The sequence below is a fragment of the Solanum verrucosum genome, unplaced genomic scaffold, assembly GCF_900185275.1.
Source record: "Solanum verrucosum unplaced genomic scaffold, falcon-dt-bn FXZP01000085.1, whole genome shotgun sequence".
NCBI classification, from domain to species: domain Eukaryota; kingdom Viridiplantae; phylum Streptophyta; class Magnoliopsida; order Solanales; family Solanaceae; genus Solanum; species Solanum verrucosum.
The window spans coordinates 2,080,494-2,131,802 of NW_026019839.1; the positions used below are offsets into that span (position 1 = coordinate 2,080,494).

A 51,309-nucleotide genomic window follows, 5' to 3' on the forward strand; every position below is an offset into this window, starting at 1 on the left:
CACCCAAGAACCATTCCAGCAATTAAACACCCCAACTTAAACGTTCATAGACAAACAAATGACGAATACATCATAATGAATATATATGGTTCACTCATGGAATTAAGACATAGAAGAACAATTAAACATGTACATGTGTGATATCGAGTCAACTAATATAAAATATGTAACATGTATAGTACCCAAGCCAACCTAAATCACACGCATCATACAAACACAACCATAATGAATGCAGCCATATGTGTAAGACCACAAAATGTTAAGACAAGTTCATTGTATTAGATTAACCATAAGATATTCTTTTACATTCATCCATTTTTACTTTTTTACCACATAATTGTACAAGCAATATTGAAAAAACAATTAACATGCCCACAGACGTAAATAAGGGAATGACTCAACCATCACCTACCATTACCAAGCTTGATCCCACTTCAAAATCCGATTACTCAATGATTTACAATACTAGAGTAACACCACCACTAGTCATAAGATCAACATTACCTACTACAATAGTATATCACCCTAAATTAGAAAATACCAATACGTTTTAGCCATTCAGACTTTGTGCCTGAATGCCTAAGTATGAAATCTCCCGCCAATCTACACATATTATGTATTAAAAAATAGGTCTAACTACTCATTTAATCCAGCCTATTTGAATACCAAAAAGCTATTGCAGAATTTTGAATGTGAACTTCTGGCTCCATGGGATGAATCCTGATACAAGTAGACTTGAAATTCAGGGGGTTTTACCCCCTTCATGCTAGAACCTTCCCTCTTCATTGTTTTCAAGACTAGAGTAGCATGAAAGGGTTTTTGGAGTAACGTCGCCTTTTTTAACTGAAGAGGAGGAGTAAAATTATAAAATTTATGTTTTCTAGTTTCTGATCTCGTCAATCCCACTATAACGATCCGATAGCCGCTATAGCGGGGTGACATCAGCCCAAATTCTAAAATTTTCTTCGTGTCACCCTAAATTAATTTGACAACGTATTTTCAATAATTTTTTAGATCCCCTAACGATGTGTCTTTTGAATAACAACGAAACAGATCGTTATAACATATATTAATTTACCCATCATTCGTTTTGAATAATTTTTAAGATAGACTTGAAAAGAATTATAGCCTTACACGAACCAACGAAACTCTCATTTTTCGTTGTATACCCAATTAATTAAAACGTAAATGATCCACCCCGAGTGCCTACAGGGACCTCACTAGTAAACAGTGTTAGGAAGATTAAACAAAACGAGACAACAACAAAAATTCGCCTATGGACTTAGATCCTACTATAGCAAGAAAATTTCGACTATAGCGACTAACGCCCGCTATAGCTGGTCGGAATCCAAATATAGGGTGAGAAATGTGTTTCTTACTCATTCTTCCCATATTACATTTACAATATTTTCTCTGTCTCTCGATCCCCTTACTCCCGATGGCAAAATTTAAGGTAATGATCGTAATACTCACTCGTCTTACTTCATTATATGAATATTGATTGTTGTATGTTAGAATTTGGGTCAATAAAATAGACTTTGGGCCCATCCGTTAGCTTTAAGTAGAGGTGTCAATATGAGTTGACCTATTCCATCCGAACTAACACATACAAGCTTTGAAGTTTGACGGATTATGCCGGGTTGGCCCATTCTTTTTATGGGCCAGCAAATGGCTAGCCTAACCCACAAGTACGTGGGTTGTGAGTTGTGCCGGATCAGTCTATTTTTAAAAAAAGTATATTTTTATAATTTTTTAAATTAAATTATAATTTAAAATATTATCATAGATATCGACAAGACGATATTACATGGTGTTAGTGCTACTACTTAATCAAAATCACAAATAAAATTATAGGGAATTTCTATTTTATGTAGTACATATTTAATAAATATAATGTAACACTCCAGAAATTTTTTTGAACTAAGACTCGAACCATTCATCGTAGTGAGTGAGATTTTATCGAGGAATTAAAATTTCTTAAGTGTTAAGGTCACTAGATGTAGCACCTTGAATTCCAAAAAGAATTAAATTGGATATAGCAAAATCTGATATTTTGCAAGTTAAGCTAAGTATGAGTTTTGGGTCGACTTCAAACGATCATAACTCCTAGCTCAGGATGAGTTAGGTGTTCTACCAGATATCGTAAGAAAGATCTTTGAATTATCTTTCCAACGCCTCCGGGTTTGCTAACTTTCGAGGTCGGATAGTGAGATATGACCTTTTGAAGATAGGTTGTCCAGTTAAGGAAAGTTAGCCGAAAATAGAGAGGGGTATTTTGGTCTTTTCCTTACCCAATCAGATTTAATTCATTTTTAGTAATATTTTAAGGGTCTAATCCTATTAGGTTCAGTTTTATAATCCTAAAATTAGCCTAGGGTTTTAGTTGAAAGTTCAAGAAGAGAAAAGAAGAGAAAAGAGGAGAAAAAAGGAGAGGATCAAGCGTTCGTCGAGATACTTGCGTGTTGTAGCGGATTTTCGCCATAGGTTTGATCCCTAAGAGGTATGTAAGCTTCCATAGTGTTAGGTTTGTTCACCCACATGCCGAACATGTTATTTTCAGTGCAAATTTCATTCTTGAAGTTGAAAGATTTGAGTTCTTGAAGAGTTCTTGATAGATGTTCTTGAAGTTCATTCTAAATCTTATTGTGTTGGGTTTTTGATGATTTCTTAAGATCAAAGTGAGTGTTTTAAGGGATGTATTGAGTATATTAGAGTGTACTTATGTTAAGTAATCAATTCTAAGTGATTGGGGAAGAAATCATTCGATTCTAGGCAAAATAGGGTGAGAAAACGAGAAAAGAAACTTGTAGAATTTTCTGGGTTGGGGGCTACGCGATGCGCCTGCCAAAGCACCCTAAACCCACCTCTGAAGTTTAGGGGTTGGCGCCCCGCGCCACCCATAGCGCCAGGGTCGCCTGTGATAATATGGGCAGCATGGATGACACTAACATGAGTGGCATATACCCCTCAAGACCATTCACACGAAGTCAAGCAAAGGATCTCCAAGGCCTACAAGCAATGTTCATGAAAAGGGAAGCATTAGAAGAGCTTGAAGGTCACCAAAGAAGGACAAACAATGTGTGTAAGGTACATCAAAATGAGAAGGAAAAAGGAAAGAGGTCATGTGTGCAACTAACCATTTCATGAGTTCAAGAATTCACAAAAGAAGGCAACCAAACAAGGCCCTTATCTCATTAAGGGTAAAATTGTCAAAAAGTGTCTTGTTTATTTTTTTAGTATAAATAGTAGTTTCTTTTATTTTGGGAAGACTTAGACTATATTGAATATTGACTCTCAAATTATTGTTTCTTCTTAGTGAGTAATTAGTGAGTAATTAGGGTGAACTCTTGGGATTGCTTGTTAACTTCTTGTGTTTGATTAATCAAAGTGTTGCCCCTTTGTGATTCTTGGTTTCATTTGATTATTCTTTCTTGGGTTGAATTTAGGTTGTTGAAGTCAATTAGGAGGTGAGGGTTTTAGTCCCTTGTTGCCCATAATTTCAATAACTTGAGTATTAATCCACATATCCTTTCTTTCTTTATTCCTTTCCTTTCTTGATCGTTATCATTTGGTATCAGTGCCTAGGTTTAGATTTGTTCTTACAAATCTAGTCTTGGTTTAAAAAGAGTCCAAAAAAATTGTCAAAAAAAAAAAAATTTGATTTTTTTTCTTGTTTTGATTTGTTGTTTTTGATACTAGATCCTTGTTTGCTAGTGTTTTTTTGAGTCTAGGTTTTAAATTTTGTTCAATTTGGAGTTGTAGAAGCGAAGTTACCATTGAAGAGTTTCAAGCTTTTCAAATTTTGAAAGTGGGTCTTTTGATTGAGGAGAAATTGGAGGTTAATAATTAGTGGACTTTGTTCTCTTAGTTGAAGGGAAGAAAATCCTAAATTTTGAGCCAATTTCAAGTTGATTTGAATGTATTGGGGTTTAGTGTGTGTTCTTGGTGTCTTCAAGTTGTTCTTAAAGAAGAAGAAAGTACATTTGATCCAACTTTTCAAGTCAAATTTGGTCAAAGGTATTTTTTTTTGGGTCCATTAGTGAAATTTTGAAAAAAATAAAATAAAATAAAAAATAAATCAAAATCTAAAAAAAAAAAAAAAGAATTCCACGTGGACTGACACATCAGCAGCCACATCAGACGCAATCTGCCACGCCAGCGCAACACGGCGTTGCATCAGCAGCCAGCACAGCAGGCAACCTGCCAGCGACGCCCAGTCGCACCTGACGCGCGTGTGCGTCAGTTTCAGAGACCAAAACCTGCAGGTTTTTTCTAAAGACCCCAAAAATATTCTAAGTATGGAAGTTTTTTGGACCTAGAAATTTTTCTAAGTGTCCAAACTTCGTGATTCTTTTCTACCATTTTTCCCTTCAATTCCTCAACTATTTAACAATTAATTAACATCTTTAATTACTTGTTAACTAGTTTTAATTATCAAATCATCCAATCAAAGTCTTACAAGTGATGGACTTCTTTGAGGCATAATTTTTTTTCTAAGTGTCCAAATTCACTTCTTCTTCTTCTAAACTCATTTTTCTTCTAATTTTCAACTATTTAACAATTAATTAACATCTTTGATTACTTGTTAACTAGTTTTAATCATTAAATCATTTCTCTGATCCTTCAAATTAAGTAACAAGAAGTAATTCTTCTACTTTTGTTGCTTGGTTTATTTTGAGTCTGAATCTTTTGGTGCTTCTTTATTCTACTTTTCTCATCTTAATTCATTGATAACCTTCTTGATTCAAGTCCATTAGTTTTTTTTTGGGTCGTCCTTCTTTCAAGAGTCACAAGAATCCACTCCATCACAAAGGATAGGTGATCTTGAGTTGATTGAACGGAGCTAGTTCACTATCAATTTTGAGACGACGCCATAGAAAGTGAGTTGAGAGTTAAATACGAGTGACGTGAGGCTTTTCTACTAACCTCATTTGTTTAGTTTTGTAGGTATCATGTCTAATACAAGTCCAATTGGAGAGGGTTCGGAGAACATCATGGAGGTTCTCACCAACATCTCTAAGCAAGTAGCGGAAATGAATGGAAGAATGGGAGGTATGGAGGAAAGATTGGTACGAGTGGAAAATAAGAATAGAAGGAAAGCAATTCAACCCGAATATGATAAGATAAGGAGGGCATCGGTGCATTCCACCACCCTTGCTTCGGGACAAGCTCATAATCTATGTTCTCCTCCACAAATCCAAACCCGAAACTACCAACGCCCTACTTTCGAATTTCCCAACCCTCCAAACCACCTAAGACAGCCTACGCCACATCCAAATCCACAACCCTATCACCCGCCACAGGAAAATCTTCCTTTTGTGGCAAACCAAGTCCAATACCAAACACCATTTCGAAATGCTTCAAATGCATCTTTTCATGAACCCTACACATCACATCCACAAAATACACCACAAATGCCCTACCAAGACTACCAATACCAAAATCCTCTCTATGATGAAATTCATGAGGAGTTCAATAATGATGAGATTTGGGAACATGGGGGTAGGGATGGAAATGGAGTACAAAGGGGAGGAGTACGACCTCGACACTTGGGGTGGGACCAAGGCATGGGAGATCAAGAATATGTAAATAGAGGAGATAGGATGGGATATAGAGGCGATAAGATGGTAAATAGAGGAAATAGGTTTAGGGAGAGGAATGATCATCAAGATAGGGGCTTGAACACTATCAAGGTCACACCTCCAAGGTTCAAAGGAAGTAGTGACCCCGATGAGTTCTTGGAATGGAAAATTCAAAGTGAGCGAATTTTTCTCACAAATAATATCTCAGAAACTTTGAAGGCGAAGTATGCTCTCATGCAATTTGAGGAATACGCATCAACTTGGTGGGAGTCCAAGATGATGGAAAGGGAGAGCCATCATGACTACGAGTTACCTACTTGGCAATAGTTGATTGCACTTATGGAGTTGAGATACTTGACTCCAAACTACTACCAAGAGGTGCTCAAGAAGGTGTACATGTTGAGGCAAGGTACCAAAAGTGTGGAAAAATATTATGATGAGTTTGAGAACTTGCGGATGAAGTCTAAAATTGAAGAGAATATGGAGTGTACGATAATACGATTCGTGGCAAACTTGAGGTATGATATCTTGAAGCCCTTGAAGCTTAAGCACTATGAGACTCTTGAAGCGGCTTTCCATGATGCCTCAAAGGTAGAAGCAGATTTGAAAGAAGAAAAATCATACAAGGCCAAAAGTTCTTTAGCTTTCACATGGAGCAAAGGTAGAGATAATTGGAAGACGACATCCTCTAGGGAGCAACCTAAAGGTGGAGGTCAAGCTGCCCAAGTCAAGCTTGATTACAAATCCAAGGCCAGTGAGCAACCACAAGGAGGTAACTATGTTAAACCTAACTTTCCTCGACCTTCTACAATTCAATGCTTTAAATGTCAAGGGAGGGGACATGTTGCTAATGAGTGTCCAAATAGGAGAACAATTGTTGCTCTTCGTGATGGATATAAGACTGAAGATGAAGATGAGGGTGCAGACAAAAATGAGGGAGAGGGAGATAAGGGTGAAGGAGAGGAAGGTGCTTCAGGGGATGAAGAGGAAAAGTTGGATGAGAGGGTGAATTTTTCTTGCTTCATGGAGAAGGGAAATTCTTTGCTTGATGATGATGAAGACTTGAACATGAATGTCAATCTTTCATGTGTTGTGAGAAGAATTATGGGATCCCTTGCAAAAGAAGAACTTGACCAAATGGAGAATCTATTTCATGCTAAGTACAAAATCCAAGATAAAGTGTGTTCTTTAATCATTGATAGCGGAAGTTGCACCAATGTGGTGAGTAGTTCCTTGGTGGAGCATATGAAAATACAAACCAGCAACCATCCAAATCCTTATAAGCTACAATGGCTCAATGAGAGTGGAGAGATGAAGGTCCTCAAATAAGCAAGTATTTTGTTTAGTGTGGGAAAGTACAATGAAGAATTGGTTTGTGATGTGGTTCCCACGTTGGCATGTCACCTACTGTTGGGGAGACCTTGGCAATTTGATAGAGATGTTGTGCACCAAGGGAGATCCAACAAATACACTTTTGTGATTGAAGGTAAAAAGTATGTGCTTGCACCTCTCACTCCATATCAAGTGAGTGAGGACTATCGGGCTATGAAGGAGCTTCGGGAGAGAATAAAAGACGAGGCGGCAAAAGGTGAAGGTGAAAGTTCCACCATCGTTCCAAAGGAGGGGAGTGCCTTAGTTAAAAATAATAAGAACATGTGCATGATAGAAAAGCCAAGCAACTGTTTAAAGGGTGTGGATGAGGAATGATTTCTAGTGTGTCTTGTCAACACCAACCTTTTGTTACATGCTAACCAAGATACAAACACTTTGCCTAGTATTATTTCTTCTCTTTTGCAGGGCTATGATGAGCTATTTCCAGATGAGATGCCCGTTGGATTACCACCCTTGAGGGGAATCGAGCACCAAATAGATTTTATACCGAGTTCATAAATTTCCAATCGTCCAGCTTATAAGTGTAACTTGGCAAAAACCAAAGAGCTATCAACGCAAATGGAAGAGCTTCTTGAGAAGGGGTTGATCAAAGAAAGCCTAAGTCCTTGTGCCATACCAGTAATTCTTGTTCCCAAAAAGGATGGCACTTAGAGAATGTGTATTGATTGTAGAGTCGTAAATAAAATCACGGTGAAGTATCGACATCCCATTCCTCGACTTGATGATATGCTTGATGAGATATATGGTTCTATTATTTTCTCCAAGATTGACCTTCGAAGTGGGTATCATCAAATTCGTATGAAGTCGGGTGATGAGTGGAAGACGGCCTTCAAGACAAAGTTTGGACTGTATGAATGGCTTGTGATGCCATTTGGATTGACGAATGCCCCAAGCACTTTCATGAGATTGATGAACCACGTTCTCAAACTTTTCATCAACAGGTTTGTTGTGGTGTATTTTGATGACATACTTGTGTATAGTAAGACAATGGAGGAACATGTATCCCATTTGAAACAAGTGTTTGATGTCCTACTACGAGAGCGTCTCTTTGCTAATTTCAAGAAATGTTCATTTTGTGCTGATAAAGTTGTGTTTTTGGGTTTTGTGGTTAATGCAAATGGGATTGAGGTCTATGAAGAGAAGGTGGAGTCCATCAAGACTTGGCCGACCCCAACCAGTGCAACTGAGGTAAGAAGTTTTCATGGGTTAGCAAGTTTTTATCGGTGATTTGTGAAGGGCTTTAGTTCAATTGCTGCTCCTTTGACCGAACTAATCAAGAAAAATGTACCTTTCGTATGGGGTGAAGAGCAGGAGAAGTCTTTTCAAGCCTTGAAATTGATGTTGAGTTCTGCACCCTTGCTCCAACTACCCAACTTTGACAAGGCCTTTGAAATTGAATGTGATGTTTCAGGTGTTGGTATAGGTGGTGTGTTGATGCAAGAAGGAAAACCATTAGCTTTCTTTAGTGAAAAGTTAAAGGGAGCTACACTCAAGTACTCAACTTATGACAAGGAATTGTATGCACTTGTGCGAGTGTTGGCTCATTGGCAACACTACTTGTGGCACAAAAAATTTGTGATAAGGACCGATCATGAGTCCTTGAAGCATCTCAAGGGGCAATCCAAGTTGAACCAACGACATGCTAAGTGGGTTGAATTCATTGAAACCTTTCTATATGTGATCAACTACAATCAAGGCAAGAAGAATGTGGTAGCGGATGCTCTATCAAAAAGGTTTGTATTGGTCAATACCTTGGTTTCTAGAAAGATGGGGTTTGAAAGCTTAAAGGGATTCTATTTTATAAATGCCGACTTCAAAGATACCTTTGATAATCTTAGTCAAGGGAAGCGAGTTGATAGGTACCAATTGGTTGATGGTTTATTGTTCAAATATGGCCAAGCATGTGTGCCCATGAGCTCATGGAGAGAGTTATTTGTCAAGGAGGCTCATAGTGGTGGTTTGATGGGACACTTTGGGGTACCAAAAACCCTTGATATTCTTAAGAAGCAGTTCTTTTGGCCCAAGATGAAGTATGATGTGGAGAGGGTTAATGGACAATGTCTAGAATGCAAGCAAGCCAAATCCACGACTAGGCCCCAAGGTAAGTATACTCCTCTTCCTACTCCAAATGGTCTGTGGATGGATATTTCTATGGACTTTGTGTTGGGACTTCCTAGGACTAAAAGAGGACATGATAGTATATTTGTGGTAGTGGATAGATTTTCTAAAATGGCTCATTTTATTCCATGCCATAAATGTGATGATGCATCCCATGTAGCATCTTTGTTTGTTATCAATGTGCTTAAATTGCATGGAGTCCCTCAAACCATTGTTAGTGATAGGGACTCCAAGTTTCTTAGTCATTTTTGGAAGAGTCTATAGGGTACACTTGGTACCAAACTTATGTTTTCTACTTCTTGCCATCCTCAAACCGATGGACAAACCGAAGTAGTCAACCAGACTCTTGGAAGCATGCTTCGATGCATGATTAGAGGAACCCCAACTACTTGGGAAGACCGTTTACCCTTGATTGAATTTGCATATAATCGGTCTTTCCACTTCTCTATTGGAATGTCTCCATTTGAGGCATGTTATGGTTTTAAACCTTTGTTTCCATTAACCATGATTCCTTTGTCTAGCGATGTTGTTGTGAGCCTAGATGCCAAGAATAGGGCAAAGGAGATGATGAACATTCATGCCAAGGTCAAAGAGGCCATTGAAAAGAACAATTCAAAGGTGGCCATTAGAAAGAATCGAGGGAGAAAGGAAGTGATCCTCAATCCAGATGATTGGGTGTGGGTGCATTTCCGAAAGTAGAGGTTTCCACAAGTACGAAAAGGAAAGCTAAGCCCAAGAGGGGATGGACCCTTCAAAGTACTCAAGAGAATCAATGACAAAGCTTACATGATTAACCTACCAAGTGAGTATAATGTTCATAATGTTTTCATTGTTAGTGATTTATCTCCTTGTGTTGTAAGTGATCCTTTGGATTCGAGGACGAATCATTTTTAAGAAGGGGAGGATGATAACATGGGCAGCATAGATGACACTAACATGAGTGGCATATACCCCTCAAGACCATTCACACGAAGTCAAGCAAAGGATCTCCAAGGCCTACAAGCAATGTTCATGAAAAGGGAAGCATTAGAGGAGTTTGAAGGTCACCAAAGAAGGACATACAATGTGTGTAAGGTACATCAAAATGAGAAGGAAAAAGGAAAGAGGCCATGTGTGCAAATGACCATTTCATGAGTTCAAGAATTCACAAAAGAAGGCAACCAAACAAGGCCTTTATCTCATTAAGGGTAAAATTGTCAAAAAGTGTCTTGTTTATTTTTTTAGTATAAATAGTAGTCTCTTTTATTTTGGGAAGACTTAGACTATATTGAATATTGACTCTCAAATTATAGTTTCTTCTTAGTGAGTAATTAGTGAGTAATTAGGGTGAACTCTTGGGATTGCTTGTTAACTTCTTGTGTTTGATTAATCAAAGTGTTACCCCTTTGTGATTCTTGGTTTCATTTGATTATTCTTCCTTGGGTTGAATTTAGGTTGTTGAAGTCAATTAGGAGGTGAGGATTTTAGTCCCTTGTTGCCCATAATTTCAATAACTTGAGTATTAATCCACATATCCTTTCTTTCTTTATTTCTTTCCTTTCTTGATCGTTATCAGCCTGCCTCATCCAATTTGTCGTCGGTTGCCCGTTTGAGTTCGTTTAAAGTGCACTTTCACTCCTTTTCAATTCTAACTACTCTAAGCTACTTCTAAACACCTAAAATCATTCCAAACATGATCATAACCTTGAATTCATAAATCAAATTCAATGTAGAGTTGAGAGTCAAGTTTGAGAGTTGTTTCAAACCTTTTTTATAAGGTCCCTTGGAGTCTTTTTTAGGAGTCTTCTACAATTACTAGTAACTTGTTTCAAGACTCGAGCAAGTGAGTATGAGGATGAGGAGAATGCATTCATGAATTTAGTTTGTCATCATGAGATCCTTCATATCATGAACCAAAACTCTTGAATTCATAATTCACATTCATGAGAGAGTTAAGAGTAAAGTTCAAGTAAACCTTTGAGTTCAATTGTGAATCCTTTGAGATCAACTATCGATTTGAACTAAGTTCTGAGAAAGTAAGTAAGAGAACGAGAAGAGTCGTATACATGAGTCCATGTTGTTATGTAGATCATCGAGTCGAGTTGTTTCATGCCCATAATTCCGCATGAAGTTCGTAAGTTGAGCATCTTTCAGAGAAGTGGTATCTTCAAGTTTTAAGCCTTTAAGTGTTGAGTTCCTAAGCCCTTTTGAGAAGTATCTTTGAGTTCTTGAGTTAAGAAGTTCATGCCTATAATTCCGCATGAACCCTTTGAGTTGAACATTCTTTAAATGAGTAGTATCATTGAAGTTCTTAAGTTCGAAGTATTGAGTTTTATCTATGGTTATTGAAAACCTTGCATTGAGTCATTCATGTCCCTAATTCGGCATGAACCATATTTTAAGGAGTCTTTTACAAATATTTTAACATTGTTTTAAGACTTAAGCTTTGAAGTTAAGTAAAGAGTAAGAGTAAAGTTTTTTATAAACGTTTTAACTTCGTTATAAGACTGAAAGTTTCAAGTTAAGCAAAGAGTAAAGAGTTGAATTCATTTCTCAAAAGTTATAAGGGAACTAAGTATTCCCTAAGAGTTTATAAATGTTTTTACACATTTGAGCAAGAAAAGGGAACATGATTCCAAGAGAGCCTTTGGGCTAGTTTTTAGTAAAGGAAACATTGATTCCAAAAGAGCCTTTGGGCTAAGCTTAAAGTAATTATCTCAAACTAAAGAAAGAGGTGTTTAAAACACATATGAGCTAAAGTATATTTTTGGGAGTGGTATTGAGCATCGAATTGGGGACGCGAGTTCATATTAACTCAAATCTCCATAAGAACCATGTGGCCAACATGGGATTTAACGGGTCATACTTTTTAGATGATCACGTAAGTTAAGATAGTGGATCCACTAAGTTAAGTTAAGGTTCTATACTGATGGCAAGGTATAAGATGGTCATTGGAAGCGCGAGGTAAAGTGTTGTATCATCACTATAACTCTTAAGTGATGGTTGTTGGTTAGAAAAACTCCCACAAAAGCTATTGTATTTTTATATACACAGTTATTTGTATTCCTACATACATTTCAGAGTTATGTTGTATTTTTGCATACACATAGAGTTGACATCATGTTTTTAAATAACTTTTCTTTATATTGCATTTTCTTTAAAATTTGTTTTATATTGAAATGAGTCCAGTTATGTTGAGTATTTCAAGTTGAGTACCTTAAGTTGAGTATCTTAAGTTGATTTGTGCTTCATTGAGTCGAGTATCATATCTTTGAAGTGGAGTATCTAATCCTTGAGTTGAGTAGCTTATTCTTAAGTTGAGTTGAGTTCAATGAGTTTGAAAAGAGGTAAGTATGTTTCTTTTTTGTCAAGTTCAATCTTATGTTATGTTTTAAAATTCCCCTTGCATGCTCGTACATTCCACATACTGAGTCATTTGGCCTGCATCTTCTCATGATGCAGACACAAGTATTCAGGATCATCAACAGGAGCTTCGTTGATATATCCGGGAGTTCAAGTTAACTATGGTGAGCCTCCTTGTTTTCGGAGGATTTCATTTACTTTTCAGTTTAGTTAGGATGTCGTGGGTCTTGTCTCGACTTCCATCTTTATCAGTTAGAGGTTTCATAGATAGTCAGTATATTTAAGAAGTCTGTATTATTCATTTTATTAAATATTTTAAAGACTTAAGTTGCCTATTTTATGGCGAGTTGAATATTATTTTTATATTCAGAGTTTTTCATTTGAGTTAAAGTTTTGTATTTCTGTTTCATGAATTTTATTCAATTTTTAAGTTTTTGCATGCTTAAGTTAGTCTTCCGCTTGTAGTCAGCCAGGATGAGGTTCGCTTGGGGACCAGCAATGGTCTTCGAGTGCCGACCACGTCCAGGGTGTAGGCTCGGGTCGTGACACATAATTTGTATTTAAATTTTAATATTTAAAACTTAAAAAAAAAAATTGGACTCTTGTTATTTTTAATACTCTATCTTTTTATTTGTTTTAAAATTATTTTTATTTGACCCACGGATCGAGCCTACTCATATTTCTCAAGCCCAACAAATCCGCAGGCTTTTTCAGGCCGGGCTAAATAGTAATTTTCTTAAATGGACTCCAAAAATCTTAACCCAACTTTATCAAATCACTGCCTAGGCCAGGCCAACCCAACGGTTGACGGCTCTAGCTTTAAGGATATACACAATCCAAAAGATTGACATTAAAGATACATACAACATAAAAGTATAATTCACCGCTAGTTACTGTAACATACTTTAATTTTTATACAATTTTCTATTGTAATTTTTGTTCAAAATCAACACAAATCTCTACCTAGTGACTTTAAATTTTGTGGACAAACACCTTAGGATATTTTCGATAAATCTAAATAGTAGTCACTCAAAAATTCTCATAAAAACCAAATTCAAACCTATATTTTCAAGTTTGTTCAATAACGATGGGTTATTTTTTTAATACGATTTTCACTACCCAAATCTTAAAACCAATACTACAACCACTATTTGAGCTTCAAATATACTTATTAACCAAGTTTGTCAACTAACAATCAAGAGACGGTTGGGTAGAAGAAGAAAAATAGGAAAAGTGACCTAATTTTCAAATTATATACAATATGAGCAAAAGTTAATAATTATGATCCATTTTGATTATAAGCTTGGAGCAGATGAGTGAGAGTGTAAGAATTATTTGTCTTGTTGATGCAAATTACATTAAAAAAAAATTATATGTTTGAAATCCAATAAAAGGTGAGGTACCAAAAGAAAGTTTTGACCTCTAATCTCTGATAATCGTAGCAATGAAATCTTTCCTTTTCAGTGAACCCCTCCTTTTTAATCCAACAAGGCAACATTTCATATTGGGTGTGGGGTTTCCATCAAATGATATGAAGTGGAGAACAATAAACTAGTTATATCACAGATTTTAACTTATGATTTAAGTTATGTGTAGTGACAATATGAATATTACATAATCAAATTATTTAAAAGTTAAATACCGGTAAACATTTTATAATAGTTAAATCAAAGTACATACATATTAAGTTGAATCCTTTACTTTAGCTAATACCACTCAAACACCTCTATAAGGTTTTCAATTCATATGAATAGTAGAAGAACATGATTCTTTTTGGGATAGACACTAACAAGAAATTTAAATGTGAAACTCCAACATGACAACTTTGATATAGCTAGGTGTTTTAGGTACTTCAATGTTGCCTAATTGTTCAAGTCCATTTATGTTTATTGCTTCTGTGAACATAGTAGCTAAATAATCTCAACGTGTTACATAAGACAAATATTGTATAATTATTCGATTTCCCACAATTTTCTTCACCATAGAGTAACAAAAATTTCACTTTCCTTTGGGTATTGAAAAAAGATTTTCTCCCAACTTACTCATAGTCTTTACAAAGCAATCCCTCCCTTCCTAGTTTCAAAAGTGTAAAGGTTAAATCAGTTATCACTCCAATGTATGAATTTTCTCAATAGAGAATACTCATTTGGAAATTTCTCTTCCAAAAGATACAAACAACATTTGAGAACTATTTGTCTTGCATCTAAGAAGAAGAAAAAAACTAGTAGGTTGCTACAAAATACAACAGAGATTACATCAACAACTTATGCCACAGGGAGAAGTCCATGGCTCATCTTCAATGAATGCCTTGAAAGAGGCAACTCAGTACAAAAATTATATCAACAATCATCTGCTTTATTGCCCCAGTGAATTCAATTCTATGCAACATGTACGTAGAATCGTATTTAGAATGGCGTGTTAGTTGTAAGGTCTGCAATATACATGTTAGTTTGTAAGGTTTGCAATATGGAGTATCAGTGGCAACGTACTAAAACAAAAAGATAAGAATAAGATTTTTACCTGTGAAAAGCAAGGATAAAGAATGAGAAGGAAGTTGCCTCGGGTGCAAAGTGGAGAACAAAAGCCTTATCAGTAACAAAAGAAGAAGATGGTGAAACTTAAGCAGATTCATCTAACAATGGAACAAAGCTTGGCTGAGAATCATTGGACTTCGAAACTGCACTTAGGCTGCAAGCAACAGAATAATACCAGAATTTAAAGATATACTTTTTTTAAAAAAAAGTTTTTTTTTTTTACCCTCCCTAGGAGCTCCCATCCCTTTTGCTCCCTTGGTGACTCGAACTCACAACCTTCGGATTGGAAGTGAGGGGTGCTTACCATCAGGGACAGGCATAAATTGCAAAATAATAATAATAATAATAATAATTTATGAGCAAAGGGTTCTATTAGAGGTCACACATGCTTTGACACCTTATTTACTTTGTCAACCATTATATACAAGTAGTAAATATCAAATAAATGGGATAATGAGATACCTTTCCCAACAGCTTCAGTAAGATCTTGACATGGGAATGAATTTCAGATACATAAACATTGTTTGAATTTGTATCTTAAAATAAAAGCAAGAGCATTTTCATTCATGTTCGCTCAATCTTTTAATTGTTCGCTATAGTCTGAAGACTGAGGAGCAAGGAACACAAATTTCTCTGACTTCAGTTAAAAATCGTGTTCTAACTAACTAGACAAGAGATACCAAAATATTATTGAAGTTCTCATCGATGATGAAAATGAGCTCGATGCCCTTATCTTTAGTTGTCTTATATCCACAAGTTCAAATGTCAGAGGTTCTATACGGAAAATAGTTGAAGCTAAACCCCGTACACGTGATGCAATAAACGATGATGAGACTGGAACAGATCAAAGAAAATGATATTTCTTTTCCCACCTGTTAATTTTGCTTCAACTACAAAATGACAAGGAAAATGCAGCATATCATAATTAATTGAAGGAAAAATAAGTAGAAAAGCCTTTTCTATGAAGAGATCTTAATAACAGAATCTGACTTTGGAATCATTCTACATGAATGGGACAAGTCCAAAAGGATTTCTAACCAGAACATTACATATATGTCCCTCAGTAATCTAATAAATAGTGAGGTCAAATTGATACTTCCATTCAAGCGTTTTTACATATTAATTCTTTATAACCTCACCTACAAGGCGATTTAAAAGTAATTCCTAAAAGAACCTTTCTTAAACTTTAGTAGAATGAAAGTGAATCAGAATGTTGAGTTAATCACAAAATCTTGTCCAAACCAATTTACCTGAGTGTTTTTTGCTGTTTTTCTTCTATTGGGATAATTGTGGCCTTGCAACCTAACATCCTTGTTTTCTTTCTAAAACATGTTGGATAGCTGACCTCAACTTGTTCTGGACTGAAGAGTAGTCGCTTGTCGTAGTTCCAAACACATACAGGCATGTAAAGAAAACAATGTGATTTCCACTCTCCTCTTGGTCAATATGAAATGTATTTGTAGTAGTAGTTCTTAACTTCTTATGATAGATCTCCTTAATATTAATAATTTATTATCCTTTTAACCAAAAATAAATAGATAAGGTGTTCAATATTTATAATTAACCAAGTCTTGAATGCTCCAAAAGCCACAAAACCTGCTTACAAGCTTGAAAAAATTCAAGACGAAGTGATAGATACATATCCTAGCTATATGAATACTGCCCTAGGCCAACTCAACAAATTAGATATTTGGAACCAAAAGAATTTCTACTGTGCAGTTTACAAGGTGTTTCCTCTCATCATAGAATGTGCCATATCCAGAATAGGTCTGTTCCTCAACACCATAAAAAGCGCCAACTGACCTTACCTCAACTAGTACAAATATGTGGATATTTAAGCAGTCTACTTCATGTTCACTTTTCAGGCCCAAACCATGAAACTAATAATGACTTCCTTCTAAGCAGAATTGTTTGCTTTCGCTTGAATAATGGATTAAAGAACAAACTGTTGGTGTTTTCCTATTCTGTTTTAATCTTTTAAATTTTTCATCTTTCTTGGAAAGTGGTGGTTGGTGGAACCTCCACATAATAGTTTATACTAATTTACAACATATAGTATCCAGAATAAGAAAAATAATTAGTGCACTACTATTCCAACTACTAAAATACAAAGTCTGATCTCATGGCATCCATCATTAGGTACAAATTGATTTCTTTAAAAGAAGAATCAAAAGATCCCTTTGGATCTTCCCATGATCATGATGTACACATTCACCCAAAAACATAAACAAGCCAATAAAATGACAATAAAAAATAAAGCATTATACATAAACATACACTCAAACTCGGCCTCCACTAGCAAGTAAGCACTCTCAACTTTGAGAGTGCACATCTAGACACCTCAATTTGGTCTCAATTGGCAACTAAACACTTCAACGTGTCCCTGTTGTGTCTCATGGACACCGATGATGACATGTCACATAAATTTGGTGGGAGTTGTTTAGAGGATCATTTTGTAAGTTGGAGTGTTCAACTACAAGACGAGTTGAAGGGTCTAGTTGTGCATACTCAAAGTTGGAGTATTTACTTGCAAGCTGAGACCAAGTTTTTAATGTTTGTTTATTTATTATGACATAAAAAAAATTGCTACTTAACACCAACCTCAGATTCCAAGTAACTTCCATTGGCACTAGGCCCAGCAACATGTTCATGAGGTCTAATGACTAAAGAATGAAGATCTTCCAAAGACAAAGCTCTCTTCCTCTCTTGAACACAATCTTTAGTCCTATTCTGCATACTGAACAACACATTATGCCAAGTATTAACTCTTGAACGACCTTTTTTAGGCAACCCCACATTCATATCTCCCAAATCCTCTGCTGTAACACTTAGAATTTCCTCTGGTTCTGCCCCATCAAGCACCCACATCAAGCAAGAGCAAAACCCTTTAGTAATTTCTGAATCACTATCTACACTAAACTTCATAGAACCCCTATTATCCATCCTCGCCTCTAACCACACCTGTGTTGTACAACCCAAAACTCGATTTTCCTGAACCCTAACTGACTCACATAATGGAGAGAGAATACTTGCATAGTGTAATAATCTTTTCACTCTATCAATTGGTTCTGATAAGGACCTAAATTCCAAAGATAAACTATGAACTTTGTCAACAACACTTAACCTCTCCTCCAATGGCGCTTCTTCCATAATCAAGCAAGAAGCTGATGACAGCCCAGGTCTTTTATTTCTTAAACATTGCATAGAAGTGAAAAAGATTGGATTTTTACTACAAAATTGAGGATTTGGCTTGGTGGGTGTCGATGAAATCGTCAAGAAAGAAGATGGGTACTTCAGAAAAGTGAAAAAGATTGGTTTTTTGAGACAGAATTGAGGATTTAACTTAGTGGGTGTATATGAAATTGTGAATGGGAAATTGAGATTAGAAGAAGAGTCCATGTTTGGTTAAAGATGAAGAAAATTGGAGAGAAAAGAGGGTAAAGAATTGAAATAAAAGATTTGTGACAGTTAGAAGTTGGAGAATCAGAGATAAAAACGAGAAGAAGATCCTTGAACTGCGGGAGATTTCATTTCAGGTAGAAAAAGTATAAAAGGAAAATGAATAAAATGGCGATAAATGATGAAGAAGAAGAGAAATAAGGTGCAGTGGCATTTTATAGTTTTATAATCCCAAGGTGGTTGGAGATTTCATCCTAAAAAAAAAATTAAAATAAAATAAAATATATATATATATATACAAAAAGTAAATAAGGCGCCAAAAGTGGAAATATATTTTTATGTGGGTCTCCCCAATCTCATTTTTAAGTTTTTTTATTTCCATTTCTTAAGATTTTCTAACTTCAATTTGGTATTATATTTCACTCCTTGATTTCAAGTTCAGTAGCCAAATAGTTTTTGGTTGAAACTGAAATTAAAAAAAAAAAAAAAAAAATACTCCTTCAATTTATGTAACACTTTTTAGCCAATTTAAAAAACACATTTCGTAAATATTTAATGACATTATTAACACTTTATCTACGTTGAGTTTCATTTATTTGACAAAAAATGTACTTCTCTATTTAAAACCTCATTTATTTTAAAGAAAGATAGTTTTGGAATATTGAAAAATCTTCTCATATTTCTTAAATTTTGAGTTCAATCCAACTACAACACATAAGAGGGGATGAAGGGAGTTTTTGAAGTTGAAGTTAAAATAATTTTCCAATCACAAAACTTCAAAAAAGAAAGATAAAGATTTACATATATCCTGTGTTTTGACAAAAATAATTATTTTTTTCCAACTTCAACCAAATATTCCCAAAATGCTAGCACCTAAAAATTGGATTAAATATTTGATAACATGTTACAATTTTAGCAAGAAATCTTATTGTCAATGCAACACGTAGAAAAAGCAAGTGAATAACAATTGATGGACAAAATGACACTATACAATCCGTGCAAGCAAACAAGATTGATTAGTAGCAAAATTAACTTTGAATTCTTCAAGAATCTTACAAGATTAAGAAAAGTATTTTTAAATTTTTTTGTGCTTTTTTGGGAATTAATATGAACCAATAAAAAGAGTAACAAGACTATATCGAGTTTGAGGAGTTTTCTTTTGCTTCAAAACAAAGCTAAGATTGCAACCTACTCTACCCTCCTCTATAGACATCAATAGTTCCACAATTTAATTATGCTTCTTTGATATATTCCAATTTCCACATACACACACATGGGTAAATATGTAAAATGATACGATCCAGTTAAATTTTAAATATGATTTAAGAACATGCGAATTAAATTGACCTAATTATAAATAACAACAATTGATAGCAAATGAATTAAAAGATCAATAAGAAGTAAAATAATATATTGGTAGATGATCTTTATCAGCGTAATATCGATTACAACGATATCAACTTCAGATCTTTCTCGATCTAAGTTTTTCTCTTACTAGTCTTTTCCCAAAAATGTTATTCAACCCTATTATATCTTTATTGGACCGCTTTGACCGATCACTCTTGTTACGTATCACTGCATCATTTATCAACCTATTCAAAATTATTTTTACTTTAATATATATAAAGAAAATATTGTACTCTACTAGTCGAGGCAAAGAATCTATGTTAACATATCAACAAATTGAAATTAAGACTTTAGAATCATGTTGCTCAATTTTTTTTTAAGAACTCCAGTATTAGAGAGTACCTTTAAAAAGTGATAATATAAGAGAACTCAAATAAAATGAAACAAATATAAAGAATTCATCTAGTCAAAATATATCCTTTTAGTTTGGAACTAATGCTTAGCTATCATGTGTGTTTTTTTTTTAAAAAAAAAAATCATTAGTATTGTGTTAAAAGAAAATGGTTCATAAAGGAACTAGCAAAAAGTATAAAAAGGTAGCATGAATTAAAGCGATCGTTTGATCGACAAATTAAGGATAATAATTTTGTCTATCTCAATATCTCACTAATCAAACGATCTCGTAATTTATAATTTGACTAAATACAAACTATTGTCTACCCATAAATAAAACCTCTTTTATCCCTTAACTGAATTTACTAAACTTTATTGAAAAAGTAGATAATGTTATCCGTGCTATGCACGGGCCCAACAATATAAATGGTATGTTTTGGGGCTAATAACCGAGCTTTTGAAGCGATTGTTTACGTGGATAAAGGAATAAGTTTTTTTATCACAAACATGTACTTTCTTTGACGCTATTTAAGGCATAATAAGGCTACCCGCATACAACATTTTGTAAATATTTTATGTTGTCAATTATCATGATTTATAGTATTTTTACGATAGATTCACTTCAAGAATCAGTGGAATTTTTTGTATTATTTTCAAAACATATTTTGTGTTGTCAATTATCATGATTTATAGTATTTTTACGCAATTTTTAAATATAAAAAAAATAAGACAAATAAATTAAAATGGACCCAATATATGTTATTTTTGTTGTCTCAATTTATGTGACACAAATGAAATTTGGAGAGTCATCCAAATTTTCATATTTTTTTAAAAAATGTTTTAAGTCATTAATTATTGTGATTTATAATATTTTTATGTAACTTTGAAATAACGTACATTACTGGTCACTTTGTCCTAATTTATGTGATATGGATAAAATTACAAAATTAACCCTTTTAAAATGTCTTTCAGATATTTTAAGTTGTTAATTATTATTATTTATAATACTTTTTTGGTAATTTTAAAATGATATGTGTTATTTTTTCTGTCCCAATATATGTGAGCCTGATAAAATTCTGAGAGTCAACCTATTTTATTATATAGCTTTTAAATATTTTAAATTGGTAATTATTGTAATTTTTAATGCTTTTTAAGTCATTTGTAAATGATATATTGGGACTTTTCCATTTCCTTGATTGAGACTTTTCCATTTGTGACATATATTCTACTATATTATAAAAGTATATATATATATTCTACTATATTATAAAAGCTTTTAAAAGTTCCACAAGTATAATATATAATATTGAAGATTGGAAAAAGTCCCAATCTTGAATATTATATATTATATTTGGGCCTAAACTCCCTTTTATAATATAGTAGAAAGTAGAAATAGAAAAATATAGCTTTTAAATATTTTAAATTGGTAATTATTGTAATTTTTAATGCTTTTTAAGTTATTTGTAAATGATATATTGAAACTTTTCCATTTCCTTGATTGGGACTTTTCCATTTGTGACATATATTCTACTATATTAAAAGTATATATATATATATATATATATTCTACTATATTATAAAAGCTTTTAAAAGTTCCACAAGTATAATATATAATATTGAAGATTGAAAAAAGTCCCAATCTTAAATATTATATATTATATTTGGGCCTAAACTCCCTAAACCTCATAGTAGAAAATACAGTAGAATAGAATTTGAGTTTGGTCAAGTAATGATATCTTTTCCCACTTAAAAAAAAGAAAGTTTAGAATATCTCAAAATTGTTTTTGCCCTTCAATTCATCAAATCATATTCAAACTTTTTGGTCCCTTTGGATATTGTGGGGATTACGTCATTGCATACAATTTCATGTGGCCCTATGAATGAGTGAGACCTTCAAACTCTTTTCTAACAAATAAAAAATATATTGCACTAATAATACAAATTAAAGTTCTTTCTTCATGCATCATCACATTCAGCCCCTCTAATTACCAATTATCAACAAAGGCATTGTTTATATCATGAGTTAATTCATCAAGAATAGGGATACATCTCATAAATGGTCTCATATTATGTCCTTAAAAAAATCACGTTTTTTAAAAGTTGGAGGTAGGGGAAGGGAAAATGAAAAAGGGGATTACAATGTAAAAGTTCGGACAATCAACCAACAAAACTACTAACACAAGCGTTACAATTGGAAAACTAAACTTTTGGATGAGTAAAACAAATATAAAGCTTTCTAATTTATATGAACTACACTTTTCAAAAACTAGGTTGGATCGAGTAGAGTTTAGGTCTACATTTATAAGATTAAAATAAAATAAAAAGATTAAAATACAGGGCAAAAGATTATTACTCATCGAAATATTAAGATTTGAAATTATGATTTTTGTGTTAGTACGTAAGACTAACTTTTGTGATTTTCTAATATAGACAGATAGGGTACCAACTTGCACAAGATCTAGTCTAATAAATCCACATTTTGTTAGATTTAACTTTTTGGCATGGAAACAAAATGTCCTATCAATGAATAAATTAATCTACAAATGTCAACAATCTCTTTTTTATAGATTTAACTATCTCTTTTTCATAGACTTAAATTTTAATGAAATATATTAATATACTAACATCTACAATCTCTTTCTCCATATACGAGATCATCAATGCTTGCTACTCTATCAAAAGGCAAAGCGCTCCACGAGTGGACGTTATCGGCCTCAGAGGAGAGGGAAGGCAACTGGCCATTGGTTGTATACCTCTCCCTACGGGGGATCGGAGATGAACTAAATGAAAAGACTATTGTCCCTTCAACAACAACAACATATCCAGTGAAATTCCATGCAGAGCTTACTATTACCTCGTGGAGGTACTGTTTCCAAAAGATCCTCTGGCTCAAGTGCAACAAATCCCGATATAAAAAGGTAGGAGACAATGAAAAGTCCCCTATCCCAACTCTTAATGACATGATAGGTTAACAAGAATGATAAGACACAAGGATAGTGGTATTTCATTTCAGTAAAGGGATTCAACAGAAGTTGTACAAAAGTGTGGACCTGATGTATAACTTCCTTTGTTGGATTCAACATTATGTGCAGTTCAAGACAAACAATGCACATCCGTGAGCGTTTACTGACATAGATATTGAATCCTTTATGGCTCCAAGATTTGTGCCACTCCACACTTCTGTGCCTGAGCACTTTGAACTTGTAGCATGAATCGCGTTGGTTATGTCTGATATCTTTGCTGACATTTTTGTCACCTGGTTGTTCAAATTGAAGAAAGCCAAATAGATCTCTCCTGAAAATGTATCGAACAGTGTACAGATATCAGATTGCAATAATCTAACAAGGGTTAAATTCCACGCACCAACAGTGTGCTGAAGTCTTTTTACATGTAACTATTCATAGCGAATCTAATACGGTTAACTGAGAAATAGCCTGCTATCATTGGTTCAACTGCACAGATAATGTAAAAACTCTTTATACTGTCTTAACTATTCATAGCAAGCCCAATATGGTAACTTGAGAAATAGCTTGCTATTATTGGTTCAACTGCACAGATAATGTAAATACAACTTAAAACCATCTAATAATTGATCTGCAAACTGTACTCGCAGGCGCTGATGTGCTTACTGCGTATATATTTGCAATGATCTATAATACATGTAGGATTACAGTGGACTCACTTTGTTCCATTTTATAGCTTTAGGAATTGCTCAATGCTAAGGAACCACATACCATAGACCAAATTTCTAGACAATTAGCTCGTATCTTATAACGCACAACAGTGGTCTTACATCAAATTTTCTTACTCCCTCGGTACCTATTATTTCAATCTTAGATATTTGTTTGAGTTACAAGCATAGAAGCTTACTTGCATCTCCTTAACTTTAGGCTAATTACTGTAAACTTCCCCAACTGTATCCCTTTATTCAGACTCGCAAAAACTTAACAAAAAAGCATGTATATATTTCACTATCATCCATTAAAGACATTCTCCTTTAGAGTTAGTGATATATGTTGTCTCTCTATGGAATAAACTTTTCATTTGAGAAACCATACCTCTCCTTCCAGTTGCAAGCCAGGACCTAATTCCACCAGAAGAAGCTGCATGAAAAAAGAATCAGTACACAGTATTAGGTATCAATCTCTAAGTTGGACATAAATCAGTGCAGTGTAGGCAAGTTTTCCAGATGAAAAAAAAATAACCTCTGACAAAATCCATGATAGCACAAAGACCGGAATAACTATTCATGAGGGTTCCATTGTAGTTCTCCCACATCTGTTATGCAAAAATCAGCAGCAAATTTAGATGAAACTACAAGAGTCTCCATTTATTCAAAGAAAGCACAGAACTACTTGTGGCATGAACTGCTGCTAATAGAATAGGCCATATGTCTCAAAATTCAAACTGAATTACCTGGTTGGCATGTGATCTGCACCGTGAAAATGAACCTCTGCTGATCTCGTTAGCTGTAAGCTTTCTATTTGAAGATGCACCAACACAAAGTTCTGTTCTCTCTGTTACCAATAAGTGAAGTCTCCCGAGATTTTGGTGCTGATATACCATCTCCCCTTCTCTGCATGAAGAACAATTTATCATGAGCCAGGAAGATCGAAAAATATAGCATAACAAAATCACTATCGAATTCGATATATCAGAGGAAGTTGAAGATATTTACGATGCTGAAAGTGCTTCTCTCTTGTTTAGACAAAACGGTGCCTTGCGTTTATTTGAGTTCTCTTCCCAGCACACTTTCTCTACATTATTGTCAAGAACTTTAGTAGACCAGCCATTTGCCTTTACATCTTTGCAGCTCCTTAAAGCCAAAACTCTCGTCTCCAACACATTTATTTTTTCTTTATCCTCAGTATGGTTACTCAAGCTATGTTTTCCAGTTGAACTTAAGGAGCCTGTCACGTAATGAAACTGCATTTGAAAATATCAGCTTAGGATTGAACTGTATGCCTAAGTGAATACAAAAGTTGAGTCAATTTAAATTTATTCACATGCCTCCATGTTGTTAGAGCTAAACCAGTTAATCTCTAACAGAGTAGGATTCGTAAGAAGACTGAATGTAGCATCATCAAGCTTTCTCATATCTCCACCAAAGATGAGAGGGACCTGACCATGGACCATAGAGTCACCTGCCAGAAGATCCATAGAATACAAATCGATCACTTGAGCTATGTCATATTTGCAGAAGCACTGCAGAAAAATTACCTGAGTACGTTGTTCATCCAGATTAAGCCTGCAATATCTGTGTGGACCATCATTTGAACCTGCACCAAAACGGAGTATAATATTTCGTGCCGGATTTTCCTCCTTGTTTTTCCCAAGAGGAAAACATAATTCTGCGTCGGAGGAGAATCATAGTAACCAAATTTGGTTGATGTTAAATCCTAACCAAGTGAGCTAAGCACAAGAAATTGTAGATGTTTGCAATATGATCAACTTTTCTCTGTTTAACATTTAACTTAAGTCGCAAAAAATCTCTCTAGTTTGAAGATCCAGGAGCAATAATTTGTAGTTATCTCCTTAAGTTGTAACAGACAGAGAACCTTATGCTAGTGCACTTCAATAAATAGTCTCTGGTGAGGATGAATATGCATCAAACAAGTATGTATCTTTGGCAAACTTATACTAAATCCTTTCTGAAATGAGAATATTATTTTATAGTAAAACAAAAATAGAATAAAAACAATCCATCACCTGCTTCTGTTAGCCATCCAAGTGGTAGCATATCCAAGTCAGGCCACGATTTCCCCTTCAGGCCCTTGACTCCTACTAAGTTAGCAGCAGTGAAGTCCCTGGCACAAGGGTAAGGAGAAACCTATGTCAACAGCTAAATAACAAAATGGTGTCACGGACAAAGAACAAACCAGAAAATAAAATTTGAGCTGAACATAATCTGATTGTTAGAACATTGACCATACTGCTTAACTTAGAAGCCGTCAAATATATGACATATCTACGAGATAGATGAGCAATCACAATACACAATGTGATAATAAACTTTTGGCAGCAAGCTTAGAAAAAAAGAGAAAATCCTGACAAATTATTAGAACAGGTAGCATAATTTACCTCGCAACGTTGAAGTGAGCAGAGACATCTTCCCAAGTATCCCAGTCATCCCCAGTTACTCTATACATATTGACCAACCCACTAACTTCCTTCGCTATGATTGGTTTTGCATTAGTTCCAGGGGACAAGGAATATATGATAGGTCGGCTAAGCTCATTCAATACCTACAGATAAGTACACTGTTATCACATTTCTCACTTGCCATTGTTAGATGAAGTATGGATCCAAACACAAATCTTTCAGCTATTATGTTTACTTGTTCGTCCTTTCAGAAAGTAAAATCATGTCATAGATCAATTAAAAGGGGCAAGATGCAGTGGGTTAAGCAGAAAAAAGTTAACAACCTTACCTCTGAAACAACGATTATCTCATCTAAATCCAAGTCATCACCGAATACACAGTCAAGTTTCACTGAAGAAGAAAAAACAGAAAATTCCTTTAAGATAAAGCACAAAAAATTCAACAGTTAAAAGTGATTTGGGATTTTTAGCTTGGACCATCCAGACAAGGATTAGTCCTGCTTCTTAAAGAAGTTTTCCTAGAAAGCAGAATCATTGGGTTTATGACATTAAAGTTAATTTCCCATGTTATGATTTCACATGAAAATCAGACTTTTGAACACGTCAAATCATCAGCTGAATCATCATAACCCATGGAAATATATCTCCCAATAATTGTCTTGAGTAACAAATATGTCTTACCAAAATCAACACCCCAGTCAGCATATTGTTGATAGAGCGACCTAAGGAATGCTCTTCCAGCTCCCAACTTGGTATTCACACTCATGAAACCATTTTTCATCCATGCACAAGTCCTCTCCTTAATTCCAATATCTTGTGCACGCCATTGTCGACCTGCCTCCTCATAAGCTTTGCCCTGTTGGATGTATCACCAACAAGTCAAACATTTGTCATAGCTACTACTATGTATAAGAGCTTATAAGATGAACTTTATCAACTAACGTCAACACACTTAGATAAAAAATGGGTATGAACTTGCCCAAGAAGCTGCATTTCCAGTCTAATGAAATTGGACTGGATATACCAATATTTACATCTATAAATGAAAGCGGAAAGTTGAGTTGATTCTGGATAAAGAACAATACCGTAGTGGTATCCAGTATGAGGGTGTTAGCATTGAATGCTTGTAGACTTAAACCTCTCATTACATGAATCCCAAATTTCAGTCCCATGCTATGAACCTTCCCGGCAACTTCAGAAAACCCTTTTCCACCTTGAGAGGAAGGCCATCTTCCAGGGTCAGGAACCATCCTTCCCCACTCATCAAAGACATCGAAACCATAAGAATCAGTATAAGCACCTATTGTTTTCTTCCTATACCAAAGAAAGTCCACCACAACATACTGCACAGATCCAAAAGTAGACAGTTTAGAGATGAAAGCAAAAACATGTCAGAATTGTAAAAGAATCTAAATTCTACGGATTTCTTATTTTAGGGAGTGTTTAGTCTGATGAAATTCATTTCTATGGAAAATGATTTCTAGTGCTTGATGGTGAACGGGAAATAATTTTCGAAAATAATTATGTATTAGAGATTCATAATAATATTAGCAAACTACAAAGGTTGTTTTGATGAAACTTTTGAGTACTCAAAATTAATAATATGAAGTTACAGTTATAAGGAAACTACTTATGTCCATAAGTTAGGAAATTTAAATTTCCCCCTTTAGATGGAAAGCATTTTCTTGTAACCAAACACCGGAAAACAGAGAAGTCATTTTCCATCATAACAAACACACCATTAAAGCCTATTGTTATGGTTCTTGTGAAACTATTACCTCATAACCATGAGGTTTTAATCGTTGTGCTACGAGTTCTGCATTCTGAAGAAACTCTTCCTCGGTGATTGTCCAACAAAATGAGTCATAGGAGTTCCAACCCCTAGGTGGCAAGCTGGCTCGTCCAATATCGCCCTGAGATTTAGTTTCCGAGGTTTCCCTGTGGTTATGACCCGAATAATACTCAAATATATCACACTTTGATCATAAAATAGACATATCTTCAACAATACATTGCAATTCATTATCTAAGAGAAAACATTTGAAACTCAGCAATGGCCCAACTCTTTAAGCCAAAAACTTCTTCTACCACCCCGGCTCGACCCTAAGGCCACTAAAGCAATGGATATAGTATATGTTCCGTAAATGTTCCCTAGAATTTAACTTTAGGTCCCCAATCTTGTTGAGATGGTCCTAACTCTCTAACAGCCTAACAGATGCCACCATGGTGATAAATAACAGTAATGCTCAAAAGATTAGAACTTGCACACTTAAGCAAAGAGGCCAACGAATCCAGATCGAAATGCATCAGAATTTTTAGTTTTATCAAAATTACATGTGGGTTTTCTTTCTCCAGTGGATCAGAACTTATAACGAATTATTTTGCCAGAAAATAATTACCAGAAACTACCATAGAAAAGTTCAAAGAAAACCATTTCAATTGACACACTTGGAGAGCTGTAAATAGTGGAAAAGATTGAAACTTGCATCAAATAAGCTAATCTTGGCTAATAAACATCAAGCTCACATACATAATAACAACCAAAAAGCAAAGAAATTAAACTAATTCTGAAATTCCATGAAATGGGTATCTCTCAAATTTACCCTTTAGCTAGAAAATAAAGAGCAGAAACTACAACATCAAAGTTTATAGAGTATACCAGTGAAGGAAAAGAGTAGTGAAAATGATGAAAATATAAGTTTTCAAGATCATCCCTTTTTCAGAGTAGTATTCTTTACTGCTAACAAGATGTACAAAATTGAGTGATTTTTAGTTTAGGTGTTCGACTATGATAGCAAAATTGAATGAAAAAAGGGTTAGTTGAGGTGTGTAAAAAAGTGTGATTGTGAAGACATAATCACCGGATGCTGTTTCGGAGGAAATGGCAAGTGTCACCTCACAAAGCTATTTTTTCTGTTATGCCTTCAGGACCATGAGGTGGAGTACCAATTGTAATAATCAAATTAATATTGAAAAATTACTCAAATACATGTTTTATGTTTTCTTTATTTTTAATATCCCTTTTTATTTTTAAAAATCTCTAAAATCTTTTATTTCTTTAATGTATCCGAGCTACATATTAATGTATCCAGTTCAGTATTTACTGTATTCGAGCTACATATTATGTATCTGATTTATTTTATAATATATCCGAGCTAATTTTTAATGTATCTGAGTTACATATTATGTATCTGATTTATGTTATAATGTATTCGAGATACATATTATGTATCCGGTTTGTGTTACTTTTTAAGGGATTAATGTAATTACAAACTAAAGAGGGATAGATTGTAATTTCATATTAAAACTATGTGATTCCTAAAATTTACCCAATTAATAACCCCTTTGATCAAAAATTTATGTGTGATATACACTGATATGTACACGATATACAATTTAATATACACAATTATAAGCATTTTCCAACTCCGAATGGATCCTGCAATGCGCGATTCAAATTTGGTGAGAGCTTCAGACACTGAGTGAGAAATAATTTATTTTTAAAAAAAAGGTCCTAAAATACCTCTAATCTTTCTCAAATATTGTATATAGTCTTAATAAGGTGTTTCTCATCCACACAACTGACACATATTCAATCTGAAAAATATTGTAATAGTTTGACATCCTAGTTAAAATTTGATTTGCAATTCAAAAAGTGATTATTTTTTAAAAAAATTCCTTTATATTCATCTTGTAAAGTCTACTAAATGGGGAAGTTTTCCTATTAGGAGTTTATTTTTTTATTTTCAAGACTTGCATCCAACATCAAATTAAAGATAAATAAATTTTATTCATTTCACTATAATCCTTGGTAATTATTTAGTCTTTGTGCTTTGTTTGGTTTAATACAAATAGAATATAACGTGTATGATTTGAAATGCCAGCTTGACTTTTAAATTAAATAAATTTGTGTGTCCAATTTTAGTTTGGAGAACGTTGTAAAAGGCTTTAACATATAATTTTGTTATTTTATCTGTTTATTGAATATACTTAATTTTAAAAACAAAAAAAATGTACATTGAGTTAAAAGAATTTACTCATAGATTAGTGCATCTCGTATACACCTTCAGAATAGAAAGTTATTTGTGATTTCACGAGATGACGCAAGAAGGCACGTGAATAGGTCCCGACTCGCGTAGGACTTTATATATATATCATCTACTTCATTTTTTCTTCATTATTTTCATGGAGAACCTGATAAATTCATAAGCCTAGTGTTTAAGATCACTCAAATTATCAATTTTCTTGGCCTAAATCCTAGACGGAAGTTGTTCTACGCGTTGAGCTCGTCATCGTGGTATTATTTATTCCGTCAATTTCATAGTGTATCTCGGTTGGGGTTTGGGCAATAGTTGTTTTGCTTCATTTTTGAGGGTTTGAGTTCTATTCCAAATTTAAGATCAAGATAACACTCTTCTTTTACTAATTTTAACTCCGATAAACCATAGATTATATCAAAAACCTAAGAAATACTTGTAATTAAAATTTTAGATGTCTACAAAGGAAAAAGTCCAACATTGAAGTGTTTAACCCAAAAAAAAAGTTTTTTTTTTTTGTTGATGTTATTAAACTCATCTTATGTTGTTGATATTTTATTTCACCATCGGCACAGTATATATAATATAATATAATATAATACCAGTACTATGTTCAGTTGCGTGGGACAATAAATGCACCATATTTTATTTACATTTTATATATAATGCTTAATGATTATTTAATCTTTGTGATTTATTTGGTTCAATGCAAAATAAGATATAACGTGTATGATTTGAAATCTCCGTTTGACTTTAAATTAAATAAATTTGTGTGTCCAATTTTTGCTTTGAGAAGGTTGGAAAAGACTTTTTCATATAATTTTGTTATGTTACTTGTTTTGTTCGGATTCTACTGTTTTCTCATATTGAATGTGGTAACAAATTATATTATAAGTTTGATGTTAGATTTTATTGATATTACATATTAAAAATAAAAATATGATCAAATAAAATGTAAAATAAATTTTTATACTGGATTTATTTTCATAATCTTAGTAACCAAAACAAGCCTGAAAAAAATCATATGTCAAGAAAAAAGTTTCTATAAACCTTAAGAAAAAATTAATAAAAATGTAGTTTGACTAATATATTTTTTATTAATTCTTTAATCTTTATCGATTTATGTACTCCTTAATTCTAGAATAATTAATATAAAGAAAAAAAATTAAAAATTATCTCTTAATTGTTTAAATTGATAATTATTTTAGAACATATATTTTAATATACATGAGAATTAAAAAGAAACGAAGGACTACTACTTAATACTCCCTCTGTCCCTAATTACTTGTCCACTTATCCTTTTTTAGTTTTCCCTAATTACTTGTCCATTTTGACAAATCAAGAAAGGACAAAAAAAAAAATCTATTATACCCTCAATTTATTACTTTGAAAAATATAGAACTTCTTGAAAATCTTAAGTTTTTAATTCATTCACTTTCTAATTAATAGGGGTAAAATGGTAAACTCACTGTATCAATTATTATTTTCTTAATAGGTGTGTCAATTCAAAAGTGAACAATTAATTAGGGACAGAGGGAGGAGCATTTACTAGACTTGTTACAAAATATTCGAAAAACATTTACTTTAATCAATTGACATAAATATAATACTACCCACCTTATTAAATCAAGCAAACGAACACCAAAGACGTGCTAATTAGTGACAAATGAAAATTGCTAATTTTGAAGTAATAACTTATTAATGACATAGTTTGAGAAAAAAACAAAAATTACTACATATGGTTATTGTAGGTAGAATATCTTTTCAAAATTTTAGAATAATATTTTAATTGTTATTGTATAATTAGACGTTTTTTCCAACTTACTCTTACTCCTCTGAATCATTTTACTTGTCATTTGTTAGTTTAACTGCAACAGAAATATATGTTTTGACAATCACATTCTTATTTATTATTTTTAATTATTTAAAATGTTTATATATTTTTAATAAATATTCACTCTTTAATCTCTCTTCAATAAATAAAATGAGAATTAATCTAAGCAATAATAATATTGATTGACAAACTAACAATACATCACAAACCCCACTAGTTTAACAATATTTCTGGAGATCCCATCTTATATTAGGTGTAGATTTGCTATTTGGTCTGGGCTAGAACAATTTTAAACTGTGTTAATATAATTTAACATACCATATATACATTCATACCATATATATTATTCTATCTGTACTTTTTCTCTAAATAATTATGTATCTTATCATTAATTAAGAGTTGCATATCATATAATAAGGAATATACACTTAGATACATGTATTTTTGCTACCGAATACACTAAAATAGGAAGAGAATTGAAGCGAGTGAGATGGGAAAGGAAGCGAGTGAGATAGTCATGTATCTCAAATACATGCTAATAACACTGGATACACGCCAGATACATGTATCTGGTATGATTTACATGTGTTATCATATACATAGGAGAGTGACGAGCGAGATGAGAGGAAGGCAAGGGAAGCAAGCGATCTGTTATGTATCTCAAATACATGCGAATCCACCTAGATACAATGTATTTAGAACAAATTACACATACTTTTGACCTCGGAATACATGTATCTAGACGTATCCAGACACACCAAAATTTGACAAGATTCATAATATTGCAAACTAAAGTGTATCTAAGTAATTAGCTCATAAATTAGTTGAAATTTCCATAAGTTTCCCTAATTTAAACCCTCTTCTTAAAGTACCTCTTGGGTCATTCACACTTTTGCCTCTATTTTTTGTTCATCTTTAAATTTTGTCTCTTGAGATAAAATAATTTTTCACAGAGCATAAGTTTATATTTTCACATCATAATATCTCACAAGTTATACCCGAACCTTTAAAGAGAACATATGTCCGGCTAAACATAAGTTTAATTTTAAGGGGTAAAAAATAAAAATCAACCCCTTTATAAGACAAAAGTTAATAATCAATTCATTTAAAAGGAAAACCATACCATTAAATGATATCTTTCCCAAGTTATGCCAATATGGATTGTGAACCTCAGGACTGAGTACAAATTTATTTAAATAAAGAGAAAAGGACGATTACATTATTAGGATTGTAGTAGTTATCTAAATAGTTTGACAATGATAACACAGCCACCCATTTGGGATAGGCATTTTATTCCTTCTAAAAAATATCCAACTTCCCTGCTATAATGTGAAATTTGCTAAATTTGATTATTATCGTCCAAAATGGCAACTCTAACAAAGAATTAAATAAATTCAAACAAAAGTAATTCACCATCACCTCTTACAATATCTTTTTCAAATAATGCAGAAACCTAATTTATGCATCTGTATGTCACGACTCTCTACTTGTTAATAGAAATTCATGTCCATCAAATAAGAAAAAACCATTTCAACACGCTTGGAGTTTTCTAGGAACAAGAAAACACTCTTTTAAGTAAATGGATAATAAATTTTTCTGTTTTTTTCTTATTTCTGTTTTGACTGTGTTTTGAATGACAAGTACATATACTGGATATTACAATCATTCAAAGATTGGAAATTTAATCTATATATCAACAGCACAAGAATTAAAACGTGAAGCAGTTGACTTGAAGACATTTGTGTATCTTGCGATGCACCAAATTGCCCATGAGATATGATCTGTGTTCAAATGAAATGAAAGAAGCTTTTTTCTATTACTGCAAATAATATACATTATATCATGAAACAATTGAGAATAAATTGATATTCCAGAATACAAAACTGTATTGGTGTCTGCGCCCAACGAAAGTAGATCATAAACACAGATGTAGCAATACAGGGCCGCAGCTAGAGAGAGCCCACTCTTACTTGCCAGTTGCTGAACTCTTGTGTTAATACTCTTCAGGGACTACAACATTCTATCCATTCTGGGATCCCCATGTGTAAATTGCCTCGTAATTTTAGCTCTGTTAACAGCGAAAGTTTCGCGATTCCCTGTGCACAACTCAAGAAAGATGCACTACTTAAAGGGCTTATCTTCACAATAAAGATTTGCTAATTCAGGCTTTACACATGCAATTTGTTAAAGGATTCTCCCAAAGATCATTATTTGGAAACGTTTCTTCAGGTAAACCAGTTCTGGTCTGATGGGTTATGACAACGTCTTCCACAAAGGAAGCCCACCCCATATATGGATCTCCTAGGGATTTGGACATCAGACCCTTGTCTGGCTTAATGGATTTTAGACGATGACCCATGTACCTACGATGTCCTATTATCAGTTTGGCGAAGTTTCCTCCGTGTGTCATCACAAATACATCAGACTTCAAACAGACTAGGAAGTCGAGGGCTGCCAAGCTTGTCACATGCTTTCTGAAGCCATCCAATTCTGGTTTTGTAGCTAGTTCCTCTTTTGTAACCTATTTACATATCCCAAAATATAATATTAATGAAGAATAAAAAACACAAACGTTTCAGTAGGTATATTAAAATATGCTGGGTAAAACATATCTACAGGATATTGATACTAAACAAAACAAAATGACAGCAGTGAAAAAATTCCAGAATTTTTCAAGGGTCTCTTACACAAAATCATTCCCCCCATGTTTGTTTTTTAAAGATGACCAGAGTAGTAGGCAATAAGATCAGCTACAAGAAAATAGAACCTGAACAAAATATAGATAAAGGTCCCTTCCCCTTGATCAGAAGTTTGGGCAATTAGCTTACCAGATTTGGGAACATGTTCCTCAGCGGTGCCATGCGGTTTTGTCCACCATAGACCTGTCCAGAAGCAACATATATTTGAGTTTCTTTAGGATAACCCATGGCCCGAAGCAGCACGGCTACTTCACCAGGCTCAAGAGGGCATCGTCCTTCCTTACGCTTTTGCAGCGCCAATGCCCACAAATGGGAACCATCCTGCCAGCGAAACAAACAGCAAAACCAGATAAATATATCAAATATGAAATCGTCGCTGTCAGCTTTATATGAATAGTGATCATAATCTAGATAACCTTAAACCGCCGAGGCCATTCTTTCTTTCTGTATGCAGCCATGAGATCTTTCTCTGACCTTGATCCAACAAAATCACAGAATGATAGACCCACCATTCCTTTCTCAAATCTCAAATGAAGAGCCCTAGTTTTTGACAAAATATTTTAAGTTCCATCATAGATCAGAAGAAGCGAAACAGCATGTTTAACAGCAGTTACAAGCATAATAACTCACATGAAAGGATTTGAACTACCAGTGCGGTTTCTCATCCTTGAAACAAGTTGATCAGCCATCTGCTCAATCTCGGGAAGAAACTTCAGAGCATGATAGTTGACCCTGCACCTCAGCTTGTTTATCTCTGGAGGAACATTATCATACCTGAATGATATGCGGGTAGTCTATCAGGTCAATGCCAGTTTAAAAAATCAGGCAACTTAAAGGAGCATGAAAATCTAGTTACCCAAGTCGATCGACAAAAGGTTTTAGTGACATTATCTTCTTCTCCTTGACCCGTGGCAAAACATTATCTATATAGAACTCTGCTGAAGCGTACTTGGGAATGTTCTTGACTGTACGCCTGGCAAGCATATAGTACAAGCTTTAGAAACTCAAATGCAAAACGTAACACACTGTTGTAAATGGAAATAGTAACTATGTGCTCACGTTCAGCAACTACCCCTTAATTGGAGTTCTTGTGAGATTTAATTTATCCATAAATCACTTCATTATTGTACTTATGCTGGCTATTCACAATCTCCTGTCAAGCCCAACCAACCATCTATTCAAACATCGTTGTATCTTTACATCGAAAGTATACATGAGACAAGCAGTAGCTCTTTTATTTCCTTTTGCTTGTCTGAGTACCTTGAAATATCCACCTATTTTTATTCTTCACATTCAATATAATCAGAAAAAGAAATAGTGGACTACTTGTCCAAGTTGATTTTAACTCAAACAAAAAAGTTTACTCTCCAACTTGCCAACGCCCAATACTGTCTTCAAGTGTGTCCAATCGATACCAAATTAGGAGCATGGAACCCCAAAGCTGTGGTTCAACTCTAGAGCTCTTGTGCGATTTATGGTGTCAACAAGGTCTATTTACGAGAATACCAAGTCCATTTTGGTTATTATCCTCATCACTATCTCTTAAGACTTCCGTGTAACTGAGATAATTCTAGAAATCTTGCACAAATCCTGTAGCTGTGGTGGTATGGGGATTAGAGAATTTTGTGCTGGGAGTAATTACCATTTTGAATTTTCATGGAGAGATGGTGTGTGTGTGTGTGTATATATGCATATATATACACAAATTGACAAGGCATTTTCCCAAGGATATATATTACGGAGCCACATGCTTCAGCTCACACCCAATACATACTACCAATAAATCAATGTTGATGTTTACCTTGTTACGCTAACTCTTCACTTACCCCCCCGTCAGTCTTGACATGCAAATGGCTAAACCTAAACGAGTTTTCAAAAAGTACAAGTGTTTATATGGAAAGGATCCTTCAAAAAACACAAAATTGCTAGAAACTGAACGCACCACTATCAGATCCAAATCCATATTCAGTACTCCTCCTAAGTCAATGTAACATTACAACGACACGACGACAAGGGCGACTGGTTTTTTTTTTTACGATGTTAACTTGGATTTGTAGAGCACTGTGTTGATTAATCTTGTCAGGGAATTATACTTAAAACTATTTAAGAAAACTATACTTAGAACTGCTACATGAAAATGAAACTAGCATGCAAATGTAAAATGCTAAAAAAGCTAGGGGACCATACCTTATGCTTGAGAACAGCTCAGCTTTGTCAGTAAACCACTCTGGGATATCGCGAACAATTCGCACATCATCCTTCAGGTAGTTAATAAAATGATCTACGTCAAATATGTCCTCCAATTTCCTGTCAACACAGTTAACTCGTATCAAGAATAATCAAAGTCTTACCAACCTTTTGGAAAACTCTCACAACACAATGATATTTAATCTGGAATGTTTTTTTTCCAACAAGAAACTGATCCAATAACCAAAAACCTCAATTTTAGTTTCTATGCAGTTTGACTAAAATCTCATTACAGTGCAACATTAAAAATTAACATCCATCCTTATGAGCAAAGAACAGCTGCTTCAGTCAAGTTTCCCTTACGTTTGGTCTTTCCATATCTGGTCTTGCTTTAATACTGGCAAAATAAGGGTGGCATTCATAATTTTGGCCACTGCAACAGCATTGCATATCTGCAAGGAAATGCATGACTAATTAAAGTGGTAAAAAAATCTTTTGAAAACACATAACAGAATTCATAGATATGCAGACAATTAAGGAAATACAATAGATAGTTTTCATTCATTAACTGACATGCAAAATAAGAAATAACTAAAAGTTACCGACACAAATATAAAGAGATGGAAGACAAAAGCATAGCATATGACATGAAACATACAGCGATCCTTTGCTGGTTTAAGCCACCCTCAGCATGTATGAATATATAACCGTTTGTGGCGTTCTCAGGAGGAATATCTGCAAAGCACCAAGATATATCACTATTTTGCAAAATAGGAAGTAAACGGTTAAGAGATCAACTATTCCATTTGGATGAAGATTCCAACAAGCTCAAGAGGTTTGTAGCTGTCAATGATACATCTAACCCAAAGAGGTTTGATGAATAACTTTTGGCAAACAAGGGAGTATCAGGCAGAAACCTGTTACACCATTTTCTCCACTTCTTAAGTAATGATACAAGTTTCATGAATGGGAAAACCAGCTCGGTTTTCCCACTTCTCAATGACATATACCAAAACCTATTCACAGAGTTCCACAGCTCTGTATCAAGGGTGACCTTCTAATTTACTCTATTCTAGATAGATGTAATTCATAAAAAAGTTTAGGTGGGAAAACAACTAACATTTCCAGGCTCCAGAATGTAAAGATCTAAGAACAACATTGCAAGAAACCGGTATAGATTACTTATATCAAAGAAAACACCGATAACTTCAAAATCTTAAAAATTTACATAAATAAATAAGAGGAATCAAAATACCAAAAAATATTAATGGAAGCCTTTAGAAAGATATTAAATGCTTACTTATCAAAACGATAGACGACAAATGCTTAAAAGATAATCATTATAGCTATAACAGATAATTAGCCAAGAACACAAGATAATTACATGGTCTCTTCAATTTGGGCTTTCTGTGTTAGTTGTTAGTTGTTACAGGGGACTGTAGAATGTTGCCCAACCTAGGCTCCTGAACATTAATGAACAAAGATAGACTAAAGAAGCTGTCATGCACAATTACTGCACTTATGCTCCTCAAAGGGGATCAAAAACCCGAATACCAGAACAACAGGAAGCTCTGATAAGGTTGAAACAATATAACAAATTTGCAAGAGCAGTGCTAGAATACCTTTCAGAAAGTGATGCTAGAGAATTTCCCATTTCATCAATGTGAAAGGGAAAATGAAAAGCTCACCTCTGACTGCAGTAAAACAAGAAGGATTCTGCATGTTGTGCAATATTCAGATTTGAGCACAGAATGGTTTGTGAAAAAGCTAATGCTGATAAGGGCATGACATAAGGAGACCATTGGATAGAAATTCTAAGATATTGGACCATTAATTACGATGGAAGGAAGGGGACAGAGGAGTAACTATTGTTTGAAGGCAAAAAAAATTTGTAACTAAGGAATTCGAGATCCAGCATTGGGGGGACTCCGAGGGAGGGATACATTTCTTTTGATAACCGAGAAATCTCCGAATGCTAGTAGCTGCATGGTACGAAACTTGGTGATAATGGGCCTGCCCCTCTACTTTTCTCCTTTGCAGAGAGGGATATTGCATTATAAGCATTCGAGTCCATGTGCGTTTTAAGGGGAAGGATCTATCAAAGCGTTATTATAAGTCCCCCTCTTTTCAACAGGAAGTTAACACTCGTATTTGAAACCTCACTTACCAACCAAAAGAGGAATGCTTGACCTATGCACATATCACTCACAATTATACCAACCAATATTTTAACACTTAGCTCTCTATCAAATCCCTAAATATTGGAGGATCTTTTACTTATTTCTACTCTTACAGTTTGATAAGTTCCTAAATCACTCCATGAGCATTAGAAGAAGAATCGTTCAAGAGTCTAATCCAAGTGACCTAATAAATCAAATTATCAACAACAAAGATAAATTTGCAACTTAAATTCAACTACTAACAACAACATTCTTCAATTGCATAGGATGATACAACTTAATATTTCTGAACAAAGTTGTTAAGGTTGCCTGCCTTGTTTTTTTATCATTTCAGTAATAAGATGACATTTCTGTTCAAACACCAAGAATGCCTGCCACTCTACCCTGCACTCCCTTAAATGTCAGGCTTCGATCTGTCACGTGGTTCATCCAATACATTGTTTTATATTTGCATCTATAAAAGTCACTTTTCAGCTTCTATTAGAGGGGCAACGGATACAATCCATTCGAAGGGGGAGCAGAGCAGCAGGCAGGCAAAGCAGGGGGAAGAGATATGGATTGCACCGAAAGCAATGCCCCTAGCACCTAAGTGCCACAGTCTGAGCTCAGCAGCACATTTACTATTTGGAGATGTATGGCGCCAAGCAGAAACATTTTTTCCATTAGCCGAGAAAAGAAGTAGCTAAGGAATATCACTATCGTGGGGAAAAAAGAAAAACATAGGATTGATCGAAGGCATCCGGCTTAAGTGTAATACTGAAATATATTTTTCTCGTTTCTCTTTGCACGGTTACCTTGAGGAAGAGGGGAGAGGAGGAGGTAAATTCTCTAAACTCATAAACTTGAAGGAGTATATGAACCAAATTGCCCCACCAGAAGGCATGACAAGACAAATGTATAGATATAATTTCAAGGAGCATAAGAATACCTGATTTCAGTCCCTCACGTCGCTCCGCACAAGGCTTCCATGAGGTTGTTGATGAATAAGGATTCTCCCACAAGGAAGAAGGTTCTTTAACCTAATAAAATTAGACAGATTGGACGTTTGACTACATTGATGGTAGTGATTATGTAATATGATGCAGTAGCAGACAAAAGGGTAGTTTTTCAAGAACATACCGGTGGACACTGAAGAGTTATACCATCCTTTTTGCACAAATATGGAGCATTCTACAGAGAAAAAAGTGTAAACAGTGTTTTATCGCTGAAATTGAGTCAAAGAACATCAGATAGGGAAATACATCAAACATTCTTTCAATAATAGTTTGTTAAACCAAATCAAAAGGCTACAGCACACAAAACAATAACAGCCACAAATGAAATCTTTTATATGAAGAAAGTCGAGGAATAAAGATGCTTACACAGCCCACAATTTGATTGATATCAGAGATATGTTAAAGCAAACTTAAGCTATATGACATGTTAGTATTCATATAAGAACAACTCTAAAGGATTGGCATGCATTTACCAAATTACATGGCATTACTTAATTACACTAGCGGCCGAAAGCATGCATTTCTATTCTAGTAAACATATTACGGAGTTAAAATCTTATCTTGATCAATAATCATCAAAAGGACTTCTTGTATTTATCTCTAGTCGATGCACATCTTCTCTAGTAAACATTATATGGAAGTTAAAGTCCTGACTTGACCAAAAGTTATCAAAAGCACTTCCTAAATTACTTCTAGTTGCTTCAAATTGACCAATCAGATTCATTCATTCCAGCAATGGCAAATAATTTTGTCATTCAAGGCAAATCACATGTTCTCTTAAAATACACCTTCCCCAAATCCCACACTTTTTCCTACCCGAACCTTATGAGAGCATAACAGAAACATATAAGCCTTAATAATCTCAACTAGTTGATACCAGCTTCAAACTAATTAGAACCGCAAAATCTTTTGATAAACTAGAAATATCCAAACTAGAAAAAAGAAAAAAAAAAGAGCTTCCAGTGAGCAAATTGAGATGTGATACATACAAATGTGTATGTGTGTGTTTTGAGATCAATAAAATGAAGGCTTACCAAACGATGTACGACGGAGGAAATCAGGACGACTAGTGAAAGTATGAGAACAACAAGCAGAAATAGCGAGATCTTGAACTTGTGAGGGTGAGACCTCGATTCATCAGGGAAGAAGAAAGGGAAAAGAGGTTGAAGATGCGAAGAGAAGAATGAACGAAACCGATCTCGAGGATACCGGCCACGATAATCATCATCGTCATCATCAACGTTAGGAGCACTGTCAGGAACCAAAGGAGATGAGGAAGCGGTGACGTCGTCTCGCTTCCTAGGTGACGCTGTAACTCGGTTTCCGATCGAGCTTGAGTGGCGTAGCTCCGCCATTGCTCGCTTCGGACTGAACGCCAGTTTGCTTCGCCGGACTCCGGCGTGTAGTTAACGTTGACGGAGTAACTCAGAATTTTCTAGAATTTCGGCTCCGGCAACGGCTATATTCAGTCAGTGTGTGAAAGAGTGCTGAGTTTCCAGATCGGTGATCTCTTGACTTACCTTATTAGAAAATATAGTACATTTTGACGGGTAAATATTTTACTTAGAGCCCCTCATATTTTCAAATGTGAGAGTCTAACCCTTTAATATGAGTGTTGTTTTTTTTTATCCACCTCAAAAAAGAATATGAGCATTTCATTCAATAATTCCGATACCAAAACAAAATTAAGAAGTACATAATATTATACTCAATTTAGTTTTTAATCCATCTAATTAAATGAAATATTATGAATCTATTCAATAAAAATTGTTTGAGAATAAATTTTATGAAGTGTAATAAAAAATTAATTAAATGAAAAAGAAGGTCGAATATATTCTTAAACACTTAAACTATTAGTTAAATAAACTATTGAAAATAGTTTAAATACATCTCCTTTTATAATTTTAGTTCAAATATATTCCTTTTTTTTTTTAACAAACTAACACATGTCACCTTAAATTAAATAACTCACCCCAATTTTAAATACACAATTTCTTTATGAAACTCACCCATTTTCTACATTGACCAAATTTGAATCAAACTCATTTTCATAATTATCTTCTCAACATGTATACTTCTATTAAAATCAGCATCTAACCGCGGAAGCTCTTGAACTCAACTTTGAAATAGATATACAACCAACGATGATACAAACAAACAAGTCCAATAAAGATATCACATTGTTAATTTCATTTTTACCTTTTGTTAAAATATGTCTAAATCATTTTAATTTTGCATACAATGGAAAAACATAAATTAATTCCCGGTGAATTAAAATCTAAATATTAAAATCTACAAATTTTATTTCGATTACAATAATATTTTAGTGAATTAAAATCTGCTTCAAGTCGTATATTTTGTTTGTGTGTGCGTTGACAAGTTGAACCTTAGGATCTTTTAATTTAAATATTAAAGTGCCCGTATGATACAAATTAGTTCCATCAGAAAGGACATGAAAAATAAATTGATCAGTTCACAGGTCAAAAACATCATTTCATGATTGCAAGAAATTTTTAAGTGGAGAAAATATGACCCCCACACTATATGGATGAGTTTAGGGATGACAATGGGGCGGGTTTAATGTTGTGCGAGTGGGTGGGATGTGGGGCGGGTTGAAGTGGGTTTTTTAAAAACAAATATGGGGCAGGCGGGTTGGGGGTATATGTGATTTTATGTGGGTTCAAACTTAAGAGTGATAGAACATTATTTATTAAGATAACTGTTTTATTTAAAGCTACTAAAATATTCAAGATATTAAATGAGAATAGTTCAATAAAAAATAATACACTTTCTTACATGTTTGCTAATTGACTTCTAAAAAAAATTGAAGCCATTATCCTATTAAATTAATACAATTTAATGAAAAATTGAATTTATTTTTATGAATTTTATTTTCGGAAAAGGCTCAAAAACACCCCTAAACTATCTGAAATAGCTCACATTTACCCTTAAACTATATTCCGGCTCAAAATTACCCTTCCCGACATACTATTGGGTCATACCTACCCTTCTAATTAACAAAAGTATGTTAAGTGCCACATGAACGCCACATAAGAGCCAAACATTTCCCACTTTCACGTAGACTAAGTAACCAATTAACTGATGGGTTAGGCCTAAAATAAATAAATTTAGATAGGCCTAAAATAAATAAATTTAGACCTAATAAGATCCTTAATATCTAATTTTCCCCTCATTTAAATATGAAATATATTTGTTTGTTTTTTTAAGTTTTATGTCTAATTAAATCATGAATAAGCTGGTCTTCTAGAGTTTGCAAAATAGATGCAGGAGAATTATTTAATTTTCTTATGGGGCATCAGTTAAAATTTGTTAACTTGTTATGAATTGTGGTTAATTTGTTACGAATTATGGTACTTATGGTACTTCTGTAAGTATATCTATAAGTCTACGTGGAAGTGGGAAATGTTTGGCGCTTATGTGGCGTTCATGTGACACCTAACATACTTATGTTAATTAGAAGGGTAGGTATGACCCAATAGTATGACGGGAAGAGTAATTTGAGCCGGAATATAATTTAAGGGTAAATGTGAGCTATTTCGAATAGTTTAGGGGTATTTTTGAGTCTTTTCCGTTTTATTTTTAGTATCAAACTTAACTAGAAAAAGAAAATATTTAAAAAATTATGCAGGCAGGTTCATGTGGGGTAGGTCTATGCAGCGCGGGTAAGGAGAGTTGAAAATGAAAAAAAAAATGTTATGCGGGGTGAGGCGGAACGGATTAAAAATTTTACGGGTTAAACTCAATCCACCCCGCCCCCGTTGTGCACTGCCCCATTGTCATCCCTAGGTGAGTTTCGTGGTGATTGAGTGCTTATTTTAATGAAAATTTGGGATGGATAAAATGACAATGAAAATAGGTTAAATTGGTGAATTTCTTAGAGAAATTGGGTAATTAAAATTACTGGTGAGTTATTTAATTCTTACGCTGATATACGTTACTTTGTTAAAATTAAGGGTATATTTGTGTCATATCGTGAGGAGTATATTTGAATCTAAAGTATAACGAGGGGTATATTTAAACTGTTTCCAACAACATATTAATATATTTGACCATTTTCCGTAAATACAAGTGATTGTATGGCTATGAAAATAAAATATTATTCACTTTAATTGAAATTTAAAAATTGAAATTATGTTTTACCATGTGTTTATAGCGAATATTACGAATTTGAATGTAATTTTTTTTAATATGGCTAAATATTAATTTTTAAAAAAATCTATCTATATTACTTTAAAAGCATCAACTCCTAACCTAACTTTAAAAGCATCAACTCCTAACCTAAATGTTAAAATACTAAATTGCCACTATTCCTCCTTACAACACCCCGATCTATATACACCCTTTCCCAAAAGCCGGCTCTTCTCCCTGATGCACTTTGAACATACCTCTTCGGCTGCTTTATATATCCATTCGAGAACGACACCACTTCTACCTCCTCCGCAATGAAGAAACACCTCCGTCCAGCAATCTCAAACAGTCATACCCCACCGCTTCCCACTATTTATAACTCTAAAACTGTAATGTTTTTCCCCATCAAACACACATCAGTTACAATTTACACACTGGTATGCAACCGACACACCCTCTCATTCACAATACCGCCTTAATACGTTTTACCTTTTTTTCCCACCAAATTAATTGTTTTCCCTGCACGCAGAAAACTCACAAACACAACATATTTGCATCTGCTCAGCCATTTAACAAGTTGTAAGTTATTTCTTTCTGTATGACATTTCCTTAGTAGTTTAAAAAGTTACAGTCTGGAAGAACACAATATGAAACACATTCCAAATGGAATCATTCCCTTTGTTCCTTCCCCTTGCGGCAACAATAACATCTATGATTTTTTGGCGTAGGTATATACATTCCCCTGCCCTTATAACTATAGATTTCCTATATATATGTTACTTCTAACCTTACAATTGCGTTGTTTACATCTTACTTATGCATCACATTCACCCCAACTCTGACTCACATACCTACATCGGCGATTGTTCGTTCATCTGGCTTCATACAATTTCCAGGCAATTTTTTTTAAAAAAATTAGAAATAACATTGTTGCACTCATCTCCTCAGGTACTTGCAATCATCGAGATTCAACCCACATAGCGACTGAAACAGAACTAGCAAAACAGAGTGTCCTAATAAACAAAATACCAAAAGGCTCAATTGATTTTGTGATTAGAGTCTTAGTTATTCGAAGGGTTCAATAACACCTTACAAGAATTCAAGGCATGAAGGGACTTTCAGAAGTATCATATTAGTTGACGAAGAGGTAACAACATTGACACTTTTAGTTACGTTATCGTACTATTGTTCATGTTTCTTGTACTTATGTCACCCCTGCTTAATAATAGAGGACAAAGATTTAAGCAACACTATTTAATAAGCATATCGAAACATGGAAGGACTCCTTGAAGCTAAATAAGAGTTACTACATTGCTAAATAATGCTTAGATCGTATCAACCCCAACTACTCTTCTGTGCATAAAGAAGTTGAATTGGCCTTTACAGACAACACGATCATAAAGGAGACTGACCATGAGGTTTCAACACAGAATTTCTCTGATGGCTTTTTATCATTAGACGATGCTGATAAATACCTATGGTGCTATTCTAGGTAACTATCCAAACGTCAAAGTTGTTATTTTCATGCTCCATTACGTAAGTGTTATCACTAATTTACATGACCTATTTCCAGACTTGATCTGCGCCTTAGTTTCGGTGAGTCCCCTCATTCAAAATGCTACTTCTAAGAGACGGAAAATAGTTGGTACAAATGAGTTGTAAGTTGTAATGATTCATAATTTGTCATCTATATAGTGATATGGTGGTGTCCTGACTTTTCACTCCTAACTGATAATCTAGGATAAATCATACAAGTGTAACTTTTAGGGGAGATTTTGCTGAAAATGACAGTGCATTCCTGAAAAAGCTTAAAGATGATAAACCTATAATGGGCTTATATGATGTTAAAGTCTCAATCTATAAAGGTATCCAACAGTCTATTGTAGGTGTTTATCGAATAGACATTGACTATAGCTCATGTTTTTTACAATTAACATGTTTTTCTCATACTAGGCCGATTTGGAATCTCTACTGTTCATGTGAGCAGCGTCTTAATCAATCCAATGTTCGAAAAAGCAAACGATCTTCGAGCCTGGTACATTACATTATTACAAATGTGTTCAGCACTGTTACTTTAACCCAACTGTCAAAACTAATATTCAAACTACACTTTGCCATTGTAGTCAAGTTAAATCGAACATTGCTATAAGACGACATAATTACTCTATTATCATTGTTATGCAATTACATATCACCATAAATTTGGAAAATCTATGCACTGAACACACCTCATTCTAAATGGCTTACACCGTTAACTAACCTCAGTGTAAATACATGTGTGAAATCATAAAAGCCGACAAAAAAGATATTACGGTAACACCAAGTAAGGTAATGAGAAGAATTATAGAAGTTTCGTTGGTCCATATTCTCGATGGGTTGTTGGCTGATTCACATGTACATACTAACCGACATTCCACCCCTCTATAAATAAAATTCATTTGTATGTTAAACATTTCACAAATATGGTATATTGGTGTTTTGCAGGATTATATGTACAAGTTCAAAACAACAATTATAGACATGCTCAATAAAGATGAGCCATGGTATTTGTCATGCAAAACGTGCCACAAGAAAGTGAAAGTTATAGAAGAGGCTGCAGCTTGTACCAATTGCAACATTGATAATGTAGCATATGAAATGAGGTTCGACTAAGTTAAAACTCCACTAAACATTTACTCCTTACAAAACACATAAACACATATTGAATTATTACCCCTATTTTGAAGATACTGCTTACGACTTGAAGTGTGTGGTGGAGAACAACGTGCTCGAGTCATACTTTTTGAAGCGGATAAATATTTACTAGACTGCAACGTGCAAGAGTACATACAATCAACCTCAGTAAAGGTATGATCTTTATTTATAGAGTTGACTGAATGTCACGCTATATTTACATAGTCCAATGTGTACCTTACTGGCAACCTTCCAACTAACATATTCAATTGTTTACATCTTATCAAGAAGGAAGAATGTCACAACTACCGCAAATTGGTGTTGAGTAAAGACAAACAATTCAACTTTCTTGTCTGAGTTGATTTGACTAATTCAAACCCCCGAAGGCTTAATTGTTGAAGAAATACATCAAGTGGAAGATGAAGCACCAATTATCATGGAAAAAGAAGTAAAATCAGTGAGGAAGTACAGGAAGAGAGCTAAGAAAACCACAAATGCAGCGGCCCAAATCAACCTAAAGAAACCCAAAGCCAATAAAAATTAGACGTCGTTCTGAATTATGTAACTAAATAATGTGTAGCTTTTACTGTATAACCAATGAGTGTATCTTATTACCGATTTATGTGTGAATTCATATGTGTTAGTTGTTTATATTCCCTCTGTTGGATATTACCTTCATTCCATAAACAACTCTTATGCGATGGCTACCCCTAACTCCACCAACTAGACTATGGTTGTCCACCTCAAGATGCTTACAAATCTATTATGGTTCATATGTACAACGATGACTTCCCAGGAAGATTGAATAATATTCAATTTTCATTCCATTGGGTAAAAAAGTTCCTTCACGCAAGTATACTTCTACATAAATAACAAATACTGCCCCATATTGTACTTGTCGTATTTCCATTACAACATAAACTAACTCTCCAAGGCAATATCTCAACGCAGCAGTCCAGATGTAAAAAAAAAAAAAAAACACAACAAATCCACACAACCCACAGCTATCTCTACTAAGTAGGGGTATTTTACAAGTACACCAACTTTACCTGCAGGTACAATTTTACGGGGTAAGGGCTAATTAAAAACAAAGTTATTATTGCTTGGCCGCAATTAAATAGAACTATTACTTGACGAGTCATTAACCTATGTTTTATATCAAGAAATCACTAAACTTACATCTTTAGGACAGTAAAATCACTCATATAAAATTATTATTACAAATCACATAATTAATTTGTAGGCCAAACACATATATAACCCCTCTAACTTGTTCACATTTTTCATTTTGACACTTTATCTTAGCTTTGTTCCATTTTAATCCTTAAATTCCATTTTTTATGTTCCATTTTAACACGAAATATTATTTTTATGATTTCTTTATTTTTATATATATTTTTCAATGGAAACTTCTTATTTTAAATTGACATGTGTCATTTAATTTAGTTAAAAATTAAAGTTAACAAAAAATAATTCTTTTTAAAAAATAATAATTTATTTTAAGAGTGTTATATATTTTTGTGTGAAAAATAACCGACGAAATTGTGTTGGTTTTCTTTCTTTAAAATCACCGACAACCTAACAAAGTCAGTCGAGTTTTAACATTGTTTAGTAGTGTTATTAGCAATGAACAAGAGTTTTTTTTTAGTAGTGTTATTAACAAGGTCAATCGAGTCTTTTGAAGATGGATTTTTTTTATTCGTATTGATTTATATTAAAAATTAAAGTGAGTATTTGCGTTAAATTTAGATAACCTAGATGATAAGAAAAAATAAATAAATAGTGTTATTTAATTTAATTAAATGTTTAAGAAAGAAAATCAAAGAACTTCCGTCAATTTATTTTCATGCAAAAATACAGAGAAATATCAAAAATAATATTATTGTTTGAAAATCTTTATGTTCGTTCACGAATGTTTAATTTTTTTACGAAAATTAACAGCACACGCCTATTTTTTAAAAATAAGAAATTGCTATTGAAGAACATAAATAAAAACAAATCATAAAAATAGTATAAGTGTTTAAATGGTACATAAAAATGGAGTTCAAGGATTAAACTGGAACAAGGTTAAGTTGGAGTGCCAAAATGAAAAATGAGGGCAAGTTTGAGGGGTTGTGTATGTGTTTGACCTAATTTGTATATCATGATATAATAATGGACAAATAGGTCAAAATCACTATCCCATTATAATATCATTTTCAATACATAAACTAACAGTAATTAATGCTTTTCAATTGATCAATGACTACTACTTAGTAATGTTACTGTTATCTAGATTTAATTTTATTAAAAATAATCTATAATGCAATGATATTTAGAGTTAGTTGTTCATTCTTTAAATCGTGACTATGTTATTTAAAATAAAGTAATTTCTTGATAAATTAAATTGACTAATTTTTGGATATAAAAGTTTACGTTGACTGATTTTACTAATAAAAAACTAAGTTTATTAACTTTGATATATAAATAACTAAAGTTGCGTGACCTTAATAGTTATTATCTCATTGCTAAGAAGCAATTAGGATTACATAATTGTAAAATAGTATATTATATCACATTCCAGATTTCCACGAAAGGCCCATATACTGAAAGTCTTGAATCCTGCAAAATCAGAATATTACACTTACTAAATCAGTTAACAGGGCAAGCAACGCATCAACCAACATATGCGCCTTCTCTAAACCATCGCAACTTTCTGGATGTTTTGTGCTGCACACTAAAAATCGCCTCATCAATCGTTGCAACCACTTCGACAAACCCCTGTTAAAATACTTGGCACTGCACCATCTGACAAAAGAACTCACTAAAATTCACGCTTCATCCAGATCTTCAGGATCCTCCAGATATTATAGTCGTCACATTCCATACTCCCATCAGTTAAAAAAAACAAAAGGTTGAGACTCAGTGACACATTCATTTATACAAACCGTCCGCAGATCAATTTGGACACTACTCTGTTGTGCTTTCATATTAAATAACACCCGCTAGACTAAAAACATTACACAACAACATCACACACTGCGAATTACAAATTGTAAGGTTCCCTTAATTTTGTTAACACATTCATAAACAGATCGATTATCCTACCCCTTGCACTCCTCTGTTATGCTCTCATATTAGATAACACCTACAAGACAAAAAATATAACACAACAACATCACGCATTGCGAATTACAATTGTAAGTTCCCTTAATAATCCTAACACATTCATAAACATATTGATTATCCTACCTCTCTAAACTATATCCAGTAATGTCATATGCATCATGCTTCTCATAATAAGAAAATATAAAAACCTTTGGTGGCAGTAGAACAATGGCTTCATCTTCCATTTGTTCGTCTATCGTATAGTAGGGTAAAATACATATTTCCATCCTTAAGTTCACGGCTTCAAAAGTAATACGGCAGAGTCCATAGTGATCCAATTATACATATGATAGACATTGCTTGATGAGCGGCATACAATTTCAACTGTCTCATTACCTTTTGGCCACCCAAAAACCATCCTAAATGATAAGACATAAACAGAGAACAATCCAACAAAAAAATGCCTCAAGGAGATGTAATACAAGATTATAAGTCATTCGGGATGTAGAGAATAAAGAATGCAATTAGTAGTTACACCGGATAATTATATACGCAGACATTCGAACATATGACCTAAACATAAGTAATCTTTAGGAGGCTAGCAACATATTGTGCAAATATGATTTCTATTATATCATATAGGATTCAGTTGCTTCGCTATTCGAATTATATTACCCTTATCATCTTACACAAACACTTTCCCACTTCATATATAAATAGGACAACTACACAACTTATACGTCCTCCCCCAATCCTGCTCTAGAGGTAATACTGGTTTACAACATAACATAATTAACTTGGTGCTACATAATCACAGTATCAAAATTTCAACTAATGAATTTTACATTCACAAAATGTCATATAGAGGTCATTAACTCGATGAAAGTTCAATTAAATATGAAAGTGCAACAGAATTAGCAGCCCAAAACAAGAGGTACTGTTTACCAAAATATTGTTTAACGTAAAATCAACTTACAAACCCTAAAGATATACAATTATAAATCATCATCACATTGGCACCATAGGGGTCAAGCGCAAAATACTCTCGGATGTAGACAGGTCTTGCGAAGGGTTGAAAATTTTGTGGATCAACTAGATCAAATAGAAGATGGCCACGCTCATGAGCCGCAGGTGAATAAGAGGAAAACTGTAAACGTATAGTTTATATCTGAGGTGAATGCTGACGGAGGTATATTTATCAAATAGTCCAATAAAACTTGATATAATTTAGTGGTGTACATATATATATTTGCTCATAAT

At 33.9% G+C, this 51,309-nt stretch overlaps 3 protein-coding genes across 4 annotated transcripts; all 3 read right to left on the bottom strand.

Annotated features, from left to right (window-relative positions):
- Positions 1-14,654: 14,654 nt before the first annotated feature.
- LOC125815301 (sufE-like protein 2, chloroplastic) lies at positions 14,655-18,521 on the bottom strand. Of its 2 annotated transcripts, none has more exons than XM_049494754.1 (3): positions 17,570-18,521; positions 14,955-15,122; positions 14,655-14,812 (listed from the first exon to the last, which is right to left on the bottom strand). In XM_049494754.1, the coding sequence occupies exons 1-2, from the start codon at positions 18,365-18,367 to the stop codon at positions 15,096-15,098; spliced, it is 825 nt and encodes a 274-aa protein (XP_049350711.1). In that variant the 5' UTR covers positions 18,368-18,521; the 3' UTR covers positions 14,655-14,812; positions 14,955-15,095. The 2 variants fall into 2 exon arrangements, with proteins under 2 accessions (XP_049350711.1, XP_049350703.1); XM_049494746.1 differs by having other exon boundaries at positions 14,657-14,865.
- A 4,554-nt stretch (positions 18,522-23,075) lies between these two features.
- LOC125814873 (uncharacterized) lies at positions 23,076-29,152 on the bottom strand. The gene is given in 15 exon segments (XM_049494326.1): positions 23,076-23,401; positions 24,166-24,210; positions 24,313-24,385; positions 24,524-24,683; positions 24,786-25,033; positions 25,118-25,227; positions 25,230-25,251; positions 25,328-25,458; positions 25,817-25,914; positions 26,189-26,352; positions 26,538-26,599; positions 26,890-27,064; positions 27,294-27,551; positions 27,987-28,146; positions 28,868-29,152. Coding segments are annotated over 15 exon segments (1,971 nt in total). The 5' UTR covers positions 28,921-29,152; the 3' UTR covers positions 23,076-23,189.
- A 4,681-nt stretch (positions 29,153-33,833) lies between these two features.
- Positions 33,834-41,676, bottom strand: LOC125814989 (protein PECTIC ARABINOGALACTAN SYNTHESIS-RELATED). Its single transcript, XM_049494418.1, has 11 exons — positions 41,175-41,676; positions 40,265-40,315; positions 40,074-40,164; positions 37,624-37,700; positions 37,329-37,417; positions 36,966-37,085; positions 35,635-35,751; positions 35,409-35,552; positions 35,195-35,318; positions 34,908-35,099; positions 33,834-34,600 (listed from the first exon to the last, which is right to left on the bottom strand). The coding sequence occupies exons 1-11, from the start codon at positions 41,493-41,495 to the stop codon at positions 34,241-34,243; spliced, it is 1,686 nt and encodes a 561-aa protein (XP_049350375.1). The 5' UTR covers positions 41,496-41,676; the 3' UTR covers positions 33,834-34,240.
- Positions 41,677-51,309: the final 9,633 nt, after the last annotated feature.

Coding starts and splice junctions, on each gene's coding strand:
- LOC125815301 (XM_049494754.1), bottom strand. CDS start 18,367: ATGGACTCTTCTTCTAATCTCAATTTCCCATTCACAATTTCATATACA. Junction 15,123..17,569: donor GAAGTTACTTGGAATCTGAG/GTTGGTGTTAAG, acceptor TGTTGCTTGCAG/CCTAAGTGCAGTTTCGAAGT.
- LOC125814989 (XM_049494418.1), bottom strand. CDS start 41,495: ATGGCGGAGCTACGCCACTCAAGCTCGATCGGAAACCGAGTTACAGCG. Junction 35,553..35,634: donor CCTTTTGTCGATCGACTTGG/GTAACTAGATTT, acceptor CATATCATTCAG/GTATGATAATGTTCCTCCAG. Junction 35,100..35,194: donor AATGGCCTCGGCGGTTTAAG/GTTATCTAGATT, acceptor TTTCGCTGGCAG/GATGGTTCCCATTTGTGGGC.